Source organism: Cervus elaphus, chromosome 20 (assembly GCF_910594005.1).
Source record: "Cervus elaphus chromosome 20, mCerEla1.1, whole genome shotgun sequence".
Lineage (NCBI taxonomy): Eukaryota > Metazoa > Chordata > Mammalia > Artiodactyla > Cervidae > Cervus > Cervus elaphus.
The window spans coordinates 41,289,624-41,361,712 of record NC_057834.1 but is presented as its reverse complement, the minus strand read 5'-3'; the positions used below and the strand labels follow the sequence as shown (position 1 = coordinate 41,361,712).

At 41.2% G+C, this 72,089-nt stretch overlaps 2 protein-coding genes across 5 annotated transcripts; both read right to left on the bottom strand.

Annotated features, from left to right (window-relative positions):
* Positions 1-20,986: 20,986 nt before the first annotated feature.
* FLG (filaggrin) lies at positions 20,987-42,351 on the bottom strand. Of its 3 annotated transcripts, none has more exons than XM_043877810.1 (4): positions 42,305-42,351; positions 32,437-32,595; positions 23,900-31,863; positions 20,987-23,587 (listed from the first exon to the last, which is right to left on the bottom strand). In XM_043877810.1, the coding sequence occupies exons 2-4, from the start codon at positions 32,572-32,574 to the stop codon at positions 21,535-21,537; spliced, it is 10,155 nt and encodes a 3,384-aa protein (XP_043733745.1). In that variant the 5' UTR covers positions 32,575-32,595; positions 42,305-42,351; the 3' UTR covers positions 20,987-21,534. The 3 variants fall into 3 exon arrangements, with proteins under 3 accessions (XP_043733745.1, XP_043733746.1, XP_043733744.1); XM_043877811.1 differs by having other exon boundaries at positions 20,987-26,083; positions 26,396-31,863; XM_043877809.1 differs by having other exon boundaries at positions 20,987-31,863.
* Positions 42,352-59,341: 16,990 nt separating this feature from the next.
* LOC122677626 (filaggrin-2-like) lies at positions 59,342-68,319 on the bottom strand. Of its 2 annotated transcripts, XM_043877813.1 has the most exons (4): positions 68,283-68,319; positions 67,059-67,218; positions 64,939-66,091; positions 59,342-64,824 (listed from the first exon to the last, which is right to left on the bottom strand). In XM_043877813.1, the coding sequence occupies exons 2-4, from the start codon at positions 67,194-67,196 to the stop codon at positions 59,798-59,800; spliced, it is 6,318 nt and encodes a 2,105-aa protein (XP_043733748.1). In that variant the 5' UTR covers positions 67,197-67,218; positions 68,283-68,319; the 3' UTR covers positions 59,342-59,797. The 2 variants fall into 2 exon arrangements, with proteins under 2 accessions (XP_043733748.1, XP_043733747.1); XM_043877812.1 differs by having other exon boundaries at positions 59,342-66,091.
* Between the last annotated feature and the right edge of the window lie 3,770 nt (positions 68,320-72,089).

Here is a 72,089-nt window from a genome sequence, read left to right as displayed (position 1 = left end):
TTTGGGCCTGTTGAGATCTTGACCATCTAGAGTTGTTTCCTCTTTGACCGTGGTTAGAGTGTTGTTTTCCTCTTGTGCTGGATCTCTGTTGCCTACGGCTATACTTAGACTGGTCATGCATGGATGTTGACAATTCTTCTGAATCTTCTGATTGTTCTTTACTGTCACTGGACTGACTCTAGCTGTACCCACTGACATCCTGATGGCACACCAAGGTACTGGGTTTGACTCCCTAGTAGATGTGTAGAGATATACAGAGAAAAGCAAAAGGTAGAAGTGTAGAATTCAGTTGTAGAATTGACCTTTAGTGGTCAAGCAAAGCCAGCCAAGCATACCCAGAAGTAGTGATAATGAGGCAAGAGAAATCCTTGAGAATATGGTGTCATGGAAGCCAGGAGGATTCAGGAGGAAGAGGTCAACTGTGCTAAATGCTGCTAAGATATCAAGCAGTAAAAATGAACATTCAGTTTGGCACATGAATGTTACCCAGATGCCTTTTTGAATTTCAAGGTGTTTGTAGGCTTCAAACTTAACATGACCAAACCAGAGGGAACCATAAAAGGGACCACTGTCTATCAACTTAGTCAGAGTAAATTGTTAGAAGTCATCCTTCATTCATCTTTTCCTCATCTTCGGTGTACATCAGCAAATGCTTGACTTTCCCTTCAAAATACCCTCCACTCATCTCCTTTTTTCCATCTTTACTGCCACTAGCCTAGTCCCAGACCACCATTTCAACTATACAGTGAAATTAATGTCCTTCTTTCTTACTACTTTATCCCACGATCTACTTTCAACACAGTATTAGCCTAAAGTTTAAAAATATAAATCAAAATGTTGCTTTCCTATTTAAAATACTGCGAGAACTTTTTTGTCATACTTAGTTGATGGCTTCTTACTAATACTCTGTGGTTGGACCCCCATCTGCCACTCCATTCTCATTTTGTACCTCTATTCTCCCTTCTGTCACCATGCTAAAGATACACTGAGCTTTCATCTCAGAAGACTATCATGTCTTTTCACCTGTACCTTCCTGAAGACTTTGTTCTCTGACTTGGTTATTGATTCTTTGTTCTCCACATAGCTGACTTCTATTTGTAATTCTGGTCTCTGCTCAAAGAGACCTCCTCAGAGTAACTCTCCTTCCTGCCTAGATACTCTGATACATTTATTTTCTTTGAGCCTAGAATAGATCCTCAATCAGAGTAGGCACCTATTAATACCTGTTGCAAAAGTGAACACATGAATATATTCAACTATGTAGAGTCTCCCTCCTTCATTTTTCCTTAGCACATGTTCATATTGCATCCTTTGCACACTTAGCACATTGTTCTACATATAGTATTAATGTACTAAATTATAGTTAACATTTTATGGAATTGTCTTATATGTGGAAAGTGATCTTTGTGAGGATAGTTTATTGATTTTTTTTTTTAGTTTATTGATTTTTGTATCTCCACAGCTTATTCATCTTTGTATCTCCAACATGTATGAAAGTACCTATTCAATGGTAAAACTCAATAAATACTACCTGAATAAATGGAGTCACTGAATTATAATCAGATGAATTGAATTAGAATTTAGCCATTATTAATGTAGATAATAAAGAGTCATGGGATTGGTCTCCTGAAATCAGCTTCTATCTTACTAAAGATTTATCTAAATTTTCATGTATCCCAAAGATTTTAGGAGGACACAAGAGTTTCTTGCATCTTTATTTATTTATTTTTAATTTTTTTTCATTTATTTTTATTAGTTGGAGGCTAATTACTTCACAACATTGCAGTGGGTTTTGTCATACATTGACATGAATCAGCCATGGAGTTACATGTATTCCCCATCCTGATCCCCACTCCCGAACCTCCCTCTCCACCCGATTCCTCTGGGTCTTCCCAGTGCACCAGGCCCGAGCACTTCTCTCATGCATCCAACCTGGGCTGGTGATCTCTTTCACCCTAGATAATATACATGCTGTTCTCTCAACACACCCCACCCTCGCCTTCTCCCACAGAGTCCAAAAGTCTGTTCTGTACATCAGTGTCTCTTTTTCTCTTTTGCATATAGGGTTATTATTACCATCTTTCTAAATTCCATATATATGTGTTAGTATGCTGTAATGTTCTTTATCTTTCTGGCTTACTTCACTCTGTATAATGGGCTCCAGTTTCATCCATCTCATTAGAACTGATTCAAATGAATTCTTTTTAATGGCTGAGTAATATTCCATGGTGTATATGTACCACAGCTTCCTTATCCATTCATCTGCTGATGGGCATCTAGGTTGCTTCCATGTCCTGGCTATTGTAAACAGTGCTGCAATGAACATTGGGGTGCACGTATCTCTTTCAGATCTGGTTTCCTCAGTGTGTATGCCCAGAAGTGGGATTGCTGGGTCATATGGCAGTTCTATTTCCAGTTTTTTAAGAAATCTCCACACTGTTTTCCATAGTGGCTGTACTAGTTTGCATTCCCACCAACAGTGTAAGAGGGTTCCCTTTTCTCCACAGCCTCTCCAGCATTTATTGCTTGTAGACTTTTGGATAGCAGCCATCCTGACTGGCGTGTAATGGTACCTCATTGTGGTTTTGATTTGCATTTCTCTGATAATGAGTGATGTGGAGCATCTTTTCATGTGTTTGTTAGCCATCTGTATGTCTTCTTTGGAGAAATGTCTGTTTAGTTCTTTGGCCCATTTTTTGATTGGGTCATTTATTTTTCTGGAATTGAGCTGCAGGAGTTGCTTGTATATTTTTGAGATTAATCCTTTGTCTATTGCTTCATTTGCTATTATTTTCTCCCATTCTGAGTGTTGTCTTTTCACCTTGCTTATAGTTTCCTTTGTAGTGCAAAAGCTTTTAAGTTTCATTAGGTCCCATTTGTTTAGTTTTGCTTTTATTTCCAATATTCTGGGAGGTGGGTCATAGAGGATCTTGCTGTGATTCGTGTCGGAGAGTGTTTTGCCTATGTTCTCCTCTAGGAGTTTTATAGCTTCTGGTCTTACATTTAGACCTTTAATCCATTTTGAGTTTATTTTTGTGTATGGTGTTAGAAAGTGTTCTAGTTTCATTCTTTTACAAGTGGTTGACCAGTTTTCCCTGCACCACTTGTTAAAGAGGTTGTCTTTTTTCCATTGTATATCCTTGCCTCCTTTGTCAAAGATAAGGTGTCCATAGGTTCGTGGATTCATCTTTGGGCTTTCTATTCTGTTCCATTGATCTATATTTCTGTCTTTGTGCCAGTACCATACTGTCTTGATGACTGTGGCTTTGTAGTAGAGTCTGAAGTCAGGCAGGTTGATTCCTCCAGTTCCATTCTTCTTTCTCAAGATTATTTTGGCTATTCGAGGTTTTTTGTATTTCCATACAAATTGTGAAATTATTTGTTCTAGTTCTGTGAAAATACTGTTGGTAGCTTGATAGGGATTGCATTGAATCTATAGATTGCTTTGGGTAGTATAGCCATTTTGACAATATTGATTCTTCCAATCCATGAACACGGTATTTTTCTCCATCTGTTTGTGTCCTCTTTGATTTCTTTCATCAGTGTTTTATAGTTTTCTATGTATAGGTCTTTTGTTTCTTTAGGTAGATATACTCCTAAGTATTTTATTCTTTTTGTTGCAATGGTGAATGGTATTGTTTCCTTAATTTCTCTTTCAGTTTGCTCATTGTTAGTGTATAGGAATGCAAGGGATTTCTGTGTGTTAATTTTATATCCTGCAACTTTACTATATTTGTTGATTAGTTCTAGTAATTTTCTGGAAGAGTCTTTAGGGTTTTCTATATAGAGGATCGTGTCATCTGCAAACAGTGAGAGTTTTACTTCTTCTTTTCCTATCTGGATTCCTTTTACTTCTTTTTCTGCTCTGATTGCTGTGGCCAAAACTTCCAACACTATGTTGAATAGCAGTGGTGAGAGTGGGCACCCTTGTCTTGTTCCTGATTTCAGGGGAAATGCTTTCAATTTTTCACCATTGAGGGTGATGCTTGCTGTGGGTTTGTCATATATAGCTTTTATTATGTTGAGGTATGTTCCTTCTATTCCTGCTTTCTGGAGAGTTTTAATCATAAATGGGTGTTGAATTTCATCAAAGGCTTTCTATGCATCTATTGAGATAATCATATGGTTTTTATCTTTCAATTTGTTAATGTGGTGTATTACATTGATTGATTTGCGGATATTAAAGAATCCTTGCATTCCTGGGATAAAGCCCACTTGGTCATGGTGTATGATTTTTTTAATATGTTGTTGGATTCTGTTTGCTAGAATTTTGTTAAGGACTTTTGCATCTATGTTCATCAGTGATATTGGCCTGTAGTTTTCTTTTTTTGTGGCATCTTTGTCTGGTTTTGGAATTAGGGTGATGGTGGCGTCATAGAATGAGTTTGGAAGCTTACCTTCATCTGCAATTTTCTGGAAGAGTTTGAGTAAGATAGGTGTTAGCTCCTCTCTAAATTTTTGGTAGAATTCAGCTGTGAAGCCATCTGGTCCTGGGCTTGTGTTTGCTGGAAGATTTTTGATGACAGTTTCGATTTCCTTGCTTGTGATGGGTCTGTTAAGATCTTCTATTTCTTCCTGGTTCAGTTTTGGAAAGTTATACTTTTCTAAGAATTTGTCCATTTCATCCAAGTTGTCCATTTTATTGGCATAGAGCTGCTGGTAGTAGTCTCTTATGATCCTTTGTATTTCAGTGTTGTCTGTTGTGATCTCTCCATTTTCATTTCTAATTTTGTTAATTTGGTTTTTCTCTCTTTGTTTCTTAATGAGTCTTGCTAATGGTTTGTCAATTTTGTTTATTTTTTCAAAAAACCAGCTTTTAGCTTTGTTGATTTTTGCTATGGTCTCTTTAGTTTCTTTTGCATTTATTTCTGCCCTGATTTTTAAGATTTCTTTCCTTCTGCTAACTCTGGGGTTCTTCATTTCTTCCTTCTCTAATTGCTTTAGGTGTAGAGTTAGGTTATTTATTTGGTTTTTTTCTTGTTTCTTGAGGTAAGCCTGTAATGCTATGAACCTTCCCCTCAGCACTGCTTTTACAGTGTCCCATAGGTTTTGGGTTGTTGTGTTTTCATTTTCATTCATTTCTATACATATTTTGATTTCTTTTTTGATTTCTTCTATGATTTGTTGGTTATTCAGAAGCGTGTTATTTAGCCTCCATATGTTTGCATTTTTAACAATTTTTTTCCTGTAATTGAGATGTAATCTTACTGCACTGTGGTCAGAAAAGATGACTGGAATGATTTCAATTTTTTTGAATTTTCCAAGACCAGATTTATGGCCCAGGATGTGATCTATTCTGGAGAAGGTTCCGTGTGCACTTGAGAAAAAGGTGAAGTTGATTGTTTTGGGGTGAAATGTCCTATAGATATCAATTAGGTCTAGCTGGTCCATTGTGTCATTTAAGGTTTGTGTTTCCTTGTTAATTTTCTGTTTAGTTGATCTATCCATAGTTGTGAGTGGGGTATTAAAGTCTCCCACTATTATTGTGTTACTATTAATTTCCTCTTTCATACTCGTTAGCGTTTGCCGTACATATTGCGGTGCTCCTATGTTGGGTGCATATATATTTATAATTGTTATATCTTCTTCTTGGATTGATCCTTTGATCATTATGTAGTGTCCTTCTTTGTCTCTTTTCACATCCTTTATTTGAAAGTCTATTTTATCTGATATGAGTATTGCGACTCCTGCTTTCTTTTGGTCTCCGTTTGCATGAAATATTTTTTTCCAGCCCTTCACTTTTAGTCTGTATGTGTCTCTTGCTTTGAGGTGGGTCTCTTGTAGACAGCATATATACGGGTCTTGTTTTTGTATCCATTCAGCCAATCTTTGTCTTTTGGTTGGGGCATTCAACCCATTTACATTTAGGGTAATTATTGATAGGTGTGGTCCCGTTGCCATTTACTTTGTTGTTTTGGGTTCACGTTTATACAACCTTTCTGTATTTCCTGTCTAGAGAAGATCCTTTAGCATTTGTTGAAGAGCTGGTTTGGTGGTGCTGAATTCTCTCAGCTTTTGCTTATCTGTAAAGCTTTTGAATTCTCCTTCATATCTGAATGAGATCCTTGCTGGGTACAGTAATCTAGGTTGTAGGTTATTCTCTTTCATTACTTTCAGTATGTCCTGCCATTCCCTTCTGGCCTGGAGGGTTTCTATTGATAGATCAGCTGTTATCCTTATGGGAATCCCTTTGTGTGTTATTTGTTGTTTTTCCCTTGCTGCTTTTAATATTTGTTCTTTGTGTTTGATCTTTGTTAATTTGATTAATATGTGTCTTGGGGTGTTTCGCCTTGGGTTTATCCTGTTTGGGACTCTCTGGGTTTCTTGGACTTGGGTGGCTATTTCCTTCCCCATTTTAGGGAAGTTTTCAGCTATTATCTCCTCGAGTATTTTCTCATGGCCTTTCTTTTTGTCTTCTTCTTCTGGGACTCCTCTGATTCGAATGCTGGGGCATTTCACATTGTCCCAGAGGTCCCTGAGGTTGTCCTCATTTCTTTTGATCCTTTTTTCTTTTTTCCTCTCTGCTTCATTTATTTCCACCATTTTATCTTCTACCTCACTTATCCTATCTTCTGTCTCTGTTATTCTACTGTTGGTTCCCTCTAGAGTTTTTTGATCTCATTTATTGCATTATTCATTTTTAATTGACTCTTTTTTATTTCTTCTAGGTCTTTATTAAACATTTCTTGCATCTTCTCAATCTTTGTCTCCAGGTTATTTATCTGTAACTCCATTTTGTTTTCAAGATTTTGGATCATTTTTATTATCATTATTCTAAATTCTTTTTCAGGTAGATGCCCTATCTCCTCCTCTTTTGTTTGACTTGGTGGGCATTTTTCATGTTCCTTTACCTGTTGGGTATTTCTCTGCCTTTTCATCTTGTTTAGATTGCTGTGTCTGGAGTGGGCTTTCTGTATTCTGGAGGTTTGTGGTTCCTTTTTATTGCAGAGGTTTTACCCAGTGGGTGGAGTTGGACAATTGGTTTGTCAAGGTTTCCTGGTTAGGGAAGCTTGCGTCGGTGTTCTGGTGCGTGGAACTAGATGATTTATTCTCTCTGGAGTGCAATGGAGTGCCCAGTAATGAGTTTTGAGATGGGTCTATGTGTTAGGTGTGACCTTGGGCAGCCTGTATGTTGACGTTCAGGGCTATGTTCCTGCATTGTTGGAGAATTTGCGTGGTATGTCTTGCTCTAAAACTTATTGGCTCTTGGGTGGTGGTTGGTTTCAGTGTAGGTATGGAGGCTTTTGGATGGTCTCTTATTACTTAATGTTCCATGTAGTCAGGAGTTTTCTGGTGTTCTCAGGTTTTGGGCTTAAGTCTGCTGCCTCTGGATTTCAGTTTTATTCTTCCAGTAGTCTGAAGACTTCTCCAACTATACAGCACTGATAATAAAACTTCTAGGTTAATGGTGAAAAGATTCTTCCCTGTGAGCGACACCCAGAGAGGTTCACAGAGTTACATGAAGAAGAGGAGAGGGAGGAGGCAGATAGAGATGAGCAGAAGGAGAAAAGGGGGGACTCAAGAGGAGAGAGACAGATCTACACAGCTGTCTGTTCCCAGAGTGTTCTCTGTAGCCCAGACACCCACAAAGATTTACAGAATTGGATTGGGAAGGGAAGGGGAAAGGAGGAAATAGAGGTGTTCTGAGGTAGGGAACGGAGAGTCAAGATTGGGAGAGAGTAATCAACACACTCCTGAATAAAAATGGGAACCGAATATTGGATTCTTAAATGTCCAAAATTTACATCATATACTGAAAAACAAAGATAAAAAATCTAGAGTAGAGGTTAGACTCTTAAAAATACAATATTAAAAACAAAAACCAAAACACACAAAAATTTTAGAAATATATATGAAGTTCGGTTTAAAAACAGGGCTTCTCTTTTTTTTTTCAAGGTTATAGTGTAATGAAAATGAAAATTAAGGATTAGTAGAGGACTAATAGGGGACTTTAAAAGGAAATAAGATAAAAAGAAAAATAGAAAAAAGAAGAGAAAAAGGAAAACAAAAAGAAAAAAAAATTTTCCTAATTAATAAAAATCGTAAAAATCTATGAAAATGAAAGTTAAGGAGTAATGGGGGAGTAATAGGGAATTTTAAAAGAAAATAAAAGAGAAAAAGTGAAAAAAGAAAAAAAAATTTTAATTAAAAAAAAAAAGTAAAAATATATCTAGGAATTTCTCTGGAGCTGTTGCGGTCAGTGTGGGTTCGGTTCAGTTTCAGATAGCTCTTTGTTCCAGCTTACACTCCTTGATATCTACAGGCCCCTTCCGGTGTAGTCGGTGTTATCTACAGGGATTTTAATCTGTTGCACTGGTCCCTTCTGAAGCGGTTCCCTTTGTTTATTTGGCTTCTGTTTGCCGGTCTCTTCAGTGCCTAATTTCCACCCTGACACAGGCGGGCGGAGGTGGTCTCTTATTCAGGTTGCTAGTTCCGTCGCGCTGCGGGGAGGGGCTGGCGCTGCTTTCCCCTCTACGCTGCTCAGGCTCCTGGCTGCTCTATATGGAGCGTGCCCTGCGCTGCGCGCGGTTCCAGCCCTCAGGTGTTCCACAAAAGCGTGGACTCGGCTGCGCCTGCGTTTGTGCCTTCCCAGGCCCCAGCAGCTCAGGCAGCCAGGAGCTTCACGGGCGCAGTCTCCCCGGGTGTGGCGCGCTTTCTCCCCTCCGCGGTCCCAGCCTGTTTCCGCCTGAGCCAGTCGGGTGCGTGCGCCCTCTCTCCGTGTCCCCAGCCCCAGTCCCCGCCCGTGCCGGTTGGGTGTGTGCGTCCTGTGTTTAGCTGCGACCCTCCCGGCGGATGTCGCCCATCCAGAATCTCAGGAGGTCTTTGATTAGAAACTGGAGGCCTGTTTGCAGTGCGGTAGGGTATGCGGTCCTTGGGGCCGAGCCTGCCCCTTTCCCCTCCCCCCTGTCTTCTGCCTCCAGGCGGGGCTGGGCCGGTCTGAAGCCTGTGAGCTCTTCTCTGGACTTGCTCGGTCCCTTTGTTCTGCCAACGGGCGGCAGTGTTCGGCCGGTTAATTATCTCTCTCTCTCTTGCTGTCCCACAGTTTAAGTTGGTAACTCACAAAAGCTCCCTCCGATTGTCCTCAGGGCACTCAGGCCCGGTCCTTACCCTAAGCAATGCTGCCCGCTCCTCTCCATTCCGCCCCCACTTGCTGGTGGCGGATGCGGGTGTCTGGGGTACTTTTCTGCTGGGAGTTGTTTTTAGGCAGGTAATCTGTGGGTTTTATTTATTCTTCCCCTCCCAGTCAGGTTGCCCTCTGAGATTCAAAAACTTCCCCCAGACCTGCCAGTGCGAGGGTTTCCTGGTGTTTGGAAACTTCCTCTATTAAGACTCCCTTCCCGGGAAGGATCTCCGTCCTTAGCTCTTTTGTCTCTCTTTTCATCTTTTATATTTTGTCCTACCTCCTTTCGAAGACAATGGGCTGCTTTTCTGGGCGCCTGATGACCTCAGCTAGCGATCAGAAGTTGTTTTGTGAAGCTTGCTCTGCGTTCAATTGTTCTTTTGATGAATTTGTTGGGGAGAAAGTGGTCTCCCCGTCCTATTCCTCCGCCATCTTGGCTCCTCCTGGTTTCTTGCATCTTTAGATTCAACAGTGCAGGAGGCGGTTTGACTCATCTGATCCACAGTAAGAGCTTATGATATTTAGATAAAGCCCTGGAAGACAGTGGATTCTTTACCACTGTAAAGAATACAGAAGATACAAGAGATGTTGGTTTGATCCCTAGGTCAGGAAGATCCCCTGGAGAAGGAAATGGAAACCCACTCCAGTATATTCTTGCCTGGAAAACTCCTTGGGGTCACAAAAGAGTCAGCAACTGAGCACAGACACACACTCTGAAGACAGCAGAGACTAGCAGTGATGCTGACTGTCTTTTGGAGAGTAAGGGGTAATCTCAAAAAAAGGCTCATTTCTGTCTTCAGTTTCCTCTCTATACAAAATGTCATGCTAATACGGAGCCTAAAATAAAGGGAATAAAAAGCCAAGCTTCCAGTGGTATTATGCCTTAGAGCACATTCTTAGATTTCCGCATTGGGTAATATTAAGTAGGAATAGTTGTACACATTTTTTTCTTACGTAGTTTGCCAAAGGAATTGTCAGGGTGCTGAATGAGTTGGCAGGATATGGCCTGAAGGAGTTGGCAGGTTGCTGAAGTTCAGGAGAGTGGCCATTTTATAGCAGCTAAAACTTCATACTTAGGAGGACTCATCCTTTATGAGATGGTCTGATTCATATGGTGAAATATATATTTGGGCTTAGTTGCCTCATGGTATGTGGGATCTTCCCAAACCAGAGATTGAATCCATGTCCCTTGCATTGGCAGGTGGATTCTTAACCATTGGACCACCAGAGAAGCCCCTCATAGCTTCTTTAAGTGCTCATTTCTGCTAATATTCACAACTTCCAGATTTAGATTAGTACTAGTGCCATCTACAAGACATTTTTACAGAAAGATTTCTTTGGAAATCACACATTCCTTGTATACATCTATCATCCCTTATACATCCTTGTGTCTGCCATTGTGACTTAACAAATGCTTGATGTAATTTGCTGCAGAGTAGTGATCCTTGGACTGAGAATGAAAGAGTGCATGTGGAAGAGGTCCAAGAGAGGTCAAGAGTGAAAAAGAGTATGCTCAGCTAGGATTCCATGTGACCTGGTTGATTACTGTGAATTCCATCTCTGAGTATTGAAGAAACCTGCTTATGAGATTAGTGAGTCACTAATAGTAGTCTTTGAAGCACTGTGGTAAACAGGACAGAAAGGACATTGTATGTGGAAAAATTTAGTTATGTCATCCTGAGTTGGGAGGAGGGTCTATTTCTCTCGGGCCTACCTTGATGGCTCACTTGGTAATCTGCCTGCAATGCAGGAGACTCCAGTTCGATTCCTGGATTGGGCAGATCCCCTGGAGAAGGGAAAGGCTGCCTACTCCAGTGTTCTGTCCTGAAGAATTCCACAGACTGTATAGTCCATGGGGTTGTAAAGAGTCAGAGATGACTGAGCGACTTTCACTTTCTATTTCTCTCTCTTTCCCTAGTGGCTCAAACAGTAAAGAATCTGCCTGCAATGCAGGAGACCTAGGTTCAGTCCCTGGGTTGGGAAACTCCCCTGGAGAAGGCAGTGGCAACCCACTCCAGTACTCTTGCCTGGAGAATTCCATGGACAGAGGAGCCTGGCAGGCTACAGTCCATGGGGTCACAAAGAGTCAGACAATGACTGAGTGACTTTCACTTTTTTCACTTTGAAGTACTGTGATAAATGGAACAGAGAAGACATTGTGGGTGGGAAAATTTAGTTATAGCATCCTGAGTTGGAAGGAGGGTCTATTTTTCTCTGTTTTATCATTGTTATTACCCTGGAATATTAGACATAGACCATATGTAGTGTTTTTACTGCTATAAAAACACCACTAACTCTTTGGGGACACATTCAGCCTTGCACTTAATTTTTCTAGACCATTATTTCTCACTGCCTAATGATTCAAGCTGGTTTTAGAAAAGGCAGAGGAACCAGAGATCAAATTGCCGACATCCACTGGATCATCGAAAAAGCAAGAGAGTTCCAGAAAAAACATCTATTTCTGCTTTATTGTTTATGCCAAAGCCTTTGACTGTGTGGATCACAATAAACTGTGGAAAATTCTGAAAGGGATGGGCATACCAGACCACCTGACCTGCCTCTTGAGAAACCTATATGCAGGTCAGGAAGCAACAGTTAGAACCAGACATGGAAAAACAGACTGGTTTCAAATAGGAAAAGGAGTACGTCAAGGCTGTATATTGTCATTCTGATTATTTAACTTCTATGCAGAGTACATCATGAGAAACACTGGGCTGGAAGAAGCACAAGCTGGAATCAAGATTGCCGAAAGAAATATCAATAACCTCAGGTATGCAGATGACACCACCCTTATGGCAGAAAGTGAAGAGGAACTAAAAAGCCTCTTGATGAAAGTGAAAGAGGAGAGTGAAAAAGTTGGCTTAAAGCTAAACATTCAGGAAACTAAGATCATGGCACCTGGTCCCATCATCTCATGGGAAATAGATGGGGTGACAGTGGAAACAGTGTCAGACTTTATTTTTTGGGCTTCAAAATCACTGCAGATGGTGACGACAGCCATGAAATTAAAAGACGCTTACTCCTTGGAAGAAAAGTTATGACCAACCTAGATAGCATATTAAAAAGCAGAGACATTACTTTGCCAACAAAGGTCCGTCTAGTCAAGGATATGGTTTTTCCAGCAGTTATGTATGGATGTGAGAGTTGGACTGGGAAGAAAGCTGAGCCCCGAAAAATTGATGCTTTTGAACTGTGGTTTTGCAGGACTCTTGAGAGTCTCTTGGACTGCAAGGAGATCCAACCAGTCCATCCTAAAGGAGATGTGTCCTGGGTATTCATTGGAAGGACTGATGCTGAAGCTGAAACTCCAATACTTTGGCCACCTCATGTGAAGAGTTGACTCGTTGGAAAAGACCCTGATACTTGGAGGGATTGGGGGCAGGAGGAGAAGGGGACAACAGAGGATGAGATGGCTGGATGGCATCACCAACTCGATGGACATGAGTTTGAGTAAACTCTGGCAGTTGGTGATGGACAGGGAGGCCTGGCGTGCTGCGATTCATGGGGTTGCAAAGAGTCAGACAGGACTGAGCGACTGAACTGAACTGAATTGAATGATTCATTCTCCACTTGGTGCTTAGATGTCCCTGTTATCTCAAACCTAAGAGGTTCAAACTGATTCCTTATAATATATAATGAGAAGTATCTTTTCTCCTGTTGTCTTCTGTCATATCAATAACATCATCATCATCTAGTGTCTCAGGCTATGAACTTCTATAGTCATTCTTCATTTCTCACCTTTTTTTAAACCTGCATCCTCAGATAACCACCACATCCTATCCTGTTAGTCCTACCTCAGAGTTTTCTCCTGGACCCAGCTCTCCTCTGTGTTCAGCATGGCTAATTTTATTTTGACCCTGGTCACCTTGCATCCTGACCTTTACAGCAGCTTTGCAATCAGTCTTTCTCTGCTACCCTGATATCTCCCTGCTACCCCTTCTATATTGCTGCCCAGTTCATCTTCCTATAAACAAACCTTATCATGTCATTTTCCTGCTTTAAAGCTCTTGGTGTCTCTCTTTTGCCCATAGAATAATTTCAAGTTATTTGAATAATTTCAAATTATTTGAAATTTGGACCCACAGGCCTCCTTGAAATTGGATAGGAATCACTTTTTTAGCTTCCTCTCCTACCACTGCCTCTTATGGGATTGTCCTTTTGAATGTTAAAACTATTCTTGATCATACCCTCACTCTTGATCTCATGTCATTGCATATGCTATTTTTTTCTGCTGCATATATTCTCTGTCCAACAAGTTCTCCTGTATATACTGTGATATCTGCCTGAAATGCCATCACTTATATGCTTTCTGTGACTTCCTCTGAGGTCATGGACTTTAGAATCTTATGGAATGTAGCCCACCAGGCTCCTCTTGCTTTGGGATTTCCAAGGCAATAATAATGAAGTGGGTTGCCATTCCCTTCTCCAGGGGATTTTCCTGACCCAGGGATTGAACCCAGGTCTCCTGCATTGCAGACAGATTCTTTATCATCTGAACCACCAGTTAAACTACAGTATTCGGGACCCTTAGGGAAAGGCACACACTGTTCTCTTGGAGGCACCATGTGCAGTAAAACCATGAAAGACTCTGGCTCTGAGAAGCTCTGCTTCACCTAAGACCCTTGTCTAACCAGGATTTCCCAAATGTTTTTTACTTTGGAATTCTTGTTTTGAAGAAGAATGTATTATTAGTTAGGGAAGATATTAAGGGAAATGTTGCCCTATGTTAAACACTCCCTGAAGCATAATAAAAGGACAAAAAAAGTCCATGTGTTATTTTTTTGTTGTTGTTGTTATTGCTGTTTTCAGCATTCACTCCTCTTAACTTCTCCTCTATTTGTGTCTGTGTGCACTCAGTTATGTTGACTTTTTGTGACCTCATGGGCTGTGGTCTGCCAGTCTCCTCTGTCCATGGAATTTTCCAGGCAAGAATATTGGAATAGGTTGCCATTTCCTGCTCCAGGGGCTCCTCCTGACCCAGGGATTGAACTCACATCTCCTATGTCTTCTGCATTGGCAAGTGGATTCTTTACCATTGAGCCACCTGGGAAGTCCCTTCTCAGAAGCTTTTGGCACTTGATGACTCTAGCCACATTGCTGGAAATTTATGAGGTGACTGAGGCCCTCAGGGGAGTGGTGGCAGGGTCTGTCCTTATGATGAAAGGGCATCTGAATCTTGTTGACTCATGGGTTGCTAACAGTTTGCAGGGTGGTTAGCTGGTGTGATGAAAGACTGTTTCCCTGATTTGTATGTAGGTCGCCATATGCTGGAGAGGATGTGGAGAAAAGGGATCCCTTTGGCACTGTTGGTGGGAATGTGAATTGATACAACCACTATGGAAAACAGTATGGATATTCCTTAAAAAAAAAAAGTAGGAATAAAACTACCATATGGCCCAGCAATCCCAGTTCTGGGTATATACCCTGAGAAAACCATAATTCAAAAAGACACATGTATGCCAATGTTCATTTCCACACTATTTATGGTAGCCATGACATGGTAGCAACCTCTGTGTCCATAGACAGATAGATGGATAAAGAAGATATGGTATATATACACAATGGAATATTACTCAACCATAAAAAAGAATGAATATGAGTCAGCTGAACTGAAGTGAATGAACATACAGCCCGTTATACAGAGTGAAGTAAGTCAGAAAGAGAAAACACATATCGTATATTAACGCATATATATGGAATCTAGAAAAATGGTACTGATGAACCTATTTGTAGGGCAGGAATAGAGATCCTCACATAGAGAACAGATTTTTGTACACAGTGTGGGGAGGAGAAGGTGGGATGAATTGAGAAAATAGCATTGACATATGTATATACTACCATGTGTAAAGTGGGTAACTAGTGGGAAGCCGCTATATAACACAGGGAGCCCAGCTTGGCACTCTGTGATGAACTAGAGGGATTGGGGGGTGGGCGGTGGGAAGGTGGCTCAAGAGGGAGGGGATATATGTGAGTATACATATATATATATATATATATATACACTCATGGCTGATTTGAGTTATTGAACAGCAGAAGTCAACACATTATAAAGCAATTATTCTCCAATTAAAAATAAAAGAAGGAAGGCAGTTATTCATGTTTTTATGTGGAATCATTCAGCTAAATCAGATTCAGAATATTTGAGCTAAAATGGTGCAGGCCAAATAAAACACATCTGTAGGCCAGATTTGGCCCTTAGGTGACTAGTAAAACCTCTGATTGGGATGTGATTCAACTTTAAAACTGTTAGAAAGTTCCTAGTAAAGTACATTCATCTATTAAGATATTGTTTTTCACCTCTGATATGCTCTATTTACTTAGAAATCCAAGCCAGAAATTTGTTAGAGTTTCTGAGACTTTCCTCTTGCACAATCACCGCATTTAGTGTATCCCCAAATCATATTCATTTTGTCTCAGTCATGTCTTTGATACTCAGCTCTGTTTTGCTGTAACTGACTCGTAACATAATTTTGCCTAGATTTGCAATGGTCTCCTGACTAGTCTTCTTGCCACTGATGTCATCCCTTTCATGTCTTGCCACCAAATGATCTTTCAAAATGCAACTGTAGTTGTTATTTTCTATTAAAACTCTTTGTTGGCTCTTCCTATCAGACTGTGGAGACTAAATCCTTTATGATGGTTTACCAGGAGCCTTTTGATCTGGTTCCTAGGTTTCCAGAATCACCTAATGCTATTTCCCAACATCCATCTTATATCTTAGCTATGCCAAGCTACTATCACTTCCTTTACTGCACCTTTATTTATTTATTTATTTAATCTTTGGGATTCTGCACAGGATGGTTAACTCCCCTTGAATACTCTCCCATCTAAGTCATCATGGCACATTTCCAGGCATTTGTAGAGATTCAGTGCACATTTCTTCTAAATTCAAAAGTTTTATCTGAATCAGGACTTCCGTACCAGTAAATACAGTTAGCTAGCACCTTTACTTTCAACCACCACTGCATATTAATAGTATCTTTTATTTTTATTTTTTTTCATTTATTTTTATTAGTTGGAGGCCAATTACTTTGATAATAGTATCTTCTAAAATCTCCTTGTCATGCTATTATGACTTTCCTCCATTGTTAGTGATTTCTTAAAGGAACAAATCTGTCTCATTTTTGTAACTCTAACATTTAGTATAGAGACTAACAACTAAACTGTTAATAATTTCCTTGAATCCTCCTGATGAAAGAATGAAGTAATGTTCATCAAGAGCCAACCAACAACCCATATTATATGGATTCTGATTAGTCTAATCCTTATTCTCAGCTTTCTGTTTGAAGATGTGTGGAAATGTGTTTGTCTAGAGTCAGACATTCATTGACATGTACTTAGCCCAGCCTTCCCTCACATGACAGGTTGGGAGGGGTGCTGAGAAGAGGAACAAATTTTTGGAAGGGAAGAGCAATGAAAATTGATGGCTATATGGGCCCACAAAGAGCTAGGGACTATTTTGTTCATTTTCATATGAAGTTATATAGATAAGTCTTTTGTTAAATTAAAACTGCAATCTTTTTGCCAAGAGTTGTCACTTTGGTAATAGCATATGATATGATTGTAATTTACTCATTTTATTCTCATGTCTCCCAGTCCCCTGAATGTTAACATCTTAGCAGTAAGTGGTCATCTTGGTGGTATGATTTTTTAACTGCTTAGAACCTGAAATGGCACCATTAGTCAATGATTGATGTTTTTGTACATTTTAATGATATAGTTTTCTAGAATCAAGAAGAGACTCTGCTTGGATTATGATAAGCTTTCATTTTGAGAATTTTAGGTTCCACTGATTTTCTACTAAAGCTTTACTGCCAAGGAAGGAAAAAGACAATGCTGAGTGAATGTGAAAATTTGCCCTCTCTTTTTAGACTCTAAAACTGGAGCTATAAGCTGTATTTTTAGAGGAAAACAGGAAAGGAAACTTGCTTAATCTGGATCCATTGTGTGTCAGAAACTGTGCTAGTCAGTATGTTGTAGTAGAAGGGGCCTAGGCTTTGAGGCTTTATCATTGAGTCCATACCTGTAGGTAAATTATTGTTGATGTCTTTGCTCATCAGTTTTATAATTTGTAAAGGGTAAATTATAATTTTCTTCTTTACTATATTGTGAGTAAGATGATGTGTAGTGAGAAATCAATTAAGTTCCACTCTCTTTTTATATGATAGAAAAAATAACATTGTAATTCAATATTTTGAGTAAGGTCAACTTACAGAAGGTTACTACCAGTGAAGTAGAATGTTGCTAGCTGTGGATGAATTTTTTTTAATTTATGTATTTGACATATAACATTATGTTATTTTCAGATTTACAACATAATTCAGTATTTTGTATACATTGCAAAATGTTTACTTCAATAAGTCTGCTTAACATCCATCACCATACATAGTTAATTTTTTTCTTGTGATGGGAACTTTTAAGATTTACTCTTTTAGTACTTTCAAATATGCAACACAATATTATTAACTATAGCCACTATACTGTGCATTATGTCCCCTTGACTTATTTATTTTACAACTGAAAGTATGTAAGTTTTGTCATCCAGTACCCATTTCGACCACCCTGAAACCTCCACCAACCACCAGTCTGTTCTCTATATCTGTGAGCTTGTTTTCTCTTTTTTCCATTTGTTTATTTCTTTTATATCCCACCTGTAAGTGAGATCCTGTGGTATTTGTTTTCCTCTGTCTGACTTATTTCCCTTAGCATAATGCCCTCAAGGTCCATCCATGTTGTTGCTGATGTCAAGATTTCATTCCTTTAGTGGCTGAATAATATTCCATTGTGTGTATGTATGCCACATTTTCTGTATCCATTTATCTACAGATGGACTTTCAGGTTGTTTCCAGATCATGGTTATTATAAGTAATGCTGCAGTGAATATGTGGATTCATATTGAGTATATCTTTTTGAGTTACTGTTTTTGTTTTCTTTGGATAAATACCCCAAAGTGGACTTGCTGAATTATTGTTGTTGTTCAGTCACTAAGTTGTGTCTGACCCTTTGTGACCCTGTGGACTGCAGCACACCAGGCTTCCCTGTCTTTCACTATCTGGATTATATATAGTTCTAATTTTACTATTTTGAGGAACCTCCACACTGTTTTACATAGTGACTGTACTGATTTACTTTCCTACCAGCAGTGCATAAGGGTTCTTTTTATCCCCTTATTCTCACCAACAGTTGTTATCTCTTATCTTTTTGATAATAGCCATTCTATCAAGTCTGAGTTGATGTCTCAGTGTGGTTTTTATTTTATTTTATTTATTTTATTATTTATTTTATTTATTTTATTATTTATTATTTATTTTATTTATTGCATTTTCCTCATTAGTTGTGTTGAGGGTCTTTTCTTGTATCTGCTGGCCATCTGTATGTGTTCTTTGAAAAAATTCGTATTGACATCGGTCTGTTTTTTACAAATTAGTTTTTGTTCTTGTTTTTGTTTTTGCTATTAAGTTGTATGAATTCTTCATACACTATTTTGGATATTAACTCCTTATCAGATGTATGACTTGCAAGTGTTTTCTCCTACTCATTGTGCTGCCTTGGATGAATCTTGACTTTAAGCTGATGGTATTCAAACTTAACTTCTTTCTTTGAGTTCCTTAGATTTCATGTTTGAGCCCACACAGATTATCTAATTGTATTCTAAGTTTCTGCATATTCCTTTAACTCCAGGAAGCTGACCTCTCATCCATCTCTCATATTTATGTTCTAATTGAGGAATTCACTTAAATTCTTTACCTTTAAAATTTTTATCCTAGAAAAAGTTGACAAAGTGTAGTGGTTTTGAAAACTGTTCTTCAATTGCTTGGCACTTCTCTCTTTGAAAGATGGGGTTCCTTCTGCTTGAATTTGAGCCAACCTTTGTGACTTGCTTGTAACCACTAGAATACAGAGGAAGTGATTCTATGTCATTTCTGAGGGTAATTCAGAAAAGACCATGTAGCTTCTACTTGGTTTTCTTGACATGCTTTCTCTGGGGAAGACAGGTATGTAAGACATCAGACCACTTTGGGATTACCAGGCTGGAGAGGATACATAGAGGTGCTCTAGTCAGTGGCCCAGCTCAGCTCCCAACTGACAGCCTGTTTTATGGATGAACCACATGTATTTGTATCTTTTGTCTACTTGAGCCTTCAGATGACTGAAACCCCAGATGACATCTAATTATTACTTACAACTTGATGAGAAACCCAAAGTTAGAACTGCTCAGCCAAGCCCTTCCAAGCCCAAAGATCTGGGAGTTATCCTTGAATCTACACTGTCTCATATACTCCAGAACAAATCCATCAGCAAGTTCTACTGATTCTGTTTTTAAAATATATACCAATTATAACCATTTCTTACTCCCCTCTATTGCCTCTGGCCTCATCCCAGCTGCTATAATATTTTGTATTGTCTCCTGTTATTCTTCATTCTTGCCTTTAATCCCCACTAAAACATGTCCTCCATCAGGCAGTTAAAATGATGTTTTTGAAATGAAAAATCATATTGTTATCACTCTACTGGTTAAAATCTTTCAGAAGCTTCCTATCAAAGCAGAATAAAATTCAGCCTTCAGCCCAGGCCCCAAAACCAAAATTAAACAAATGGGACTACATCAGACTTAAAAAGTTCTGTACATGAGAAGATAGAAAAGCAACTTCTCTGGTAATCCAGTGGCTAAGACTCTGCAGTCCCAATGTGGGGAGCACAGGTTCAAACTCTGGGCAGGAAATTAGATCCCAAAGGCTGTAACTATGAGTTCTCATGCTGCAACTGAAGATCCCCCTTACCACAGCGAAGATCGAAGATCCCATGTGCCATAACTAAGACCTGGCTTACAACCAAATAGATGAATAAATAAACAAATATATTTTTTTAAAAAGAGAAGAATGAAAAGGCAATGTATGCTATAGGAAAAAATTTGCAAATTACATATCCCCAACGGGCTAGTATCCAAAATATGTGAAGTCCTATTAACATATCAGCAATTAAAGAACTGATTAAAAAATGGGCAAAGGTCTTGAGTGGACAGTTACCCAAAGATGATATATAAAACATCAGGTGTGCAACACCCCAGTTATTACAGAAATGCAAATCAAAACCATACTGTGATACCACCTCATACTCATTAAGATAGTCACTATCAAAAAAACAAAAATAACAGGTGTTGGTGAGGACCTGGAGAAATCGGAACCCTTGTACGCTGTTGGTGGGAATGTAAAATGCTATAGCTTCTATGGAAAAAATTATGATAGCGCCTCAATTAAGTATGAAATTTCCCTATGATCTAGCAACAGAAGAATTGAAAACAGGGTGTGGAAGATATATATCCACAACCATGGTCATAGAAGCATTATTCAAAATAGCCCAAAAGTGGAAGAAACCTAAATGTCTTTCTAAGAGATGAATAGATAGACAAAAGGTGGAATATATACACAGTGGAATATTATTTGGCCTTATAAAGGGAAAAAGCTTCACATGCTATAATACAGCATGTCTCATTAGTTTCCTTTGGAAAATGTCTCTTTATGTCTTTGTAAGAAGGACTTATGGTCAGTGTTCTGTTTCCTGATCTTGGTTTGACATGGTTAAATAGTCACTTGGATTAATGTTCTGATAATGATTATGCTGCTGTCTATGATGGCGCTAAGCCTTTTTTCATCCTAATGGTGACTGTATGGAACAAGGACTATGTTGGAGAAAAATACAGGATTTGATTAAATTCTTTCTTCCTTGGACTCCTTATTTCTTTGCATGGTATACATCTGCCATTTGGACATACAGTTGTCAGTGACAGAAGAAAAAGATGTCATTCTTACCATGGGGAGATAAGTCTTTTAGGGTCTATGAGAAATAAGCATGGAAGAGACAAACTATGATATATGATCAATTGTTTATTTTCCATTTTCACACCGTTCACTCTTTTATATTCTATATGCCCAAAGTGATTAATAAATGCGGAATAATACAGAGTTCCAAAAGAAGGATACTTGAGGCAGGTGTGCTGACTGATAATAAGATATAGCAGCTTTGCTTGATGGAACACTGACTTTGCCCTGTTGATTCCTTTAATATTTTGATTAATATTAATCTGTACCAATCTGGAGAGGTCCAGATATGTACCTCTCAAAAGAAAAATCCTTTCTTGAACCACATCTCCCCCAATACTCATGGTTTTCCAAGTTTAACACTCCATGATATCTATTTCTTCTATTAACCAGTACTTAACCACAAAGCTCAAAGTTTCCTATAGAATAAAAAGAAATTATCACCAATGTAAAGAAATAATGTCACTAATTTTTAAAAAATGACAAGAAGAGGTAACACCCTGAAGGGGTGATGCAAATTTCCTTGAATCAAAGTTATGCCTTTGTAATAGCCTAAACTTTGGGTTAATTACTTTATTAATATTTTATTAATACTCATTCATAATAATAGTGTCTACATGACTGTCCAAAGCCCAGCTGTTTTGAAATATAATTTGAAGGGCCATAAGTTCCAGGGTGTATATTACGGACTGTTATATTGGATCTCATTAGTTCTCTATATTTAGATTTGTCCCTGTTTTCCATATGACTGGAATCATGAATGAAATTTTCAGCTGGAGAATGTCCAATCCCTAAATGTCCATAGTCATAATTGGAACTGCCATAGCTGCCATGTCTCCAAATTTGGCCTGCACCATTATTTTGGATGCTTGAGTAGAATGCAGATATTCCTTGGGTGGTCACAGTCTGATTACCTGAACCTCTTGAATGACCCTTGTTGTCACTGGATTGACTAACTCTGGATTCCCTATGTCTGCTGCTTCCAGATCCAGAGGATATTTCTCCACGACCAGTTCCAGAGTGGCTGGAGCTGTCCCTTGACTGCTCATGGTGGCTCCCCTGTCTTTGCCCAGTGCTTGACCCAGACCTTTGGTGGGCAGATTCACCGTGGCTCCCTTGATGGGACTCTGAGTGCCTAGAACTGTCTCCTGTCTGGCCATGGGAAGATCCATGTTGGTTTCTTGAGCTGGAACCAGATCCTCCATGAGTTGTCTCAGAATGCCTACCGGAATCTCTTGCATGACCCTCACTGTCACTGTCCTGACTACCACTGGATTGTCTGTGCCTACTGCCTCCGGATCCAGTGGAGGTTTGTCCATGACTGGTTCCAGCGTGTCTGGAGCTGTCTCTTGACTGCTCATGGTGGCTCCCCTGTCTTTGCCCCGTGCTGGATCCTGACCTTCCATGAACAGATTCACCGTGGCTCCCTTGGTGGGACTCTGAGTGCCTAGAACTGTCTCCTGTCTGTCCATGGACAGATCCATGTTGGTTCCTTGAGCTGGAACCAGATCTTCCATGAGTTGTCTCAGAATGCCTACCGGAATCTCTTGCATGTCCCTCACTGTCACTGGCCTGACTAACACTGGATTGTCTGTGCCTACTGCCTCCGGATCCAGTGGAGGTTTGTCCATGACTGGTTCCAGCGTGTCTGGAGCTGTCTCTTGACTGCTCATGGTGGCTCCCCACTCTTTGTCCAGTGCTGGATCCTGACCTTCCGTGAACAGATTCACTGTGGCTCCCTTGGTGGGACTCTGAGTGCCTAGAACTGTCTCCAGCCTGTCCATGGGCAGATCCATGTTGGTTTCTTGAGCTGGAACCAGGCCTTCCATGAGTTGTCACGGACTGTCTACCTGAGTCTTCTGAATGTCCTTCACTGTCACTGGCCTGACTACCACTGGATTGCCTGTGTCTGCTGCCTCCGGACACAGTAGAGGTTTGTCCATGTCGAGTTCCAGAGTGTCTGGAGCTGTCCCTTGACTGCTCATGGTGGCTCCCCTGTCTTTGTCCGGTGCTGGATCCTGACCTTCCGTGAACAGATTCACTGTGGCTCCCTTGGTGGGACTCTGAGTGCCTAGAACTGTCTCCAGCCTGTCCATGGGCAGATCCATGTTGGTTTCTTGAGCTGGAACCAGGCCTTCCTTGAGTTGTCACAGACTGTCTACCTGAGCCTTCTGAATGTCCTTCGCTGTCACTGGCCTGACTACCGCTGGATTGTCTGTGCCTACTGCTTCTGGATCCAGTGGAGGTTTGTCCATGACTGGTTCCAGCGTGTCTGGAGCTGTCTCTTGACTGCTCATGGTGGCTCCCCTGTCTTTGCCCCGTGCTGGATCCTGACCTTCCGTGAACAGATTCACCGTGGCTCCCTTGGTGGGACTCTGAGTGCCTAGAACTGTCTCCTGTCTGTCCATGGACAGATCCATGTTGGTTTCTTGAGCTGGAACCAGGCCTTCCATGAGTTGTCACGGACTGTCTACCTGAGTCTTCTGAATGTCCTTCACTGTCACTGGCCTGACTACCACTGGATTGCCTGTGTCTGCTGCCTCCGGACACAGTAGAGGTTTGTCCATGTCGAGTTCCAGAGTGTCTGGAGCTGTCCCTTGACTGCTCATGGTGGTCCCCCTGTCTTTGTCTAGTGCTGGATCCTGACCTTTCATGGACAGATTCACTATGCCTGTCTTGATGGGACTCTGAGTGCCTAGGACTGTCTCCTGTCTGACCATGGGAGGATCCATGTTGGTTTCTTGAGCTGGAACCAGGCCTTCCTTGAGTTGTCACAGACTGTCTACCTGAGCCTTCTGAATGTCCTTCGCTGTCACTGGCCTGACTACCACTGGATTGTCTGTGCCTACTGCTTCTGGATCCAGTGGAGGTTTGTCCATGACTGGTTCCAGCGTGTCTGGAGCTGTCTCTTGACTGCTCATGGTGGCTCCCCTGTCTTTGCCCCGTGCTGGATCCTGACCTTCCGTGAACAGATTCACCGTGGCTCCCTTGGTGGGACTCTGAGTGCCTAGAACTGTCTCCTGTCTGTCCATGGACAGATCCATGTTGGTTCCTTGAGCTGGAACCAGATCTTCCATGAGTTGTCTCAAAATGCCTACCGGAATCTCTTGCATGTCCCTCACTGTCACTGGCCTGACTAACACTGGATTGTCTGTGCCTACTGCCTCCGGATCCAGTGGAGGTTTGTCCATGACTGGTTCCAGCGTGTCTGGAGCTGTCTCTTGACTGCTCATGGTGGCTCCCCACTCTTTGTCCAGTGCTGGATCCTGACCTTCCGTGAACAGATTCACTGTGGCTCCCTTGGTGGGACTCTGAGTGCCTAGAACTGTCTCCAGCCTGTCCATGGGCAGATCCATGTTGGTTTCTTGAGCTGGAACCAGGCCTTCCATGAGTTGTCACGGACTGTCTACCTGAGTCTTCTGAATGTCCTTCACTGTCACTGGCCTGACTACCACTGGATTGCCTGTGTCTGCTGCCTCCGGACACAGTAGAGGTTTGTCCATGTCGAGTTCCAGAGTGTCTGGAGCTGTCCCTTGACTGCTCATGGTGGCTCCCCTGTCTTTGTCCGGTGCTGGATCCTGACCTTCCGTGAACAGATTCACTGTGGCTCCCTTGGTGGGACTCTGAGTGCCTAGAACTGTCTCCAGCCTGTCCATGGGCAGATCCATGTTGGTTTCTTGAGCTGGAACCAGGCCTTCCTTGAGTTGTCACAGACTGTCTACCTGAGCCTTCTGAATGTCCTTCGCTGTCACTGGCCTGACTACCGCTGGATTGTCTGTGCCTACTGCTTCTGGATCCAGTGGAGGTTTGTCCATGACTGGTTCCAGCGTGTCTGGAGCTGTCTCTTGACTGCTCATGGTGGCTCCCCTGTCTTTGCCCCGTGCTGGATCCTGACCTTCCGTGAACAGATTCACCGTGGCTCCCTTGGTGGGACTCTGAGTGCCTAGAACTGTCTCCTGTCTGTCCATGGACAGATCCATGTTGGTTCCTTGAGCTGGAACCAGATCTTCCATGAGTTGTCTCAAAATGCCTACCGGAATCTCTTGCATGTCCCTCACTGTCACTGGCCTGACTAACACTGGATTGTCTGTGCCTACTGCCTCCGGATCCAGTGGAGGTTTGTCCATGACTGGTTCCAGCGTGTCTGGAGCTGTCTCTTGACTGCTCATGGTGGCTCCCCACTCTTTGTCCAGTGCTGGATCCTGACCTTCCGTGAACAGATTCACTGTGGCTCCCTTGGTGGGACTCTGAGTGCCTAGAACTGTCTCCAGCCTGTCCATGGGCAGATCCATGTTGGTTTCTTGAGCTGGAACCAGGCCTTCCATGAGTTGTCACGGACTGTCTACCTGAGTCTTCTGAATGTCCTTCACTGTCACTGGCCTGACTACCACTGGATTGCCTGTGTCTGCTGCCTCCGGACACAGTAGAGGTTTGTCCATGTCGAGTTCCAGAGTGTCTGGAGCTGTCCCTTGACTGCTCATGGTGGCTCCCCTGTCTTTGTCCGGTGCTGGATCCTGACCTTCCGTGAACAGATTCACTGTGGCTCCCTTGGTGGGACTCTGAGTGCCTAGAACTGTCTCCAGCCTGTCCATGGGCAGATCCATGTTGGTTTCTTGAGCTGGAACCAGGCCTTCCTTGAGTTGTCACAGACTGTCTACCTGAGCCTTCTGAATGTCCTTCGCTGTCACTGGCCTGACTACCGCTGGATTGTCTGTGCCTACTGCTTCTGGATCCAGTGGAGGTTTGTCCATGACTGGTTCCAGCGTGTCTGGAGCTGTCTCTTGACTGCTCATGGTGGCTCCCCTGTCTTTGCCCCGTGCTGGATCCTGACCTTCCGTGAACAGATTCACCGTGGCTCCCTTGGTGGGACTCTGAGTGCCTAGAACTGTCTCCTGTCTGTCCATGGACAGATCCATGTTGGTTTCTTGAGCTGGAACCAGGCCTTCCATGAGTTGTCACGGACTGTCTACCTGAGTCTTCTGAATGTCCTTCACTGTCACTGGCCTGACTACCACTGGATTGCCTGTGTCTGCTGCCTCCGGACACAGTAGAGGTTTGTCCATGTCGAGTTCCAGAGTGTCTGGAGCTGTCCCTTGACTGCTCATGGTGGTCCCCCTGTCTTTGTCTAGTGCTGGATCCTGACCTTTCATGGACAGATTCACTATGCCTGTCTTGATGGGACTCTGAGTGCCTAGGACTGTCTCCTGTCTGACCATGGGAGGATCCATGTTGGTTTCTTGAGCTGGAACCAGGCCTTCCTTGAGTTGTCACAGACTGTCTACCTGAGCCTTCTGAATGTCCTTCGCTGTCACTGGCCTGACTACCACTGGATTGTCTGTGCCTACTGCTTCTGGATCCAGTGGAGGTTTGTCCATGACTGGTTCCAGCGTGTCTGGAGCTGTCTCTTGACTGCTCATGGTGGCTCCCCTGTCTTTGCCCCGTGCTGGATCCTGACCTTCCGTGAACAGATTCACCGTGGCTCCCTTGGTGGGACTCTGAGTGCCTAGAACTGTCTCCTGTCTGTCCATGGACAGATCCATGTTGGTTCCTTGAGCTGGAACCAGATCTTCCATGAGTTGTCTCAAAATGCCTACCGGAATCTCTTGCATGTCCCTCACTGTCACTGGCCTGACTAACACTGGATTGTCTGTGCCTACTGCCTCCGGATCCAGTGGAGGTTTGTCCATGACTGGTTCCAGCGTGTCTGGAGCTGTCTCTTGACTGCTCATGGTGGCTCCCCACTCTTTGTCCAGTGCTGGATCCTGACCTTCCGTGAACAGATTCACTGTGGCTCCCTTGGTGGGACTCTGAGTGCCTAGAACTGTCTCCAGCCTGTCCATGGGCAGATCCATGTTGGTTTCTTGAGCTGGAACCAGGCCTTCCATGAGTTGTCACGGACTGTCTACCTGAGTCTTCTGAATGTCCTTCACTGTCACTGGCCTGACTACCACTGGATTGCCTGTGTCTGCTGCCTCCGGACACAGTAGAGGTTTGTCCATGTCGAGTTCCAGAGTGTCTGGAGCTGTCCCTTGACTGCTCATGGTGGCTCCCCTGTCTTTGTCCGGTGCTGGATCCTGACCTTCCGTGAACAGATTCACTGTGGCTCCCTTGGTGGGACTCTGAGTGCCTAGAACTGTCTCCAGCCTGTCCATGGGCAGATCCATGTTGGTTTCTTGAGCTGGAACCAGGCCTTCCTTGAGTTGTCACAGACTGTCTACCTGAGCCTTCTGAATGTCCTTCGCTGTCACTGGCCTGACTACCGCTGGATTGTCTGTGCCTACTGCTTCTGGATCCAGTGGAGGTTTGTCCATGACTGGTTCCAGCGTGTCTGGAGCTGTCTCTTGACTGCTCATGGTGGCTCCCCTGTCTTTGCCCCGTGCTGGATCCTGACCTTCCGTGAACAGATTCACCGTGGCTCCCTTGGTGGGACTCTGAGTGCCTAGAACTGTCTCCTGTCTGTCCATGGACAGATCCATGTTGGTTCCTTGAGCTGGAACCAGATCTTCCATGAGTTGTCTCAAAATGCCTACCGGAATCTCTTGCATGTCCCTCACTGTCACTGGCCTGACTAACACTGGATTGTCTGTGCCTACTGCCTCCGGATCCAGTGGAGGTTTGTCCATGACTGGTTCCAGCGTGTCTGGAGCTGTCTCTTGACTGCTCATGGTGGCTCCCCACTCTTTGTCCAGTGCTGGATCCTGACCTTCCGTGAACAGATTCACTGTGGCTCCCTTGGTGGGACTCTGAGTGCCTAGAACTGTCTCCAGCCTGTCCATGGGCAGATCCATGTTGGTTTCTTGAGCTGGAACCAGGCCTTCCATGAGTTGTCACGGACTGTCTACCTGAGTCTTCTGAATGTCCTTCACTGTCACTGGCCTGACTACCACTGGATTGCCTGTGTCTGCTGCCTCCGGACACAGTAGAGGTTTGTCCATGTCGAGTTCCAGAGTGTCTGGAGCTGTCCCTTGACTGCTCATGGTGGCTCCCCTGTCTTTGTCCGGTGCTGGATCCTGACCTTCCGTGAACAGATTCACCGTGGCTCCCTTGGTGGGACTCTGAGTGCCTAGAACTGTCTCCAGCCTGTCCATGGGCAGATCCATGTTGGTTTCTTGAGCTGGAACCAGGCCTTCCTTGAGTTGTCACAGACTGTCTACCTGAGCCTTCTGAATGTCCTTCGCTGTCACTGGCCTGACTACCGCTGGATTGTCTGTGCCTACTGCTTCTGGATCCAGTGGAGATTTGTCCATGACTGGTTCCAGCGTGTCTGGAGCTGTCTCTTGACTGCTCATGGTGGCTCCCCTGTCTTTGCCCCGTGCTGGATCCTGACCTTCCGTGAACAGATTCACCGTGGCTCCCTTGGTGGGACTCTGAGTGCCTAGAACTGTCTCCTGTCTGTCCATGGACAGATCCATGTTGGTTCCTTGAGCTGGAACCAGATCTTCCATGAGTTGTCTCAGAATGCCTACCGGAATCTCTTGCATGTCCCTCACTGTCACTGGCCTGACTAACACTGGATTGTCTGTGCCTACTGCCTCCGGATCCAGTGGAGGTTTGTCCATGACTGGTTCCAGAGTGTCTGGAGCTGTCTCTTGACTGCTCATGGTGGCTCCCCACTCTTTGTCCAGTGCTGGATCCTGACCTTCCGTGAACAGATTCACTGTGGCTCCCTTGGTGGGACTCTGAGTGCCTAGAACTGTCTCCAGCCTGTCCATGGGCAGATCCATGTTGGTTTCTTGAGCTGGAACCAGGCCTTCCATGAGTTGTCACGGACTGTCTACCTGAGTCTTCTGAATGTCCTTCACTGTCACTGGCCTGACTACCACTGGATTGCCTGTGTCTGCTGCCTCCGGACACAGTAGAGGTTTGTCCATGTCGAGTTCCAGAGTGTCTGGAGCTGTCCCTTGACTGCTCATGGTGGTCCCCCTGTCTTTTTCTAGTGCTGGATCCTGACCTTTCATGGACAGATTCACTATGCCTGTCTTGATGGGACTCTGAGTGCCTAGGACTCTCTCTTGTCTGACCATGGGCAGATCCATGTTGGCTCCTTGAGCTGGAACCAGACCTTCCATGAGTTGTCTCAGAATCCCTACCTGAATCTCTTGCGTGTCTCTCATTGTGGCTCCCTTGATTGGTCTTTGAGCGCCTAGAACTGTCTTCTGTCTGGCCATGGGAAGATCCATGTTGACTTCTTGAGCTGGAACGAGATCCTGTGCGAGGTGTCACAGACTGTCTACCTGAATCTCTTGCATGTCCCTCTCTGTCACTGGACTGACTAACACTGGATTCCCTATGTCTGCTGCTTCCAGATCCAGCTGAGGTGTGTCCATGTTCAGTTCCAGAGTGTCTGGAGCTGTCCCTTGACTGCTCATGGTGGCTCCCCTCTCTTTGTCCGGTGCTGGATCCTGACCTTCCGTGAACAGATTCACTGTGGCTCCCTTGGTGGGACTCTGAGTGCCTAGAACTGTCTCCTGTCTGTCCATGGGCAGATCCATGTTCGTTTCTTGAGCTGGAACCAGGCCTTCCTTGAGTTGTCACAGACTGTCTACCTGAGCCTTCTGAATGTCCTTCGCTGTCACTGGCCTGACTACCACTGGATTGTCTGTGCCTACTGCTTCTGGATCCAGTGGAGGTTTGTCCATGACTGGTTCCAGCGTGTCTGGAGCTGTCTCTTGACTGCTCATGGTGGCTCCCCTGTCTTTGCCCCGTGCTGGATCCTGACCTTCCGTGAACAGATTCACCGTGGCTCCCTTGGTGGGACTCTGAGTGCCTAGAACTGTCTCCTGTCTGTCCATGGACAGATCCATGTTGGTTCCTTGAGCTGGAACCAGATCTTCCATGAGTTGTCTCAGAATGCCTACCGGAATCTCTTGCATGTCCCTCACTGTCACTGGCCTGACTAACACTGGATTGTCTGTGCCTACTGCCTCCGGATCCAGTGGAGGTTTGTCCATGACTGGTTCCAGCGTGTCTGGAGCTGTCTCTTGACTGCTCATGGTGGCTCCCCACTCTTTGTCCAGTGCTGGATCCTGACCTTCCGTGAACAGACTCACTGTGGCTCCCTTGGTGGGACTCTGAGTGCCTAGAACTGTCTCCAGCCTGTCCATGGGCAGATCCATGTTGGTTTCTTGAGCTGGAACCAGGCCTTCCATGAGTTGTCACGGACTGTCTACCTGAGTCTTCTGAATGTCCTTCACTGTCACTGGCCTGACTACCACTGGATTGCCTGTGTCTGCTGCCTCCGGACACAGTAGAGGTTTGTCCATGTCGAGTTCCAGAGTGTCTGGAGCTGTCCCTTGACTGCTCATGGTGGTCCCCCTGTCTTTGTCTAGTGCTGGATCCTGACCTTTCATGGACAGATTCACTATGCCTGTCTTGATGGGACTCTGAGTGCCTAGGACTGTCTCTTGTCTGACCATGGGAGGATCCATGTTGGCTCCTTGAGCTGGAACCAGACCTTCCATGAGTTATCTCAGAATCCCTACCTGAATCTCTTGCGTGTCTCTCATTGTGGCTCCCTTGATTGGTCTTTGAGCGCCTAGAACTGTCTTCTGTCTGGCTATGGGAAGATCCGTGTTGATTTCTTGAGCTGGAATGAGATCCTGTGCGAGGTGTCACAGACTGTCTACCTGAATCTCTTGCATGTCCCTCTCTGTCACTGGACTGACTAACACTGGATTCCCTATGTCTGCTGCTTCCAGATCCAGCTGAGGTGTGTCCATGTCCAGTTCCAGAGTGTCTGAAGCTGTCCCTTGACTGATCATGGTGGCTCCCCTCTCTTTGCCCACTTCTAGGTCCTGACCTTTCATGGACAGATTCACTGTGGCTCCCTTGATGAGATGCTGAGTGCCTCGAACTGTCTCCTGTCTGTCCATGGGAAGATCCACGTTGGTTGCTTGAGCTGGAACCCGACCTTCCTTGTGTTGTCACGGACTGTCTACCTGAGTCTTCTGAATGTCCTTCACTGTCACTGGCCTGACTACCACTGGATTGCCTGTGTCTGCTGCCTCCGGATCCAGCAGAGGTTTGTGCATGTCCAGTTTCAGAGTGTGTGGATCTGTCCCTTGACTGCTCATGGTGGCTCCCCTGTCTTTGCCCAGTGTTTTTTGACCTTCCATGGACAGATTCACTGTACGTCTCTTTTTGGGATTCTGAATGGGTAGAACTATCTCCTGTATGAGTCAGGACAGAGCCATTTTGATTCCTTGAACTGGATCTTGGTCTTCCATGAGTGACCACGGATTTACTACCTGTATCTCGTGAATGTCCTTCCGTGTCTCTGCCCTTAGTGATGTTTGACTCATAGTTTGTATTGTGACTGGATTGAAAATTCGTGGTCACTTTGTCTTCACAAACTTGATACAAGTCATCATACTCTGATCCTATGCATTTTGCACTTCTTTTACCTTTATTTTCATAACCGCATTCTTCTTCTCTTTCTTCATATCTCCTGGTTGGGCTGACACTTGACGTGTGCCTTCTTTCTTTTAGTTCAGGAGAGCTTGATCTCCTTTTCTTTTCCCTTCTTGACTCATGACTTTCGCTACATCCATGTCTGTGTCCAGAGCTAGGTGAGTCACCTCTTCTTTGTTTACTTCCAGATTTAGACCCATGTCTTTTTTTTCCTCTTCCTCTTGGGCTCTTTGATCTATCTTGATTCTTTCCATCACTTCTTCTTGAATGACTGTGCTTTCTTTTTGTTTCTTCTTTGTCTTCTTCTGTATCATCTTCTTCATCTTCATAGTGGTATGTATACTTTTTCTGTTTTCGTCCTGCTGTCTGTAAATTCTGTCTTTGAGTGTAATCATAATATATTTGAGCCAACTTGAATACCATCAGAAAAAACTCTGTAAAGTCTATTTTCTTGTTGTGATCTACATCGAGGATATGCATGAAAACTTCAGTGGTGTCTGGGTCATCAGGATTCTGTAAATAGGGAAGACAGGGAGAGTACATGAGAGTGACTGATGTGGAAGATTAAATAATTAAAGTGAACTTTGGAAATGTGAATTCTTGCTATATAAAAGTAGAACCTAATGTTTTCTTTAATAATGTTTGTTTTATCTTGACTTAGTAAAGAGATGTCGGTACTGTCCTAAAAGACTTAAATCTTAAATGCTAGTATGGTGACACAAAAAATTTGATGGGACATGTTCTTCTTTTAATTCTTCAAATGTCAGCATTTTATGAATTTTTTCAAAGGAATTATCTTTTAGACATACCCTCTTTACATTCTTGAAATTAGGGGGAATATTATGATAAGTTAACTTTTGTTTACTTCTTTTTAACTAAATATTTATGTTTTTCCATAGACAATGTGTGTGTGTGTAATATATATAGAGGTATAAAGAGCTGAACAAATTATATCTGTTTTGAAATAAAATTATGTTTGTTCCTATTCTAAGAGAAACAACTCATAAAGATTTCACAGTAATATTTTGACATTTTTTGATGCAGAACAAAAATGATATACCATTTTATCTGGCAAATAACTTTTACCTTCAAGATGGGCCGAAACTCCAATTCCAGAAGTTCCTTCAGCTCTTTTTCACTCAATGTGTCAGTCTCCTTATCTGTTTTTGAATATTTGTGAAATATTTCGATGATGCCATTGATGTTTTCCAGGAGAGTTGACATCTTTTGGAACTATAGGTGAACCTAGAAAGAAGTTAAAATGTACATTTATTTCTTTTATTTTGTAGGTCATATCAATTATTATAATAAATTTTCACATTTCTAAACCTACATCTCTTCCTAGGTAGTCCAGCTTTAAAAATGGAAAATGGCCATGAAAAACTTCTATCCATTATCTACATGATGAATATCAACACAGAGTCTGACTGGACTGCCAACATTTTGGCCTTGATCTCTTTTTTTTTCACATCAAACTACTCTTTTATTTGCATGCCTAGAATTCATAAGTCATAAAATATCAAAATATCTTTCAAAACTCACTTTTCTTTTTTGCTTTTCTACTCAATAGCTTTATTTTTTTTTAAATCTATTTATTTTAATTGGGGGCTAATTACTTTACAACATTGCAGTGGTTTTTGCCATACATTGACATGAATCAGCCATGGGTTTACATGTGTTCCCAATCCTGATCCTCCCTCCCCATCTCATCCCTCAGGGTCATCCCAGTGCACCAGCCCTGAGCACCCTGTCTCATGCATCGAACCTGGACTGGCGATCTGTTTCACATATGATAATATTCATGCTTCAATGCTATTCTCTCAGATCATCCCACCCTCACCTTCTCCCACAGAGTCCAAAAGACTGCTCTATACATCTGTGTCTCTTTTGCTGTCTCACATATAGGGTTATTGTTAACATCTTCCTAAATTCCATATACATGCATTAGTGTACGTTATTGGTGTCTTTCACAGTGGAATTTAGATATTCTCACAGACCTTTGGCAAAAGCTGCAATAGATTCTTCCTTTCCTTTATCTCAGAAGATGACATTGATTTTTCTTTCACTGAAAACTTGCTCTCTATTAGGAGAGAATTTCATTTTTCCAGTATCGGTTCATCCAGCCTATTGAATTTGTATCCACATACTTTAACCTTCACTACTGTTTTGTGGATGAATTGTCCTTCTGTCCTTTATTTTGGTGCAGGATCTCACTCTCTCTTGCCTATTCAAACAATTTGCTTTTGTAGTTAGTAGTTATTCACTTTTTCTCCTAAGTTATCAATTTCTTTTTTTTTTTCTGAAACATTCACTACAGCATGTGTTCATGCTGAAATGTCTCTTATTTAAATCCCCTCCCTCACCCTACATCTCCCTTTATGCACCATTTATCTTTTCTCTACTATACCAAAACTCATCACAAGATATACCTGTATTTTTTCTTCACTTTCTATTTTCTTTTATTCAGATTATCTTTCTGTCTCAAAAATCCACTGAAGCTCTCATGATGATTTAAAAAATGCCCTTTACCTTACTATGTCCAACTATCCATTTTCATTTCACATATACTTTGATGTATCAGCAGCATTTGATGCAGGTGGCTACATCCTCCTTCAGAGACCCCATTCTCTTTAGTTTTTTCTTTTGACCTCATTGCCTATTTTTCTTAGTCTCCTATTCCAGGCTCTAATGTTGATGTGCCTGAGATCGAGTCCTTAGTTCCTTTTCTGTATTTTATCCTCCCTTGGGCGGAGTGGAGGGGTCTCAACTAGCTGTGTAACTTTAAATCCTATGTATAGGTTGACAACTCTGAAATTTATATATTCAGCCATAAAGTCTCCTCTAAGCTTGACATATGTATGTCTAAGTACCTATCAAATATTTCTGCTTCGGCCTTGAACAATATTTCCCCCACCGCCAAGATGTTCCACTTCATCCAGTTCTCCTAGTGAATGGTTTACTTTCTCAGCAAAGTCTTCAAAGAATTTTCTGTGCTTCCCCTCATTTTATGTTTACCACTCATTTAAAACCAGTTCTCTCAATTTTTTGTCTCCAAACTTGAAACTGATTTGTGTTAAATAACCTATGGTCTATAAGTTGCTAAATACAGTGGTCAGTTGTTCGTCTTCCTCATCTTACTCACCCTCTTAGGGGTGTGGAATTGCTCATTCCCTTTTTCATGGAATTTTTGGTTGTTTCTTGGATCTTAACAGTGCATTCTCCTTATATACCTCTAATCTATCAGCTGCTCTTTCTCAATATTCTTCACTAATCTCTCACCTTTTGCTTCATTTCAAAACGTTGGAAAAGCCCCATGGCTTATGTCCTTGACCTTCTCTTTTAAAATATATCTATTCACTGAAATCTCATTGGACTTCTTGACTTCAGATACTATCTAATTACTTCCAGACTGATACCTCCAAGCATGACCTTACCTTTCTTTGCTTTCTACACTCACTCATTCATACCTTAATTTATTTAACAAATATTCAACACCTACTACAGGATTAGCTATTCTTTTATGCTCTGGGGATATAATAATAAACAAGATGAATGAAGTACCTATTCTTCTGAAGACAATAAACAAATGAATGGAGAAATTAGATATTGAGAAGTGATATGCATGCCGTTAAAAAAAGAATGGTGCTATTAATATATAGAATTGTTGTGAGGGATGTGCTTTAGATTGATCAGAGAAGATTTTGTGTTAAAAAAGGATATTTGAGTTTAAAATAGAAAAATAAGAAGGAACTAACCTTGTTGATTAGTTGAAGAATTTTAGGTAAAAGGAATAGTTCAGGGATCTGAATGTGGGAATCAACTTGGAAGGTTAGTGATATAGAAAAAATACCAATTCCAGAACAAATCAGGAGTAATACAACTTAAATTCAGATTTACAGACAGGGGTTAGAAAATGATGATCTTCTAAATAGGGTAACATTTGTGCTTTTTATTGTAGGTGCGATGGGAAGTCACTAAATGATTTTTTTTTTTTTTTTTTTGGAAACAGAGCAATCTGATTCAGTTTTTAAAGGATCAATTTGTAGAATCACTAATTAGGGTTCTTTCAGAGTAAGATTCTTTTAAGGACAACAGGAAAGTTGGTGTTTATGTGTGTGTGTGTAGGTATCATAACACTATCAAAATTGTGACAATTTGTTGAAGCTTACATTCAGATTGGAAGGGAACTACAGTAATTTGAGGTTAAATAACTGCAATTATTAAAAACTGGTGGAAGATATCAAGCCACAGATTCAAGAGGTATTATCAACTCCAAGCAGATATATAAAAGAAAACAATACCTAGACACATAATAAAAAATGTCTGAACACTTAAGACAATGAGGAAATCTTAAAACCAGCCAGAGAAAAAGCATATTATCTTCAAAAAACCAACTACTGACTTTTCAAAAGAAATAATGGAAGCCAGGAGACAGTGAAATGTTTTTCTTATCTTCCTGTAGGAAAGTAAGTTCTACCCTAGAATTCTATACCCACTGAAAGTATACATGAAGAAGAAAGCTTAAGTAAGGATATTTTCAAGCAAACGAAGCAGATTTACCTTACACCATAAGATTTACTCTAAAAGAAATATTAAAGAATGATCCTAGTCAGAAGCACAGAAAGGTAGGAAAGAACGAAGAAAAAGTCAAAAGTGTAAGTATAGGGGAAAATCTAAATGAATAGTGATGGAAAAAACAGCAAAAATAATATCTTTCACAATTTATGATAATGCATAACTATCATAAATAAGGTTGGAAAGGGTAAGTGGAGTTCAGGTACTATAGGATACTTGGATTGTTGTAGTAAAGTATTAGTAGTGTTAAAGTATTTTTTTTTTTAATAATATACTCTAATAAGTCCAAGGGTAGGTGTTGTGTTGTAATGTCTAAGGTAAGCATGAAAAGACCAGTAAAAGGATATGTAATTAAAAAGCTGATATGACAAAAATTAACTGACGAATAGTAATTCATCCAAAAAAGTTAGAAAAGAGAAAAAGAAATGTAAAACAGGTAGGATATTAGAAACCAAGTAGTAATATGGTGGATTTAAACCAAATAGATTTAAGCAGTAATGATACTGAATAAGAATGGACTAAATACTGTAACTTAGAAACAAAGATTGTCAGACTAGATGGGAAAAAAAGTACATACTATCTATAAGAGACACACTTAAGTCTGATATATGTTGGAAAAAGATGTTATTCAAATGTTAAAGGAGAGCTATTATTTTTGCTATATTAACATCTCTAGAGTAGACTTTAAGACAAAAGTATAACTAGAAGGATATTTCATAACAATAAATGGCTAGTTCATGAGGAAGATATAACAATTTAAACTGATATGTACTTAATAACATAGCCTCATAATATGTACAACAAAAAAATGACAGAATTATAAGGACAAATTGACAAATCTATAATTATAGTAGGTAGCATCTCTCAGCAACTGATAGAACAAGTAAACAAAAATATTATAAGGCTATAGAAGAGTTCCACAAAATTCATAAGACAGTAACTAATATATATTGAACACTGTATCTAACAAATATAACATACACATCCTACTGAAGTGAATATGAGACTTCTGAAAATTTACTATATGCTTATCATGAAGAAAATTTCAACAAATTTTAAAGGATTAAAATCATGCATAATTTGTTTTGTACCACAGCAGAATGAAGCTAGATTTCAATGATAGAAAGAAACATAAAAAAATCTCCACAAATGTTTGGAAATTAAGCAGTAACTTCTAAATAACAAAAACAGCGGAATGAAGCTAGATTTCAGTGATAGAAAGAAACATACAAAAATCTCCACAAATGTTTGGAAATTAAGCAGTAACTTCTAAATAACAAATAGGTCATAGAATACATTGCAGTGTAAATTAGAAAATATTTTGAGCTAAATACAAATGAGAAAAATGTGAAATAGCAAAACTTGTAGGAGAATTTCCTTTATGAATATAGATGCAAAAATCTGAAAGAAAATATTAAACTGAATCTAGTATTGTACAAAAAGAATATGCATTATACTTAAGAAAGTTTCACTCCAAAGATCATGTTTGTTTTAATATATGAGAACTGATAAAATACTGGGAAAACAGCTTTTTTGAACCTCTTAATAGATGCAAAAAACATTTGATAAAACCCCTACAATGGACATGCAAATTAAAGCTTAGCATATTCCTGGCTCAATTTTTCTCATTCCAATTGAATCTGAAAATTCTGGCAGTGAATGAATAAAATGCATTATAAGGAAGTAATTATAATAAAAATATGTTCTTGTCCATAAAAAAGTCCAACATTAATTTTTATTTATAAATATGAATTGTACTTATGATGGTACAATTAGGGCTTCCCTGATAGCTCAGTTGGTAAAGAATCCACCTGCAATGCAGGAGACCCTGGTTGGATTCCTGTGTTGGAAAGATCCAATGGAGAAGGGAAAGGCTACCCTCTTCAGTATTCTGTCCTGGAGAATTCCATGGACTCTATAGTCCATGGGGTCAGAAAGAGTTGGACAGGACCGAACGATTTTCACTTTCACTTTCACCTTGATGGTACTATAGTAAACAGCATACTTAATGGTTACATGCTGAAAACTTTTCTTGCTCAGTTTTTGGATGAGATCAGTACACCTGCTAATATACTATGCAACATTGTTTTGAAATTCCTAGGTAGAGCAAAAATTAAGACAAAGAATGAAAAACAGAATAATTGGAAATGAAGTAAGAAAACTGCCGTTACTGAAGAATGATGTGGCTTCCATATGTTGAAATTTTAAAAAAATGTATAAGCTACTAGAATAAATGAAATTAACAGTGTTGCTGGATACAAGGTAAATATACAAAATTCATTTGTATTTCTATACAAAATCAAGAAACAGAAATTGAAATAAGGAATGATGCTATTTACAAAAGTGTATAAAAACTCAGGGAATTGCTAGAAGTTAAATCTAACAAAGATTTAATCCCAAAGAAAGTCAATGCCAAAGAATGCTCAAACTACCAGACAATTGCACTCATCTCACACACTAGCAAAGTAATGCTTAAACTTCTCCAAGCCAGGCTTCAACAGTACATGAACCCAGAGCTTCCAGATGTTCAAGCTGGATTTAGAAAAGGCAGAGGAACCAGAGATCAAATTGCCAACATCTGTTAGATCATTGAAAAAGCAAGAGAGTTCCAGAAAAAAACATCTACTTCTGCTTTATTCACTATGCCAAAGCCTTTGACTGTGTGGATCACAAGAAACTGTGGAAAATTCTTCAAGAGATGGGATGCCAGACCACCTGACCTGCCTCTTGAGAAACCTGTATGCAGATCAAGAAGCAACATTTAGAACTGGACATGAAACAACAGATTGGTTCCAAATTGGGAAAGGAGTATGTCAAGGCTGTATGTTGTCACCCTGCTTGTTTAACTTATATGCAGAATACATCATGAGAAAATGCTGGACTGGATGAAGCACAAGCTGGAATCAAGATTGCCAGGAGAAATATCAATAACCTTAGATATGCAGATGACACCACCCTTATGGAAGAAAGTGAAGAAGAACTGAAGAGCCTCTTGATGAAAGTGAAAGAGGAGAGTGAAAAATTTGGCTTAAAATTCAACATGAGAAAAACTAAGATCATGGCATCTGGTTCTATCACTTCATGGCAAATAGATGGGGAAACAATGGAAACAGTGAGAGACTATCTTTTTGCACTCCAAAATCACTGCAGATGGTGACTGCAGCCATGAAATTAAAAGACGCTTACTCCTTGGAAGAAAAGTTATGACCAACCTAGACAGCATATTAAAAAGCAGAAACATTACTTTGCCAACAAACGTCCGTCAAGTCAAAGCTGTGGTTTTTCCAGTAGTCATGTATGGATGTGAGAGTTGGACCATAAAGAAAGCTGAGCATTGAGGAATTGATGCTTTTGAACTGTGGTTTTGGAGAAGAGTCTTGAGAGTCCCTTGGACTGCAAGGAGATCCAACCAGTCCATCCTAAAGGAAATCAGTCCTGAATATTCATTGGAAGGACTGATGCTGAAGCTGAAACTCCAATACTTTGGCCACCTGATGCAAAGAACTGATTCATTTAAAAGACCCTGATGCTGGGAAAGATTGAAGGCGGGAGGAGAAGGGGATGACAGAGGATGAGATGGTTGGATGGCATCATTGACACAATGAACATGAGTTTGTTTAAACTCTGGGAGTTGGTGATGGACAGGGAGGCCTGGTGTGCTGCAGTCCATGGCATTGCAAAGAGTCAGACACAACGGAGTGACTGCACTGAACTGAAATCTAACAAAAGATATGAAATATATGAACTCAGAAAATTATAAACATTATTGAGACTGATTTAAAAAGATATGGATAAATGGAAGATTGTGCCTTGTTTGTGTGTTGAAAGTGTCAATGTTGTCAAGATGTTAGATCTCCCCAAACTCATTTTTACGTGCAATAAAATTTCATTCAGAATCTGTGAAATTTTTTTTTTCTTTTTTTTAAAATTTTTTCATTTATTTTTATTAGTTGGAGGCTAATTACTTTACAGTATTGTAGTGGTTTTTGTCATACATTGACATGAATCAGCCATGGATTTACATGTATTCCCCATCCTGATCCTCCCTCCCACCTCCCTCTCCACCCGATTCCTCTGGGTCTTCCCAGTGCACCAGGCCCGAGCACTTGTCTCATGCATCCAGCCTGGGCTGGTGATCTGTTTCATTGGTAAGCTAGTGTCTGAAATTTATATTAAAATGTGAGGGTCCAGGATTAGCCAGAACAACACTGAAGAAGACCAACTTTGTGGACATATTGGATGTTAAGTGTGTTATAAAAGAAGACAGCATGACACTGATGCAACATTAAACAAATAGATAAGTGAAAGATCTTATATATCATTATGCACATTTAATTTATGAAACAGGTTGTGATGAGAGTTGGCAGGGAAAATATGGTCTTTTGAATAAATGGTGCTGGGTTAATTGAATTCCCATATGGAAAAATGAATTTCTTAGGTGGATTTTACATGTGAAAGATAAAGGGGACTGAACTTCAGTGGCTAAGACTCCACACTCCCAGTGCAGGGGGCACAGGTTCAGTCTCTGGTCAGGGAACTGGATCCCACATGCTGCAACTAAAAGATCCTGCATGCCACAACGAAGATCAAAGACCCCATGTGCTGCAACTAAGACCCGGCACAGCCAAACAAATAAATGAATATTTTTTAAAAGAGAGTGATTATTTGCCTACAAGTCTAACATAGTCTTTAAAGAAAGGTGAAGGAGATAACATAGGAGAATATTTTCAAGAATTTGGGATAGAGAAATACTTTTTAAAGAGAACTTAAAGCATATTAATGATAAAGAACAAAATTGATAAATTGGAGTGCATTAAAAATAGGAATGTCTGTTTATTCAAAGACTCTTAAGAAGAGAAGGAAAGCCATTGAGTGAAAGAATATATGCAACATTTAACCAGTAAAGGGCTCTCTCCTGAATATATAATAACTACTACAAATCAATACAAGAAATATGGATGGCCCCATAGCAAAATGGTTAGAAAGTACAAGAGCTTTGCAAAATAGGATATACAAATGTCTAATAAACACAAAAAGTTCTCAATTTTGTTAATCATCAGGGAGCAACAAGTTAAAATTAACAGTGTGAGACTACAACACCCCCACCAAAATGACTAAAAAGACAAAAAGAAAAAAAGAATACTAATTCCACATATTGGTGAAGATATGGAGAAACTGGGTATTTCATACACTCCTAGAAGGAGCATAAGCTGGCAGAAATACTTTCAAGAATTGTTTGATAATACCTAAGACCAGAAATTTACTCCTAGGAATATCCTCAATGGAAATATATACACATTTGTAACCAAAAATCATGAACAAAAATTTTCATAGCTCCATTATTTATAATATCTCCCCAAAGGAAAACAACCCAAATATCTATCAATAAAAAATGAATAAATAATTTGTGGCATTTTCATATAATAGAGGTGGGAATGAAGGGATAGCCTAGATTAAGATGGTAGTGTGGATAGGAGGACAGATGGACTGGCATGTCTTACAGTCAGAGTTGGCTGGTCAGAGAGAAAAATCAGTGTAGTGTAAAGCAGAGAATGGAGACATGCGTAGCTTCTAGACTTGTGTTTGAACAAATTACCCCATCATCTCTCATCTAAACTGCAGTCCATCTCCTTTCTCCCACCATTGCCTATGGTCCTATTTTCCATATAGCAGCTCAGAGTGATCTTGTTACTCTTCCTGCTTAATACTCTCCAATGGCTTCTCATCGACTTCAAATAATGTACAAACTCTACCGTGCCCCTCTTTACATGGCCTGTCTAGTTCTGTGACTCACTATATACCACTGTTCCTCATGTTAAACATGCTCTAGGCATCCAAGCATCTTTTTGTCCTTTAAAGGGTTTACTACTGCTTTAGAATCCTTTTGTTTGCCTTTCTTCTGTCATTAATATCTCTGCTCAAAAGATAATTCCCCAAACAGTCCTTTCCTAGCCCTTCAATCTCAAGTACCATCCTATTACTTTACTGTATCACTGTCTTATTTTCTTCATTGTTCTTATCACCGTTTGAATTTTTATTCATTTCTTGTTGACTGAATGTCTTCTGCTGCTAAGTTTATGTTGTTCATTGCCGCATAATCAGCCAAGAGTAGCATATGGCAAATAGAAGGTAGTTAATACATATTTGTTCAGTGAATGGGTAAATAGATAAACAAACAATATTAAGAAAGTAGCCAGGTGGAAAGCAAATTTACCCCCTCATTTTCCTTCTGTGTCAAAATAAACTTTTAGTAACATAGTGACTAAAAATAAAGGACCCCAAACATCCAGAACTTTTGGCCTGAGACCACATGTACAACCAGATCTCCACCTTGCTTAAGAACAAGTAAACAAGGTGAGATTTAGTCCCTCTTACTTACTTCCTTCCTTCACCAGAAGAGCAAGGAGATTGTAGCCTGGAGGAGCTTGCTGGGTACTGAAGTCTGGGATCATGGCCTTTTTATAGCAGGTCCATCCAGGGAGGAGCCATCCTCTGTAGGATGGTCTGATTCATTCCTAACCAGACTCAGATCCACCCATATCTCCACCTCTATTTCTCTAGTGACCTGTTTACTTCCCAACTTGCTCACGTATTCATCTGTACTTGTTTTACCCAGTTACAATTTAGGTTTACATCATTCCCATGTATATGTAGCTTTTATGGAAGATTCCCTTTGGCTAGCATAGGTTCTTTGTGTGCAGGGTCCACACCTTCTGGGTTTTGTTGTTGTTGTTATTACCCCCACTTTGAATGGTAGATGCTTGATAAATATCTACTGATAAGTGTGCTTCCTTATCCTTGTCTCTAGAGGAGTAGTAGAGTATACATTTTTGAAAAAATTAAATTTGGCTTATATTTAAGCCAACGTTACGTGCATCTACCTACAGGTCCCTTTTTATTAATAAATTCCATCTCTGAATCCTGAGAGAATTTGCCATGATGAATGTTGATCTTCTACAAAGTGTAATGAATTCAGAGAAGATAGGTAAATTTAATTTTGATTTTTCAAAAGAGAACAAGAAAGTGGGCTCTTGAATTAGAAGCAATGATCACTAGGAGGTGGCATGAACTTACTGGACAAGAATCATTAGTCTTGTTTTCAAGGTTGTTAATTGGGGTATCAGAGACATGTTCTACCTACTCTTCCTGTGGAATAAGCTGTGGCTTTCCTCATTGACCTCATAAATATACAGGAGATGCCTATCCTTGGCCTCTCTCTTCCTTCCCAGACTGTATATTGAACAGATTACATTTCCATTTGGATGTCCCCCTGTATCTCAGTCCATACTATTCAAACTGAATTAATTATCATGCCTTGTACCAAAATATACCATCTTCCAGGTTGAGGAGGATGAGACCACATGTACATCCAGATCTCCACCTTGCTTAGGAACAAGTAGACAAGGTGAAATGTATTCCCTCTTACTTGCTTCCTTCACCAGAAGAGCAAGGAGATTGTAGCCTGGAGGAGCTTGCTGGGTGCTGAAGTCTGGGATCATGGCCCATGTTACATGCCAACGTTACAAGCACCTACCACAGGTCCCTTTTTATTAATAAATTCCACCTCTGAATCCTGAGAGAACTTACCTGACATCTCTATCTGCTGAGTGTCTAAAGCCCCACAAAGTCATTTTCCATTTCTCTCTCTCTTCAGCCCTCATGTCATGTCATGATGTCTCACTTCTATGTGAAGGTCTATTATGCAGACCTTTATCTCTAGTGTGGCAATCTCAGTTCTAGACCTCACCATCTTTTGACTGGACATTAGTAAAAAGTGTTACAACCAACCCTTCCACTATTAGCCTTCTTGATTCATCTTTTACTCTTATCATTTTTCTCTTATACTTTACTCTTTCTGGTGGCTCCTACTTGCCTGGAGAATTCCAAATTTCTTTACCGGACATATAAGCCCCTTCACAGTAGTAATGAATCTGTATCCTTTTAGCTACTTCTCTTATCACCTGCATTTTATGGGAAAGTCACTCTATACTGATCCACATTCCTTGCATAACCTTTTAATGGTCTACTACTATTCAGAATCTCTATATGCTGTCTTTACTACTGGGGAGTCCCTCCACCTTAGTTTCTTTTCATTCTTTAAGCCTCTCCAGAATCACTACCTCCTTCATAAAGCCTCACCTTACATCTCCAGGTAGATCACTATCCTCTCATATACTCTATATTAATCTCCCTTATAGCAATGATGATACTTTAATTACTTATGTATCTGTAGTGCCCAGTGCCCTATTTTGCATTTCTTCTCATTCTGGTATTGACTGGGTCTTGAATCATCTTTTGTATTCTTGGACCCTGTAACAGTTCCTGAGACATGATCAAATAAATATATGGGTGCGATGGTTGGCAGGGGTGGGGGTGTGGGGTGAGGAGATGATCTTGTTTAGAGTTGGTGAGGTATGCATATGTCTGAGCTTTAAAATCTTTGTTTAATGCCCTCATTTTCTTTCCTTTTGTGAAACATTAGTAGTTAACATCCACAGAACATAGATCTTCATTTTCTTCTCTCTTTTCTTCTTAGGTTTATCTTTTTTGGTGCCAGGAGCTACTGTCTCTCTCTCACCAGGATATAACAATAGTCATAACCTATACTGTATGCCCATTCAGTATGTGCCAAGAATGTGCTAGGATTCTGCATATATTTCTTCTAATCTTCAGAAACAATCCTGTGAGGTCATTATTATCATCCCTAATTTTGAGATGAGGGAGCTGATAGTGATAGGGAGAAGATTACCCAGCATGTAAGTTACAGAACCAGGATTCAATTCCAGGTCATTCTGACTCCAACTTCCACATTATTTCCCGTACACCACATTACTCTAGGAGTGAACTTTTCTCCTTTTTAAAAAGACATTTTTATATTTTTGGCACTTGAAACGGTAGTTTCTTTCAAAGTATCTTATGTCCTGGGTGACCTTAATGGTGGAAATCGTTGCAGGGGCAGAAGCGAGTGAGCTGAGAAAAGTGGAGTCAGAGAGTGGCAATGCTGGGACAATCTAGGCTGCAATGTTTTAATGATCAGAGGACACAAATCTTACTGTTTCTCATCCATATAGAGGACAATCCTAGTAGTTGGCTCCAGGACTGTTTTCTTGACCATGTTTTGATCATTATATTCTTATCAGTAACTTGGATGAAAATTTGGGCAGAGGGATTTCCCTGGTGGTGCAGTGGTTAAGATTCTGTGCTTCCATTGCAGGGGGCATGATTTGATCCTTGGTTTCAGAATTAATATCCCCCATGCTGTGTGGTACAGCCAAAAAACAGAAAAAGAAAAGAACATGTAGAAGATGGCAAGTATTTTTAGGAGAGACTGAAGATCCAAGGAGATTTTAGCATATCACGCAAGTAGCTCAAATCTAATAAAATTGAATCTTACTGAATTAAAAGTAAAATTCTGACTTTGGTTCTAAATTCAACTTTGCAAGTACAGGGTAGAAGCCATGAGTAAAAGAAAGGGTATTGTGGCAGTGGTGGTGTGATGTAGTAGCCCAAAAGGTAATGCTATTTCAGGATGCATTAAGAAAAGTAAATTAACTAGAACAAAATAAGTGGTGGTGTCCTTCAGTTGGCCATTGTCAGATGGTTTCTCTAGCTTTTCATTCAGTTCTGACACTCACTTCTCAATACGGATATGGACAACTTGTTATGTGTTCTGAGTCAAGTAAGTAGATGATTGGCCAGATGGATGGTAAAGGGAACAAGGGCTTTCCAGGTATCTTAGTAGTAAAGAATCCACTTGTCAATGAAGGAGCCTCAGGTTTGATCCCTGGGTCAGAAAGAACCCCTGGAGAAGGAAATGGCAGTCCACTCCAGTATTCTTGTCTGGGAAATCCCATGGACAGAGGAGCCTGGTGGGACTATGGTCCATGGGGTCACAGAAGAGTTGAACATGACTTAGCAACTAAACAACAACAACAACAACAAAGGGAACAAAGTGAGAAGCAGCTGGTGGGAGAAGATTATCTGCTTGTTGTATAAAAACTCAGATTGGTAGAAAGCATAGGCAAGTGTACTTTGACTTTGAATAAGTAAGAACATTTTAATAGTCAGAATTGTCCAGTCGCAAAAAGAATTATCTCTGGAGATAATTCCCTATCACTGCCTAGAGAATGTTGAATTGAATGAGTTGTTGGCAGTCAATTAGTCTAGGTTCCTCATATTGTGGTTGACAATTAAGAAGGCCAATGCTGCATGGCTGATAAATCAACAATTCAGGACTCAGGCCTGCACTCAGATTTTTCCCTCAAAATGCACTTCGTATTGCACAGGTTGCATCTATTACTGGGAGATGAGCATCAGACAAGGATGTTTTGGAGTGTCATTAAGTAGAGGAACATTTGGAGGATGTGTGATAAATCCCTTTCCACGTGAGAGCTATGATTCTGTTATTCATGTAAATTTCTTTGCCTGACTTGATTCAACTCAGCTCAGATGCCTGTTTGATCAGTGCAGTTTACTAACTGCAGGCACAATAGGACTATCAATTCCACTTTATGTGCAATTCCCACTACATCCTATGTATATGGTATATGTTTCCATATTCCACTTCCTGCCAACATGCCTGATCCCTCTTGCATCTTAGCTTTTTATCTTTAGAATGCCAAGAATCTTTACCCCCCAAATCTTTAAAATTACTGACCAAGGAATAATGTAGTCTGAGATGTAGGGCATCTTCTCTATCCTCAGACAGAACTTAACTCTTTGCCTCATTGTTCCCAGACAATGAAATGCTTTCAGAGGCATTTTAGGTGTCCACAGTTACAACTTCTGGCTGCCAAGAGTTATTAAGGTATGAAGACAATCCCCAAATGTCAAAAGTTATTGACAAATCAGAAATTACAGGATTTCAGTTGCAATCATTCATTTGTGGTCGTCCCTCCCTTTTCCTATCCAATGGGCTAGAAGGGCATTATGCTGCCATATGGCCTGTGGGCTGCTGATGTGTGTCAAGCTGTCACGATTCAAGGGAGCAGTCCTTTGAAATGTGTGACTGAGGCTGTAGGAGTGAAGAGGAGTTGGGATTTGTAGTTAAATGATTTCCTATTGGAGTTGTAGTCATCTCCTGGGAGGTGCTATTTTGGGGATGGAATTTTTCCTGGTCGAATATTCTCTTGAGTTCCTTGGCATATTGTAGGTGATGTTCCTGCTTAGCTATCTGGTGGTGGAGCAATATCTGGTAGGAACACCTCTACCTATAGCTGGTATTTACCAGGACAATAGTGAAGAAAAGTAGTGTTGATTCCAAGGAAAGATTTCAAGTTGTCCTCAGTGATTTCAGCTTCTTATTTAATATTGTGTGTGTGTGTGTGTGTGTGTGTGTGTGTGTGTGTAAAGGAAAGATAAAGAGAGGGGGAGAGAGAAATATTGTAGGTGGAGTGAAAGTAAGGATGAGCTTTTTCTATATATAAGCATGCTATTTTATGCCAATCTGGATTGCCTCTCAGTTTTTAAAATACCCAACATAATAATTGGGCAAGAGAGTTCCAGAAAAACATCTACTTCTGCTTTATTGACTATGCTAAAGCCTTTGACTGTGTGGATCACAATAAACTGTGAAAAATTCTTCAAGAGATGGGAATACCAGACCACCTGACCTGCCTCCTGAGAAATCTGTATGCAGGTCAGGAAACAAGAGTTAGAACTGAACATGGAACAACAGACTGGTTCCAAATTGGGAAAGGAGTACGTCAAGGCTGTATATTGTCACCCTGCTTATTTAACTTATATGTAGAGTACATCATGAGAAATGCTGGGCTGGAGGAAGCACAAGCTGGAATCAAGATTGCCAGGAGAAATATCAATGACCTCAGATATGCAGATGACACCACCCTTATGGCAGAGAGTGAAGAAGAACTAAGGAGCCTCTTGATGAAAGTGAAAGAGGAGAGTGAAAAAGTTGGCTTAAAACTCAACATTCAGAAAACTAAGATCATGGCATCTGGTCCCATCACTTCGTGGCAAATAGATGGGGAAACAATGGAAGCAGTGACAGACTTTATTTTGGGGGGCTCCAAAATCACTGCAGATGGTGATTGCAGCCATGAAATTAAAAGACGCTTGCTCTTTGGAAGAAAAGTTATGACCAACCTAGACAGCATATTAAAAAGCAGAAATGCTACTTTGCCAACAAAGGTCCGTCAAGTCAAAGCTATGGTTTTTCCAGTAGTCATGTATGGATGTGAGAGATGGACTATAAAGAAAGCTGAGTGCCAAAGAATTGATGCTTTTGAACTGTGGTGTTGGAGAAGAGTCTTGAGAGTCCCTTGGACTCCAAGGAGATCCAACCTGTCCATCCTAAAGGAGATCAGTCCTGGATCCTCATTGGAAGGACTGATGCTGAAGCTGAAGCTTCAATACTTTGGCCACCTGATGCAAAGAACTGATTCATTTGAAAAGACCCTGATGCTGGGAAAGATTAAAGGTGGGAGGAGAAGGGGGCAACAGAGGATGAGATGGTTGGATGGCATCACCTACTCAATGGACATGAGTTTGAGTAAACTCTGGGAGCTGGTGCTGGACAGGGAGGCCTGGTGTGCTGCAGTCCACGGGGTCGCAAAGAGTCAGACACGACAGTTTACATGAACTGAAGTGAATGTAATAATTCCTAGGTACTCCCTGACAGTTTTATTTAGGTATGGAGAAAAGTTGAAACGGCCTCAGTGTTGGAAATTGAGAATATCATTAAAGGAACATGGGGCAGACATATGGTTTTGAGGGTGTGTGTGTGCATGTGTAACATGTTATTTCAGCTACTGCAGATGCAAGAGTCACACCCCCCCCCCCCCCCCCCGCCCAGGTGAAAATGAAAGAGAGAATCAGAGAAAACAAAAATTAAAGGACGTGTTATTTGAATAGTGGGGAAATATTTCCAGAAGTATTTTTATCAATAAGGTGTTATTTTTCTAAAAACCATGGTGGTTTATTAAACCCCTCAAGCACAGCTACAAAGATGGCCAGAGGCTTTCTAGGATGAGAAGGGAATGGCACCTAGGCAGTACTGTGTTTTTTAGAAGTTTTTTTCTAAGAATTAGAAACAAAAATAAGAAGAGAAAAAAAATAACAGAAGGGATGATAGAAATGTAACTAATTACCTCATTGTAGTTAAGGGAAAGGCCTCATGACTTAACTTTCAAATGGTTATGAACAGAGGGATTATGAGATCTTTAGAGTGGCCACACTGGCAATGACCAGGACCAGCACTAAAATATTAACCAGTCTCCATTCTGTGTTCCATAGGAACAGTGAGTTTTGGTGGCAGACTGGTGCAGCATTAGGAAACTGGAAAAGAAGGATCTAGGAGCAAGCTAGGACAGAGACTTTATAGCCATTATGACTAGACTGCACCAGCATCACTTATTCAGACAGGGACTAGGATACACCATTGATTACAGGAGACTGTGGAAGATCAGGAAGGGCTCGAACTTGGAAAAACCTCCTACTTCCTTTCCTACCTGCTTCATTTGTATGTGAGGATATTATAGACAGAAGATAGAGTGTATTCTGGAGGGAAACTTTTTGCAGGTGTCAGAGTGAGGTTCGGATGAAGAACAGGTCACAGTATTCAGGGATCATTATTCATTCAACAAACATCAGTTACTAGCTGACTACTCACCAATCATCATGCCTGCCATAGGGCCATCAATGAAGAAGTTATGCTCCCTGCCCTCAAAGCATTCATAATCTAATGAAGAAAACAGACATATAAACAACATGATGTATGTTAGTATAGATATTTGTAAATCATTACGAAAAGACAGATAAGGGAGCAACTCATTTTCTTCCACTTCTTAACTTTTCCCCAAACTTTATTGAGGAATAATTGATAAATATACTTGTATATATTCAGTGTGCAATGCGTTGATCTGATGTAAATAGGTACTGTGGAATGAACACCAAGATCTTCACTCATGTATCCCCTAACATTGCCGGGAGAAATATCAATAACCTCACATATACAGATGACACCACCCTTATGGAAGAAAGTGAAGAAGAACTAAAGAGCCTCTTGATGAAAGAGGAAAGTGAAAAAGTTGGTTTAAAACTCAACATTCAGAAAACTAAGATCATGGCATCTGGTCCCATCACTTCATGGCAAATAGATGGGGAAACAATGGAAACAGTGACAGACTTTATTTTTTTGGGCTCCAAAATCACTGCAGATGATGACTGCAGCCATGAAATTAAAAGATGCTTGCTCCTTGGAAGAAAAGTTATGACCAACCTAGACAGCATATTAAAAAGCAGAAACATTACTTTGCCAACAAAGGTCCATCTAGTCAAAGTTATGGTTTTTCTAGTAGTCATATATGGATGTGAGAGATGGACTATAAAGCTGAGGGCCAAAGAATTGATGCTTTTGAACTGTGGTGTTGGAGAAGAGTCTTGAGAGTCCCTTGGACTCCAAGGAGATCCAACCTGTCCATCCTAAAGGAAATCAGTCCTGGGTGCTCATTGGAAAGACTGATGCTGAAACTGAAACTCCAATCCTTTGGCCACCTGATGTGAAGAACTGATTCATTTAAAAGACCCTGATGCTGGGAAAGATTGAAGGTGGGAGGAGAAGGGGATGACAGAGGATGAGATGGTTGGATGGCATCACCGACTCGATGGACATGAGTTTGACCTAACTCCAGGAGTTGGTGAAGGACAGGGAAGCCTGGCATGCTGCAGTCCATGGGATCGCAAAGAGTTGAACATGAGTGAGCGACTGAGCTAACTAATTAATATGTAATATATGATATATAAAGTTTTCTTTATCCATTCACACATTGAAGAAAATTTAAATTATTTTTATATCTTGATATTGTGAATTATCCTGCAATGAATACGGGACTATCTTTTTGAGATACTGATACTTTAACTAAATACTCAGGAATGGGATTGATGGATTATATGGTGGTTGATAGTTCTATTTTTAGTTTTTTGAGGAACTCCCATATTGTTTTTCACAATGGCTCCATCAATTTTTAATCCCTACCAACTGGTGTATAAGGGTTCCCTTTTCTATACATTCTCAAAACTTATCTCTTGTCTTTTTCATAGCAGCCATCCTAACAGGGGTGAGGTGATATCTTATCATGGTTTTGCTTTGCATTTCTCTGATTAGCTTTCATTTCTCTGAGTAGTTCTGATTAGAGTCTCTGTTTAGTGATGCTGAGTACCTTTTCATATACCTATTGGATATTTGTATGTCTTTGGGGGAAAATATCTATTCAGATCTTTTGACCATTTTTATAATAGCTTGGATTATTTGCTTTTTGGCTGTTGAGTTTTATGAGTTCTTTATGTATTTTTATCTTCACCAACTATCAGATATTTGGTTTGTAAATATGTTCTCCTTACTTGTAGATTGCCTTTTCAATGTTTTATTTGAAGCTCTAGTTTAATATAGTCCCTCTAGTTTCTTTTAGCTTGTTCTCTTTTAGAGAGTTGAAAAGATGATATTTGAGCTGAACTTTAAAGAATGAATTTATTGGATTTCATGGGACAGAACATGGGATGATTGACCTGAAAGGCTATATGGAAAGGTTTCAAAAACCATATAATGTCATCTTATTTACATTGGAGACCAACTGAAGAATTTTTAAGTGGAAAAGTGACAGGATCAGATTTTTATTTAGTAAAAATACCTCTACTAAGAATATGGATGGTAAATTGAGTTTGACACAAGCAATGATGCAGGCAATTTGAGAAAAGGGAGGTAATAATGAGGTTTCAAAATAAGGTGTTGCACTAGGATCGAAGGGAAGAGACATTTCAGAGCTAGAGCTTAACAATGCATTGGAAATGGTGGTTGAGGGAGGAAAAAAAACAAGAGGCAATAGGTTAGAATTTTGGCAATAGCTGGTGTAGGCAGACAGGTTAGGGAGGGGCAGCCTCAGTAGTGTCTGAAAGGTGGACAGAGCTCAGTGATGGAGAAACCAGGAACAGGAGATTTAGCAGGTGATGGGGAGTTAGTATCAGCAACATCAGTTAGCAGGTAGCAGGATTGGGGGGCTCATATTTCAGGCCAGAATTTTAATTTTGGGAGCAGGAAAGGCATAGAGACAAAGAAGAGCTCCTAACATGGGACATTCAAGGACCAGGAACAAGGCAGAGACCTAATTATCACCACTGAGAGGATCAAAACCGGACCAGCAGAACAGGTGACCTGATGCTGATTCCTGAACTTTGGGGAACTTCTGTTCTTAAATTTCTCCTGCTGAAGGTCAGTACTTGTTCTGGGTGATAAAGGGTCTCACTGAACTTCTAGTATGTGAAGACCACTTTATCTACTCTGTACCCACTTTTTTTTTTTATCAACTTGGACTTTAGACCCCCTTGCAAATCTCCTAATTACTCATCCATCTTAATTCACCTCCTACACCCTGTAGATAAGGCAGATGTTTGGCTGATAATCTCCATGATTATTGCTGCCAAGTAGCTCCAGTACTGACTACACCACACCCCTCTCACCGGGTGTAGGTGGGGGAAGGCCCAGAATAGTGTATGTGGCTTACTATGGGGTCAGCAGGTTTGCATAGTCTGATAGTCTGGGGAGTGATGGGTTTAGAAGGTGAACCATTCTGGCATATTATATATAATTTCTGCTTATAGCAAAAATTAAAAACAGTTATTTAGGACTCTAAACTACCATATGTCCAAAAGAATCACTGAGACTGAGGGCTGCAAAGTCCTTAAAGTGTGACTTCATGAGGTGAATAATGCATTTTTAACCTCATAGATTTCTTCATCAATGATGATCTTGTTGAAGTTGAGGTAGATTCTTGGCCCACCAGCATTTCTACTTGTTTTACCAGTGTTGCCTAAAGTATTACCAGATTTTCTCAACTTCTTAAAGCATTGATTTATCTTATTTTAGGATATCCCAACAACTTGGGGCAGAGTCCCCCAGGGCTGGATTGTTGTAGCCACATGTTCTGGGAAACAAACTCACTCAGAAGGACAATGCAGATAGTGGAGTGCAGTTTATTACACCGGCGGGCCCAAGGCAGAGTCTCCTCTTAGCCGACCAGTTTTTGTGCAAACCTTATATACCTTAAGTGTACTTGTTCAAACCCATCTCCCCAAATTCCTTGAAACTAGTCTGGACAAGGTAAAAGAGAGATACAAAGTTAACCCATGATTCATGTGTCACAAGACTAGATAAACAGTGGATATTTATCAATAGGCCTGTGGTCATATCCCAATAAACATAATGGAATTTACCACTTTGTTCTGTTACAGAGATAATTAGCATATTCTTTTAGGCAACGGAGAGTCCAAGTACAAGTCCTGAGGCTCTTTTTTCCGGGGGGTCTGTTTTTCCATTGGTTTGCCATTTCTATAGATACTGGGCACAAAGTTCAGAGTCCATTGGGAGGGTGACCCTGTGTGTAGCCTAATGTTCGCAGCCTGGCCTAAGACAGAGTCCAGCTCTGTCTGTTTCCTCCTTCAGGATGAGATATCTTTTCTTGTCATCCAGATCATTAGTTACACTTGCGAAGTATATTCTGGCAGCATTTCATATCTATCTGTGCTTAACGCAGTCTATAGAAAACTATTTGCAGTTCTTTTTATAGTATAGATTTAGTAATCCTCAATGAATTATTTCATTTTCCTCATGAAATTCCTAATGATTAGAACTTTTCAGATGAGGCACATGAAAGGATTGAATTGAAATAACACTGTGGTCACAATATTGGTGCCTAATGGGTGCCCAGATCCCAGAGTTTAGGGTTGAGAGCCCCGTCTCATAAGTCCTACTGATTGCCTTTGACCATTGACTCCTCCAGTTACCAGATCTCTTTGAGCAGATTTCTTAACCTCTCTGACTGTTTCCTCATCTTTAAAGTAGGGATAATAATATATAACTTGCATGCTTATTGAGGGTGCTAAATGAATTATACATCAATGGTCTGCACTTTGGCTGACATTATAGCAGGTGTTCAATAAATGGCAGTTACTAGTATTATGTTTTCCTGGTGGCTCAGACAGTAAAGAACCTGCTTGCGATGTGGGAGACCTGGATTCGATCCCTGAGTTGGGAAGATCCCCTGGAGAAGGGAACAGCTACCCACTCCAGTATTCTGGCCTGGAGAATTCCATGGACTGTATATAGTCCATGTGGTCGCAGAGTCAGACATGACTGAGTCACCTTCACCTCACTTCAGTATGTTATTATGAAATCTTAACAGAATTGAAAACTAAATGTGACGCATTCTTATTTGATTCAATTTTATATGTGTTTTCATCAAGAGAGAAGAGCAAGAAACATATATATCTTTTTCTTCAATATTTGATCCCCTTTCCCTGAGAATGTGGAGGTTATTGAAGAGTGTAGGGTCATATGTTGGATTCCTTTAGTAAATCTGGGAGATCAGAGAGAAGATTTTCACCTGCTTTAGGAAAAGAAAGTTTAAAAGAAAAGTGAATGATAAATGAAAATACTAAAAGAAAAAACTTAGTGAAAATTACTCTAGGTACATTCATTGTTTGTCTCCCTTGTGTATATTCTACCTTTTGCAAGAGTCCCACGTGGGAATTCATCTATTCCCATTCTTATTCCATGTGATTAGGGGGGTGCAGTAAAAGGTCTAGCTTTGACTCTGAGGTGAAGAATGTCTCTTGAATAGAGCTGTCAGCAGTAGGTGGGCATGTAACTTGGGCCGATTCAGGCAGAATCTCAGAACGCTTGTGGGAACCACCAGTAAAGAGACATCATTTCATGCTCCTCCACCTGCTACATCTTGAGATTTGAACTTGGAAGCATGTGTGCTGAGCTACTGCAGCCACCTTGAAACTGTATGTCAGCAGTCTGCTGAAAATGCAGTCTGCAGAGAGGAAAGCAGAGTTAGAAATTAAGAAACTCCTTCCATCCTGATTACACCCTTTGAGCCTTGGCATGAGTACTGTCTGCAGGACCCATGCAGAACTTTTTGATTACATGAACCAATAAATCCCCCTTTTTATTTAATAAAGTTTGAATTGAGTTTTTCTGTTACTTCAAGTAGAAGTAGAACTAACTACTGTAATTGCTATTTGCTTTTTACCATGTTCTGCATTTATAATAAATATGAAAACATAGCAAGTTAACCAGGGCATGTGGAGGAAGAATGATAGTAGAGGAAGGGAAGGAAGAGGAAAGACAAGGTCTCCCTGCAAATTCTCTCATGGCTTCCCCTTCCCTCCAAACCGAAGACTGAACCAATCTCTGTCACATTATACATTTTTTCAGAGAATACATTCTTTTGTGAACAAGAGTAGAGGCTGGCCTGAAACCTCTACACAAAGAGGAGTGCATCTGTGGCTCCTGCCCTGTTCAACCCTGGAAGCTACCTAGCAGTCTAAGCCTGGTTCCTATTTTAAAAATGATTTAATTTTCCCTTTTCTAACTTTCTTTTTATCTTCTGAAGTCAGAAATGCAGAAACCATTTTTCCCCCTCAGATCTTCTGTTCTTTCCTGTGCCTTCACTCTTCCCAAGATGTTTCCTGTTCTCACAGACAGTTTTGTGATCTTCTGTTACTCTTCATAGACTTCTCCAAACTTTTTGCTGACTTGAGATTATCAACACCCAGGATAACAAGGATTTTTTTTTTTTAATTCCAATTGTAAAGATCTGAGTTAATCAGGTTCCTCACTTCATGGCATATTATCTTTATTGGTCTATGCACATTTTATTGGAATGGTTGATTGATTAACTTATATCCTTATTCTTCATTCCCATCTCTCTGTCCCTCACCCACTAGAAAATTGTTCTAATGAGTTTACACTGTATTTCTTAATTTGTATATGTTCTTTAAAATATGCATTATTATTTTTGTGTGCATGTAGTTTTCTTTTATGTAAGTGCTATTATGTGGTAGATCTCGTTCTGTTTCTTCCCTTTTTCACTTAGCATCCATCCTGCTTTATGTATTTAATATATCTAGCTCAGTGCTTGCAACTGCACCACTGTTGTGCACCTACTCTGTGTACCTATGTGCCTCCCCAGTAATGGACATTCAGATCGTTTGCAATTCTCCACTGAACATCCTTTTACATCCACTAGGGATGTATGAGAAGTGTTTTTTGGAGGATCTAAACACAGAATTAGAGTTGCCTGCAGGTGGGGTATGTGTATGCTTGATTTGACAAAATACTGAGATTGCTCTTTGGGACAGCTGTACTACTATACTATACTTTAATTTTATACCCAAAGAATTTCCTAAACCCTCATCCACCCCAACCAATGCCTAGCTTATCTAGTCCATTTCACTGTTACTTCCATTTGTGTTTTCCTAACTAATAAGTTTGAACATTTCTGTGTATGTTTCTAAAGTATATTGATTATTTATTCCATAATTGCCTGTTCAAATACATTTTCCATTTTTCAGCCAATTTTTTGGAAATAGTTCCTTGTATATTCCTATTAGTCCATTGTTGGATGTAGACCATGCAAATAATTTCTCCCAGTCTGTTACTTGTCAGTTAACTTTGTCATGACATCTTTCACTGAATAGAAACCTTTATGCTGTCATAAAAGAAAAATCACAATTTAAAAAAATATATGTATATAAAGTTCTATCAACAGTGTCCTTTCCTACTCTGAGATTACAAAATTATTTTCTTCTATTTATTTTATTGTTTTATGTTTATCATTTAGATCTTAAATTTTTATTGCATTTGCAGTCTACCTTTGATGTAGTTTTAGGTAAAGGTCCAATTTTATTTTAATCTATAGCATGAGCTAAGTTTGTAGCTTCATTTATTAAGTAGTTAGTCATTCTCCCCTTAATATGTGGCACCCATTTGTGTCAGGAGCCGCTGGGACATGCCCAGACCGTGACAAGGTCACGGGATGAGAGAGGAACCTGCAAGGCAGCTCTTCCCCTTGGGGTTGCCCCGGGGGCCCAATATGTCCCCTTTCTCTTTCTGTCTTACTGTTACTGGGTTTCCTGCTACTTCTTGGGAATGTAACATACAGTGACCAGGCCTCCCCAGAAAAGTCCAATCCTATTAAGAAAGATTCCCCCAAGGCCAAAGCCTACGCTGCCTCCTGGGCACTGGGAACCTTATGGTCAACCAGGAATGAAAGGCCTGTTCAGGTTTGCGACAGACCATCCACCACGCAAGTGGTGCTGTGCTTGGGGGGGCATCAGAAATGCTCATGGCTGCTTCGGCCCAGGACATGACCATAAGCACTGTACCAAGCCAAAAAGGAAAAGGCCACAGGCATAGGTTGGCTGCTTGCTTAGAAGATTATAATGTTATAATCTTATAAGATTATAATGATTAGAAAAGAGTAAAGGTATTTAGATTCAGAAGTAGATGTACGATAGGTTAATGTTCTTTGGTCAAGAGGGTTTTCAGTGTTGCTATTTCAGTGCTGCTATTTGTGCATTGTTTCCCTTCCTTTAAACAACATGTAATATTACAGGTATTTTTGTAGAATTGGAAAATATGTAGCATAGGATTTCAATAGTATAGAAGATTTATATTAACCAGTCTCACTGCCATTACCTCAATATTAATAGAGGTGTTTTGTGGCTTCATAGTTAAATATTGTAGACTGAGGTTTTGTGGTCTTAGACAAAGAAAAATATCAAGGTTTTCTTATGGTATTATTCTCAGAAATGTCAGACATGTTTTTTACAACCCTTCCCATATATTGTTTTATTGTCCAAAGAATTTATATTATATTTAGATTCTATGCTGTGAAAATGCTGCACTCAATAGCCAGCAAATTTGGAAAACTCATCAGTGGCCAAAGAACTGGAAAAGGTCAGTTTTCATTCCAATCTCTAAGAAAGATATATAGATTTGTATAAATTGGTTACCATTTAGAGTTAACTACCGTATCAGTTCAGTTCAGTTCAGTATCTCAGTCGTGTCTGACTCTTTGCAACCCCATGAACCACAGCACACCAGGCTTCCCTGTCCATCACCAACTCCTGGAGCTTGCTCAAACTCCTGTTCATTGAGTCAGTGATACCATCCAACCATCTCATCCTCTGTTGTCCGCTCCTCCTGCTTTCAATCCCTCCCAGCATCAGGGTCTTTTCCAATGAGTCAGTTCTTCACATTAGATGGCCAAAGGATTGGAGTTTCAGCTTCAGCATCAGTCCTTCCAATGAATATACAGGACTGATTTCCTTTAGGATTGACTGGTTTGATCTCCTTGCTGTCCAAGGGACTTTCAAGAGTCTTATCCAACACCACAGTTCAAAAGCATAAATTCTTTGGTGCTCAGCTTTCTTTATGGTCCAACTCTTACATATACTCAGTTATTTTTATGTGTGTCACTACTAGTATAACAATAATTTTATTTTCTTCCACTAATAAAGTAACATGACTAGTGTTTTATTTTTCACCTAGCATGGCTTAAAATTTGGATAGTTCTTAAAATGTTAAAAGCTGGATAGAATATGTTTTAAGTCTAATCAGAGGAATGAGACTATTCTTTTGGTCTTTCATATAATTTCTTTCTCTAATAGTGGCTTGCAATCTTGAACGCCCATTGATGAATTGCACTTCAGTTTGAAATCCAAAGGTGAAGGTGGAAAAAAAGAAGCTTGAGTTTCTGACGGGAGGAGAAGATGATGGAGCATCAAATTCTGATTTAATGAATTATAACTCATTTTGGTTAGATTAAATGTGCTTTGCTTTGATTTTTTTTCCTTTTAATCTGTAAATTATGGGGATGATCTTTAATGTCTGTACTAGTTTTCACATTGTGAAATTTGCCTTTTGATTTTATAGCAATAAACTTTCTACTGAAGTTATTATTTTTTGTACCTATTTTTCTACTCCTTGTTATGTCTCTTTCTGTTTATAATAAACTCACATATTTTTCTTGCTGGGGGGAGTATACTTTTAATTGTTTTTATTTGACTAGGAGCTATAGGACCCCATTAGCTTCCATTGCTAAGGGATATTTCAATTAATATCTCTGACAGAGAAAGTCTGTGACTCATCAATATTATTTTCAGAGGTTGTGTGGTCTCAGGAAATAGCCACTTGGGGTTATGTTTAATAATGATTGCTCTGATAATCACAGTTGACTAAAGTATCTGAGATCAACTCCTCAATATAAAACATTTCTTATAAATGCTTTGGATAGTGATTAGACTGAGGAAAAGATAAATGTGATTGAGTTTTGCCTTCTTTGGACTTTGAATAGTATCCAGGTATTTTCCTGTCATCTAGGTGTTCAAAGGTAGAAAAGAGAAATATGCATCTGACCCCATAGCAGAAGGCTGTATTTGTTTTTGTGAGGATGAATGAGAAGACAAAGTGTAACTTGATGAAAAGTTTATTGGCAATTTTTATGCAATACCATTTTCTGGATCCTGTATCCAGGTGGTCATGTCAATAAATTAAAAAACAGCAGTACAGTGTTCCAGTGGTGGTACAAAAGACACAAATATTCTGAATCTTAAACTACTACATTTTTTTGTTGTTTAGGACACAGAATAAGTTACAATGTTATTAGAGAAATTTTGGCTCCTAAACTATGTCTCTTAGCTTCTTGGATAGGTTTGTCAACAATCAATTAAATCAACCTGGAATATATAAAATTATTTTTAAACGTTCACTTTATTCCAGAGAATCCAATCACTTTGCCATGTAGTTCTAAATATGTCCCAAATGCAATTTACTTCTTCCATCCACTATTTTCTAAGAGCTCAATGATTATGGATCCTTACAAAAAAGCCTTGTACCAAACAAAAGAAATAGAAAACAGTACTACAGTTAAATAGAAAATCAGACATATACTCCCACTACCAAAAGAAAGGATCATTTAAAATATCTTAATTCCATGTTGTATGTCTCATTTCTCCATTGGATTAGTTCTTATCTTGAGTTAGTTTGTCTTCCTTTGGTTTCAAATTATTATTCAAAGTAATAGCACCTTTGTTCTTTGATATATTCATAGAGTGGGGTGTTGCTATCTAAGTGAAAGGAACCTGAATCCGTTCTCTCTCTTCCATGGTAAACTCTGACCTCAGAGTCTCTTGTCTGCTTATCATCAACATCCTGATTGTATTTTCTCATGGTCCCTGATGGACTTGATCCAGACTCTTGTTTTTGCCTTTCCCCACTCCATGTGGTTACACTGCTTGATAAATACCTAAAACTATTTTCTTCAGTTCCCAAAGGGACTTGGCTATCAAGTGAGTGACTGCCACTTGACTGCCCATAGCTGTCCCTTGACTGGCCATGGCTATATACTTGTCTTTCATTGGTGCTGAATCCAGACTGACCTTGAATATGTCCTGATTGTCCATCACTTGATCCCTGTGTTGCTAAATTTGTGCTGGATCTTACCAGATCATGAGAAGATGAATCTCCCAAGTGCTGATGGCTGGATTCAGGTACGTCTATTGTATTGAACTCTGATTGTCTATACCTCAATTCTGATTGTTCATGACTCTTTTCCCCCAAATATTCTGAATACCCCTTACTATCACTGTGGGAGGTTTGACTTCTAGTTGAACTAGAATCTGAATGGCTGTGGGCTGATAAGGGTTTTCCATGGTCAGATGCAGAGTGGTTCCTAAGCTGACTGCTATGAGGAGACCCCCACCTTGCAGACTGAACAAGGATATCTCTTGACTGTTCCTGAGTTGCTACTGAATGTCTATGACTAGATCCCTGACCTCCAGTTGCACCAAATCCAGAATGGTTATGGGAATCAATTGACAGCCCATCACTTATCTCTGATTGTTCATGACTTGAATCTTGTCTTCCTATTTTTTCAGTTGCTTTTGATCCCATGTAGTAGAAACTAGAAACTGATAGTCCATAACTAGATGCTCGCTTAGCTGCAGCTCTGTCTGTTGACCTAAAAGGACTAGAATTACGACTGCTTGTTCTGCTACCACCAGAAGGTCCATAACCAGACTGCCCATAGTCATATTCGGCACTCCCATAACTGCCATGTCTCCAGGCTTGATCAGATCTATGTCTTTGTCTGCCACTAATCTGTGATGTAGAATGACTTTTACCAGAATGGGCATCAGTGTGACTTGAATGTCTGTTTGACCATGTGGATTGCCCATGACCAGAGTGGACATGTCGGGTGGTGTCTCCTGACTGCCCATGAGCAGTTCCATGTCTCCCTCTCACTGTGGCTCCTGACTCTCCATGTTGAGATCCAGCCTGCCCATGAGTGGATCCTGAGTGTCTCTCTGAGACTTCTGAATGCCTTTCACTGTCGCTAGCCTCACTGTGACTGGATCCCTGTCTTCCCGCCTGCCTGGACCCTGACCGTGTAGATTGTCCCTGACTGGAGTGGCCATGTCTGGTGGTGTCTCCTGACTGCCCATGAGCAGTTCCATGTCTCCCTCTCACCGTGGCTCCAGACTCTCCATGTTGAGATCCAGCCTGCCCATGAGTGGATCCTGAGTGTCTCTCTGAGACTTCTGAATGCCTCTCACTGTCACTAGCCTCACTGTGACTGGATCCCTGTCTTCCCGCCTGCCTGGACCCTGACCGTGTAGATTGTCCCTGACTGGAGTGGCCATGTCTGGTGGTGTCTCCTGACTGCCCATGAGCAGTTCCGTGTCTCCCTCTCACTGTGGCTCCTGACTCTCCATGTTGAGATCCAGCCTGCCCATGAGTGGATCCTGAGTGTCTCTCTGAGACTTCTGAATGCCTCTCACTGTCGCTAGCCTCACTGTGACTGGATCCCTGTCTTCCCGCCTGCCTGGACCCTGACCGTGTAGATTGTCCCTGACTGGAGTGGCCATGTCTGGTGGTGTCTCCTGACTGCCCATGAGCAGTTCCGTGTCTCCCTCTCACTGTGGCTCCTGACTCTCCATGTTGAGATCCAGCCTGCCCATGAGTGGATCCTGAGTGTCTCTCTGAGACTTCTGAATGCCTCTCATTGTCGCTAGCCTCACTGTGACTGGATCCCTGTCTTCCCGCCTGCCTGGACCCTGACCGTGTAGATTGTCCCTGACGAGAGTGGCCATGTCTGGTGGTGTCTCCTGACTGCCCATGAGCAGTTCCGTGTCTCCCTCTCACCGTGGCTCCAGACTCTCCATGTTGAGATCCAGCCTGCCCATGAGTGGATCCTGAGTGTCTCTCTGAGACTTCTGAATGCCTCTCACTGTCGCTAGCCTCACTGTGACTGGATCCCTGTCTTCCCGCCTGCCTGGACCCTGACCGTGTAGATTGTCCCTGACTGGAGTGGCCATGTCTGGTGGTGTCTCCTGACTGCCCATGAGCAGTTCCATGTCTTCCTCTCACTGTGGCTCCTGACTCTCCATGTTGAGATCCAGCCTGCCCATGAGTGGATCCTGAGTGTCTCTCTGAGACTTCTGAATGCCTCTCATTGTCGCTAGCCTCACTGTGACTGGATCCCTGTCTTCCCGCCTGCCTGGACCCTGACCGTGTAGATTGTCCCTGACTGGAGTGGCCATGTCTGGTGGTGTCTCCTGACTGCCCATGAGCAGTTCCGTGTCTCCCTCTCACTGTGGCTCCTGACTCTCCATGTTGAGACCCAGCCTGCCCATGAGTGGATCCTGAGTGTCTCTCTGAGACTTCTGAATGCCTCTCACTGTCGCTAGCCTCACTGTGACTGGATCCCTGTCTTCCCGCCTGCCTGGACCCTGACCGTGTAGATTGTCCCTGACTGGAGTGGCCATGTCTGGTGGTGTCTCCTGACTGCCCATGAGCAGTTCCGTGTCTCCCTCTCACTGTGGCTCCTGACTCTCCATGTTGAGACCCAGCCTGCCCATGAGTGGATCCTGAGTGTCTCTCTGAGACTTCTGAATGCCTCTCACTGTCGCTAGCCTCACTGTGACTGGATCCCTGTCTTCCCGCCTGCCTGGACCCTGACCGTGTAGATTGTCCCTGACTGAAGTGGCCATGTCTGGTGGTGTCTCCTGACTGCCCATGAGCAGTTCCGTGTCTCCCTCTCACTGTGGCTCCTGACTCTCCATGTTGAGATCCAGCCTGCCCATGAGTGGATCCTGAGTGTCTCTCTGAGACTTCTGAATGCCTCTCACTGTCGCTAGCCTCACTGTGACTGGATCCCTGTCTTCCCGCCTGCCTGGACCCTGATCGTGTAGATTGTCCCTGACGAGAGTGGCCATGTCTCGTGGTGTCTCCTGACTGCCCATGAGCAGTTCCGTGTCTCCCTCTCACCGTGGCTCCAGACTCTCCATGTTGAGATCCAGCCTGCCCATGAGTGGATCCTGAGTGTCTCTCTGAGACTTCTGAATGCCTCTCACTGTCGCTAGCCTCACTGTGACTGGATCCCTGTCTTCCCGCCTGCCTGGACCCTGACCGTGTAGATTGTCCCTGACTGGAGTGGCCATGTCTGGTGGTGTCTCCTGACTGCCCATGAGCAGTTCCATGTCTCCCTCTCACTGTGGCTCCTGACTCTCCATGTTGAGATCCAGCCTGCCCATGAGTGGATCCTGAGTGTCTCTCTGAGACTTCTGAATGCCTCTCACTGTCGCTAGCCTCGCTGTGACTGGATCCCTGTCTTCCCGCCTGCCTGGACCCTGACCGTGTAGATTGTCCCTGACGAGAGTGGCCATGTCTGGTGGTGTCTCCTGACTGCCCATGAGCAGTTCCGTGTCTCCCTCTCACTGTGGCTCCTGACTTTCCATGTTGAGATCCAGCCTGCCCATGAGTGGATCCTGAGTGTCTCTCTGAGACTTCTGAATGCCTCTCACTGTCGCTAGCCTCACTGTGACTGGATCCCTGTCTTCCCGCCTGCCTGGACCCTGACCGTGTAGATTGTCCCTGACTGAAGTGGCCATGTCTGGTGGTGTCTCCTGACTGCCCATGAGCAGTTCCGTGTCTCCCTCTCACTGTGGCTCCTGACTCTCCATGTTGAGATCCAGCCTGCCCATGAGTGGATCCTGAGTGTCTCTCTGAGACTTCTGAATGCCTCTCACTGTCGCTAGCCTCACTGTGACTGGATCCCTGTCTTCCCGCCTGCCTGGACCCTGATCGTGTAGATTGTCCCTGACGAGAGTGGCCATGTCTCGTGGTGTCTCCTGACTGCCCATGAGCAGTTCCGTGTCTCCCTCTCACTGTGGCTCCTGACTCTCCATGTTGAGACCCAGCCTGCCCATGAGTGGATCCTGAGTGTCTCTCTGAGACTTCTGAATGCCTCTCACTGTCGCTAGCCTCACTGTGACTGGATCCCTGTCTTCCCGCCTGCCTGGACCCTGACCGTGTAGATTGTCCCTGACGAGAGTGGCCATGTCTGGTGGTGTCTCCTGACTGCCCATCAGCAGTTCCGTGTCTCCCTCTAACCGTGGCTCCAGACTCTCCATGTTGAGATCCAGCCTGCCCATGAGTGGATCCTGAGTGTCTCTCTGAAACTTCTGAATGCCTCTCACTGTCGCTAGCCTCACTGTGACTGGATCCCTGTCTTCCCGCCTGCCTGGACCCTGACCATGTAGATTGTCCCTGACTGGAGTGGCCATGTCTGGTGGTGTCTCCTGACTGCCCATGACCAGTTCCATGTCTCCTTGTCACTGTGGCTCCTGACTCTCCATGTTGAGATCCAGCCTGCCCATGAGTGGATCCTGAGTGTCTCTCTGAGACTTCTGAATGCCTTTCACTGTCCCTAGAGGACTGATCTGAGCCAGACTCATGATGTCCAAAGCTAGAAGACTGACTTGATCTTGACCCTTGTTGATCTATGCTAGGTGATTGACCTGAGCCCAACTCATGATGGCCATAACCAGACTGCTGTGATCTACAGTCATGGTGTTCAAAGCCAAAGGACTGACCAGAGATTGAACCATGTTGGCCAAAGCCTGAGGACTGACTGGAACCAGATCCATGTTGGCCACAGGTAGACTGTCCTGATATAGACTTCTGGTTTCCAAAGCTAGAGGACTGAGCTGAGCCTGATCCATATTGTCTAGCACCAGAGTGCTGACATGAGCCTGACCCATGTTGGCCATAGCAAGACTGACCTGATGTAGACTCATGGTGTCCAAAGCCAGAGGACTGACCTGAGCCACACCCACCATGTCCAAAGCCAAAATACTGACCTGAGCCTGACCCATGTTGGCCAAAGCCAGAAGATTGACCTGAGCTGGATCTATGTTGACTACATTTAGAAGTTTCATTTGAACCACACCTCTTTTGATGAGAGTTTGAAGAGTATCCACAGGAACCAGATCCCTGTTGACCATAAGTAGAAGACTGACTTACTCCTGACCCGTATTGTCCACAACAAGAGGACTGATATGAAACTGTTCCCTGTTGTCCTCCACAATTCTGTGGTTGACCACATGTTTTATATCCATATCCTTTCTGCCTAGTAGACTGGCTACAGGAGCTAGGCTCATGTTGACCATATCCAGAGGCCCAACCTCCTGAGATACATCTAGGACCTTCTCCACTACTTCCTGATTGATAACCTGATTGGGTACAGCTAGATTGGTTTCCTTGCTCTCCAAATCTACCTGCCTGACAATAACTAGAAGTGTTTTTTCGTCTTCCACATCCACCTGAATTGCTGGAACCACATGCATGACTTTCCCTCCCACCATCTCCTGAACATTTAGAGCCAGACCCATGTTTTTGTCCTGCACAATTTGACTGAGTAGAGTTTGATTCATATTCATATGACAGACCACCATGACCTCTCCCTCTACCACTCTTTGATCCAAACTTGTATTCATCCCCAGATACCCTAGAGGGGCTAACATGTGATTTGTTTGTTTTTCCCTCCAGTTCTCCAGAGCTGGAACCATGTCTTTCTTTGTCATTACTCCATGAGTAACCAGAGCTGGACCCATGGCGCCTTTTTTCAAATCCCTTTTGGTTCTCTGAGCTAGATAAACCACCTTGCCTTCTCAGCCTTCTGGAGCCAGACCCGTGTCTGTGTTTTGGAGTTCCCCTAGAGCCCTCAGAACTATAACCATGCTCCTCTCCCTCACTCCAACTTGAATATCTGTAACCTGAGTTTTGTCCTGATGTATCCTCTTCTTCACCTTCAGTTTCACTTTCTTCCTCTTGGTGTCGGCGACTATGCCTGCGCTTCTTTGACCCTGAAGCTTTGCAGTATTGTTTGCTGAGAACCTTGTTGCAGGCCATAGCCAGTTTGAATATCATCAGAAGAAACTCAGTAAAGTCCAGTCTTCGGTCATGATCTCGATCCAGCATATGCATGATGACATCCACTGTGTCTGGATCATCTGGGTTCTGTGTACAAGCAATACACCAAAGAAGACCTGGTCAGCCTAGTCCATATACTCAGCTAAAATATTTGGGTAAAGCTGTAGAACTGTGGGAGGCTTCCCTTGTGGCTCAGCTGGTAAAGAATCTGCCCACAATGTGGAGACCTGGGTTCAGTCCCTGGGGTGGGAAGATCTCCTGGAGAAGGGAAAGGCTACCCACTCCAGGATTCTGGCCTGGAGAATTCCATCTGCTGTATAATCCATGGGATTGCAAAGAGTAGGGCATGACTGAGGGAATGTTTGATGTTAGGTATTTTAATCCAATCAAGAAATACTTTAGGCTAAAACAGCCTAACAACACCTAGCAAGTGTGAAGAGGTAATAAAAAAGAATAAAGGCCATTGGGATCCACAGCACATACAGTTCAAGGACCTAAGCTAGAGAAGTAGATACTCAGGTATGGCAAATAAGGGGGAGTTGAATAAACCAAATTCAGTACCTGGTGTTTTTAACATACATTTTAAGCCTTGCCTGCTAATATATTCTATGTTATGATCTATAATTTTGAAGTTAATAACTGAGTCCTTTCCAAGTAAATAGGAAAAAAAATTCTTGTATTTTGTTTTCAGGTTTTAGTCACCTTGGTTATTTGATCAATACCCCTAATACATGTTTTACCTCTCTATATCTTTTCTTCCTCATTTGCTGGGGTAATTTATAAATTGATAGCGCAAATTTATCGTATGCTTTTTTAGAAGGAAAAACCTGGGGACATGAAAATGTCTGACAGTCTGTATGGTGGGAGGAAGAAAATGATCACCTCTTTAAAAATAAATGCTGCCTCAACAGCCTTTCTGATGTCCCCCAAAAGTACCACTCATAGTGTGAGCTCAAAGACCATGGGGATTGTGCACTTTTTAGCTATTCCTTGGTCATAAAACAGAGAATGTACAGGATGCTAGTAGTTTTCAGTCCTGGTACATGGTCCTCACCTTCAGAATCGGACGAAACTCTTTCTCCAGAAGTTCCTTTAGTTCATCCTTGCTCAGTGTGGCACACTCCCCATCCTGCTTGGTGTATGTGTAGAAAGTATCAATTACGGTGACAACGCTTCTCAAGAGATTGGTCATCTTTTTGCAGGTTTAAATGAACCTGAAGGGAGAAAAAAAGATCCTCTCATTCATTTTATTTTAAGTTATAAACAGTTCTGATTTTAACAGTAATCATCCCAGTTTTTCAAATATCTTGTCTCTTTAAACCAAAATACCTCAACAAGTAAGACTAGGTCAGGGCTGATACAATGCACATAAACACAGTGAAAGCTAATCTTGTTAACTTTGAGTTACTTTGCTAAGATTGAGCCATACATGGCATGTTATTGACTGATCTGGGACTAGATTTCAGATCTCCATGTCCTGGATGAATATATTCTCTACACAGCATCTCTACACTTTGTGTACTTTGGTGTTCTGGGTGTTGTCTTGGGGCTTCCAAAATTTCTAGAACCACCGAGATATATTGCTCCAGTCTCTCTGGCTAGTTTCACTGTTTTTGTTCGTTTGTCTTTTAAATCAAATGTACCAGACCATCTAACATGCATACCTGCCTCCCCTCTGGGTACCAGAAGCTAAATTGGACTGTTAAGGCATTTAGCAAATTAGGAATGGACAAAGTGGGCTAACTCTATCTTGGTGCTTCAGAAGCATGAGATAGCCCTCATCAAAGTTCACGAGATATCCTAATCTCTGCCTTAACCAAACTCTGTTTTCTTTCAGTAATCAGGGGGAAAAGATTGAGCAATGCAGACTGCAGTTTGACTAGAGGATGATTAGATCTTGGAGCTCTAAAAGTTGCCACTGAACAAGGATGGATTTCTGTAACAGTGCTGGTCTTTTCGCTATTTCAGCTGGACAACCCAGAAAATATGGCACAAAAAATGACTAGGAAGAGAATGTGGAACAGCCTAGAAGAAACAAATTTCTACTTGCATTATTTTCCATAACAAAGAAAAATTTATTCTAAAAAGACCCTGGAATAAACTAAACTGACCAAACAAATAAGCAAACAAAAAGAAGAAAAAGGAAAGAAATGAAAAGGAGGGAAGGCAGGAAAACCAAATATATATTAACTCTGTCTTAGCTCATACCCCTGGATTTATACCACGAACAATAGCCAACCAAGTATCCACTGATGTAGCTGGATGAGTTTTCTCTCACCTGGTTCACCGAAGGAGAAAGTAGGATAAAGCCTGATGCAGCTTTCAGGGCGACAAAGGATTGAGATAGTGGCCCTTATATAGCTAACAAGTGGGTGCTGCCCTCTGTGGGTTGGACTGATTCATTTTCAACAATCCTATCTCCTCCCCTGTCTGTGTTTATCTTCCTACTTCGCATTCTCATCTCTGTGATGATTGCAGAAAGGCCGGGACTGGCCCACCCTCCAATATGAGAACATGTCGCACAACACTTTTCTCGGGGTCATACACTTGTGAAAAGCAGAGATAATGTTTTAGAGGACAAATGTCGTTCAATCCCTTTACTATCCACCAAAAGTAGCAAAATGTAAGCTACTTGGCAGTGTGTAATAGATGCTTATTTAATTGAAAATGAACCTGGGCCACCAGGCTAACATAATTAATGTCTTTTTTGCAATAACAATAGCTACTATTTATTGAGAATTTAGTATGTACTAGATACTATGCTGAATTCTTTTCACATATCATCTCATTGAATCTCTACAGCATTTCTATAAAGTTTGCACTGTATTCCATTTTACAGATGAAGAAACAGGTTCAGAGATCATAAGAGCCCTCTCTAAGGTAACTCAGCTTATGAGTGGAGGAACTAGGGTTTGAACTGTATCTATCTTATCATAATGCCCTTTCTTTTAACCGTTATACTAGCTTACCTCTACTATACACACCTATTACACAAAAAAGCATGCAGTTTTAGGAAATATATGGAAGTATATAAAAGGAGTATTATCAGCCAGGAAGAGAAGAAACATACTCTCTGGAAGGCTTTTTTCTAGGCTATAAAATGTATTAGTGGGCTATACATAAAAGTTGTTTTTTTCAGAAGTGTTCAAGGTGAATTTAGAGGGGGCTTTCTTCTAGCACTCTGTTATTCATTGGTAGTCTGGCAGTTTTGGGCCTAGACCCTTGGGAAAATGTCATTTTTGTACATAAGGTATATAAAATATAATACCTGAGGAAACTGCCTGACATGGCAGTTTTACATGCTTACATATTTATTGTTTGCAATAATCCTGTGAGGTCAGTATTATTGTCATTCTCATTTTACAAATAAGGAAATGAAAGCATAGAGAAATTTAATAATTTGTCCAAAATCACATCTCGGAAGTGGCAACACTAGCATAGAAACCCATACTGTCCAATGCTAAAGCCTGCCTCTTAATCACATATATACCACATATTTGGGGTCAGTCAGTTCCTATTTGGGTGCTTCTTCAGGGAAGCCATTTATTTTACTTACCTCACCATCTTAGACAATGCCTAGTACTTAGTTAGCAGTTAGAATGTCTGCTCACAAAATGTTAATGGATATACCACTGATATATATCCATTGCTTTCCTAGTCAGGGATTCCCTGACCAAAATGACCGCACGGAAAGTGATGTTGTCCCATGGATATTATGGTCATTTTCAATTGTGTGTATCTTTTGGAACTGTGCCTGTTTTTATTGAGATGACTCTTGTGTCAGGAGGACTTTCAGACCCCCAGATTCCACACTGAAGTAGATTTTTAAAGTCATCCTTGCCCTGCAACTTTAGGATTCTAGTTCCATTGTTTGCCCGTTCTCAGAACTCTGCCACTCTTGCTTGTATTTTTTGTGTTCAGGCCTCTTTTCCTCTTCTGACTTGCAGATCACACTAGGTAAAAATATTGACTTCGGAATCAGAAATATTTGAGTTTAAATTTCAGCTCTGTCTCTTATAGGTAGTGTTTCTTGGGCAATTATCTGATCCTCTGAGCCTCAGTTTTCCAATTTCAATAATACGTACCTCACTGTGGAGATAACTTAGGATAACATGTGAAATTGTTTAGTACTTAACTGGCATATAATAAATGCTTAGTAAACTGTAAAATTATTGCAAGATGCTTTAAAATATTTTATAGCAACTATCACAGTGTTTTATACATAGGAGGCACTCAATAATGTATGATAAAAATAAATCAGGAGCTAACGGTAGGCCTTTAAAGGCAGAAATACTCCTTATTTGTCAAAAGCATTGCTCCAGAAGATGTCATGACTTTTTTAAAAACAATTTTATTGAGATGTAATGAACATACTAAAATTCAACCTTTTAAAGTATATAATTCAGTGGCTTTTAGCATATTCACAGAATTGTGCAGCTGGGTTTTAGTTAGTGTTCTTAAGTTTCTTCACTTCTCAATGCTTCAGTTTTCCCTCTGTAATAGCTGCAAGGTGTTCTTAGTGTCAGGGGAATAAGTGGACACCTGTCAGATCATTTCAGCTGCAATTTGGAGAATAGTTATGATCCTACCAGAGGCCTAAGCACTATTTGGAAAGAAAACAAAGTGATGTAGGGATCAATTTGACGACACCTGCAGAGAAATTTCCTGCCTGGCTTCTGAAAGATTGTTTAGCCCGGTGAAGCAGAGGCCTGGAGTCAGGGGTTAGGGTGCAACCCAGCTTACCATTTCTCCATGTCTGGATCTTCTTCTTGCACTATTCACTCATCTCATCAGATTCTTTGATTTTAGGCCCATTTAGTGAAGTTGTGCACTGTTGGCAAAAGGATTGTCTTGAGAGGGAAGCAGCACCTTAGAATATTAAAAACAACTTTCATTATACCTGTAAGAAGTCCTAGCTTTGGGTTTTTCCCCTGAATATCAGCTGAATTTTGTATCCTATCTCACTGTATTCAAGGGGGGCCTTCTCCAAGTTAAATTAGTCTCTTTTAGCATCCTGTTCAGTTCAAAGGGAATTCCGTAAAGGACTTGCCTTAGAGCTTAAATGATCCTGTCCCTATCATTAAGAACCAAACATTTCCTCTGTGCTGGGACTCTTAGGAGTTTGGGGTTTCTGAACAAACTCAACTTAGAACTGATAACCTCAGAGTTGATCCAGGGATGCTGATAGCTATTATATGTCTCTTTTCTATAAAAGCAATTTAGGGAACTGTTCTTGGCTCATAATATGATGTAGTAGGAAAGAATACTGACTTTGCAGTAAGACAGATTGCTTTTATATTACAGCTCCAACATTTACTACCTGTAATACCTTGGGCAAATTTCTAAATCTGAGTCTCTTTCCATTTCTGTGAAATGAGAATAAGGTCAGACATGTGAGACAAGATAATATTAGGGTAATATTGACCACATAAATAAATTTTTAAAAAAGAATTTAATTTCTTTTCTTTTCTTTCCTTCTTATGTTCAGGTTTAATTTGAGTGGTAGGGGGTTATCAGTAGATTTTTTGGGGGTGATGTTTCTTGGAGATGGTTCTTAACTCTGTTCCCTCCTGGTAATCTCTCTCCCTAGGTGAAATGAGAGGCCTATTGGGTTGAACTGTCGGAATCTAGCCTTCAAAGGAGCTTATATTTTCTGTTATGAGAAGTTTGTGGTGAAGATGGAAACATTAGTCACACCAGATAAGAATGTCCCCACACCTAAATCCATTTCTTGTTTTCTTACATCACTGTTGATATCTCAAGATTCGTGTACTAGAGCAGCAGAGTCTTACAAACAGATGCCTACTGACACATCGAGGCTTTTAGTCTATAAGGGGAGGCTTCAGTGACTCATTCTGTGCAGATGGACATGAGATGTGCCAGCTGGGGCCTCCAGATGCTTACTGAAATCCACTCAGGGCCATTTCTGAAGGCTGAGTCTCAGAAACTCAAGTGGTTTTTGCAGTCACAATATCCATCACCTGTGATAACAATATGAAGCTGAGGCTTCTCCCCAATGGATATGGAAACTTACTGACTAGATAAACCTGACTAAAGAAGAAGGAACTTGGATTAGCTCCCTGAT

Bases quoted from the DNA above. Each gene is read 5' to 3' on its own strand.
- FLG (XM_043877809.1), bottom strand. From the start codon at position 32,574: ATGTCAACTCTCCTGGAAAACATCAATGGCATCATCGAAATATTTCAC. The intron at 31,864-32,436 runs GTAAAAGTTATT...CCCTATTTACAG, and splicing joins AGTTTCGGCCCATCTTGAAG to AATCCTGATGACCCAGACAC.
- LOC122677626 (XM_043877812.1), bottom strand. From the start codon at position 67,196: ATGACCAATCTCTTGAGAAGCGTTGTCACCGTAATTGATACTTTCTAC. The intron at 66,092-67,058 runs GTGAGGACCATG...GCTTGTACACAG, and splicing joins AGTTTCGTCCGATTCTGAAG to AACCCAGATGATCCAGACAC.